Below are 70,426 nucleotides of genomic sequence, written 5' to 3' on the forward strand. Positions count from 1 at the left end.
TCCCTGGCCTCTGCTCCCTTGCCGCATCTATCTCAAGACTTGTTGCTCTCGCTCTGAGCATCTGCACTCCAAGAAGGCATGAACTTTTTCTTTCACTTCCTTTCTTCTATGGGTGATGATCTGACATCACTGCGAAAGGGAGGCTGAAGGAGGCTGAATATAAACACAGTCACTCCCCTGTGGCTGAGGCAGAAAGGCAGGGGGTGGCTGAGCACCCAGGGGGTCTGGAGGGAAGACATGCATCGCTCAGTGCCAAGTCTCGGATGCCACATGTGTGCTTGAGGGCTCCGTGTGCCTGTGCCTTTACATACTGAAGGCACCGAGGAGGACACATTTCCTCTGGAGTCATCCCCAACCATCTCCCAATGTAGGAGGACGAAAGGTAGGAGCTGAATTGGCAGTGGAAGTTGTAAATGGGGAAGAAGGCCATTTGGCTTGGGCTGAGGGCTGGGGCTGCTCAGGGGAGTGTCCTGAGCAGAAAGAAGGCTGCTGGAGCGGGACACACAGCACAGGGGTCAAACTGTGAGAACCACCTGGAAAGCCGCGGCTGGGGCTGCAGCCCAAGGAGGACGGCAGGTCTCTTGCCCTGAGCCACCCTAGAGCTTAAGCGCAGCTGTGATGGCCTGGTGGGCTAGTGGGTAGGGGGTGGAGGTACCCAAACGTCTTAATCCTCTGTTCATCCTTCTGCACAGAAAAATGAAACAGGCTTGCGAGATCATTTCCTCACTCAGTGCTGAAGTGTCCAAGGATGAAAAAGTGTGTTGAAATTCTCCTTTCTCTTCTCTTCTCTGTCTCTCTGTCGCTCTGTCTCTCTGTCTCTGTCTCTCTGTCTCTCTCTCGGTTTGGGAAAAAGAGCTAAGGACTAAGGAGGATAGTTCCACACAGGCAACATCTGCTTCAAGGGGCTTTTCCACTTGTCCCGCGCCGCCTTCTCACTCCTCTCGGCCGGACCCGTGTTTCTGGGTGGAAGCCGGGCGGCTGTGCGCTGGAGATGCTCTTACATAACCGCCCGCCGCGTCCTGCTTTCTCGCGCGCTCCTGCACCGCGGGCTGGGAGAACCGGGGGCAGCGATGGAACCCGGGCCGGCGCTGCGGGGCCGGGGCCGCCCCCGCCGGGAGAGGAGCGCGAGGAGGAGGGCGCGAAAGGCGGCGGGGGAGGTGAAGGTCAGTGGGTGCGAAGCGCCGGATCCACACCCCCCTCCTCCCCTGTCCCCTCCTTCCCTTCCTCTCCGTCCCCCTCTGACGTCTGGAGTTGGCAGCTCGGCCGGTTCCGCATTCCCGACCCCTCCCCGCCGCCCAGGGGCCGCTATATAGCCGGGGCTGATGCAACCCGTCCCGCCGCCCGCCACAGCCTGCGGGAGGGACGCTCGGCGGCCGCGACGGGGGGCGCTGGCGGCGGCGGACGCTGCAGCGGCGGCGGGGCTGGCGCCGCGGCGGCTCCCGGGCCGGGACAGGCCTGGGCACCGGGCGGAGCTCGGCAGCCGGGCGGCAGCGGCGCTGAGCGGGCACGGCGCCTGCAGCCGGGCCCCGGCCCTGGGGGCGCCGCCTCCGCCCGCGGCTTCTGCACGGTGGGTGCGAGGGCGCGCGCCGGGGGGCGCCGGACCGGGCAGGGTGGGGCGCGCCGGCCGCGGGCACCTGGGACGATCGCCCCCGAGCGGGCTGAGCGCGCGGGGCCCCGGAACCCGCGCCCCGCGGGGAGGCTCCCGCAACCCCGGGACCCCGCGCTGTCCCGGCGGGGGGCGCTATAGCCGGGCCCCTCCCGCCAAGCGCCCGCGATCCGGTGGCTTTCCTTTGGTTCCCGCCCTAGGACGGGAGGCTCCGTCCGCTCCCCGGGCAGCCAGGGCGCTCCCCAGGTCTCCCTCCCGCGCTCTCCTCCCCCGTCCGTTTGCAGGGAGGTGCTCTCTTCGCGCGGCGGGGAAGGCGGGTGAGTAGGGAGAAAACTGCCCGGGCCGACGAGCCATAGGGTGGAGACGGAGGATGAAAGCCCAGGGAGGTGCAGGGTGCTGGTGGTGGAGGGATGACAGCGACCTGCTGGCAAGTCGTTCCCGCCCCACCCCCCTCGCAGGGAGGAAGCAGGGTTCCCTGCGGACCCGGAGGAGGGCACTGAGAAGGGTTGGGGCTCTCGGTACAATGAAGAGGGCTTCTCTCGGGCCGTTGCTCTGGGGTTCTAGCCTGGGGGAGGGGGTCAAAGGGCGGCCTGGGTCCCCTTTGGGCTCCCCAGCTCCCCAGCCAGGTTACATAAGGAGGCAAGCCGGCTCCCCTAGGTAACCAGCCCCTCCTCTCGGCCCAGCCCAGTGTAGAAGGCTCTCTTCTGCCCCTCCCTTCAAAGCAACCTCAGAGGTGGGGCCTTACACGCCTGGACCCCTGGCTCTAGGGTTGCAGACCCAGGTTTTGACTGGCGTGGGGTAGGGAGGACAAGGGAGGCCTTTCCTCTTCTGCAGGGATGGACGGGCCATCCCTGCAGCTGGCGAGGGAGAGGACCTCCACTGACCCCTTGGGTCAGCTCCAGTCAAGGTTGCCCCCGACCCTGACCCAGTGTGCTGCTCCCCTCCCCCCCACTCGTGGCATCCAGGGCATCCGGCTGCGGCCTGACCACAGGTGCTCAGGGCAGCTGTGCTCAGATCTGCCTCTTAAAAAAGGGCTTGCAGAGTGCATGGATGTGTGTTGCCAGGTTTAAATCTCCCTAGACTCTCCTCAGGGTCTTTAGTTTGAGGAGCGTGAGAAACTGAAGCTTTGAACCATGATTGGGTGCCTGCTTGTCTTTTAAGGCCTTTCAGTGAACTGCGTTCTCCTGTCATCTCCCTTCCCCCCCAACCTCCTTTCCCTGAGGGTTTTTAAAAACACCTCCCATTGCTTTCATCTTTCCAGCCAATCTGGCTGCAGTTTGGATGGATGCCTTATCTTCCTTTCCAGGTTTCTAGGGGAGAGTTTAACCAGGTATCAGGTGTGAGCATGGCTCTGATTTTATATAAATCTGACGACCAAGGAAAAGAAGCAAGATCTATTCCCGTGCCTCTGGCTGGTTAAGGTTTTTGCCTTGTTGAAAAGAGGGAGGGCGGATTTCTCAAAGACTCTTCTGTTCCCCTCTCCTTTGGCTTTGGTTCAGAGCTGCAGGCAGCTCCAGAATCTTCCTGAAGAGCTGGGTGCTCTGAGATTCAAAGGGCAGCTGGAAGGCAAGGATGCTTCTGACTTTTCTCCTGGGTTGGTTGCGGCCACCTCCAAGGAGATGTGTTAAGTGGTACCAGTGTCCCCCGAGGAAGGAAATGGACCGAGAACTCTCCCCTCACTCACCGCCTGGCTTTTGCCTAGCCTCCGACGTCTGTTCTTGCTCCCCCACCTGTTTGCAGGATGTGTGGGCATCTTTTCCAGCCTGCAGAACCCTTGGCAGAACCCTGAGAAGGGCTAAGCTTTCCAGGCCTTATTTGTTGTGGGGCGGCTGGTGTTGCACTGGCCTGTCTCTCGCACAAGTGTCTCCGTTTCCAGCTCCACTCTGGAAGAGAGAGGCCAGGGCAGACTCCAGGTTGGCCTGCTCTGTATTCATTCAGCCCCAGCTCAACTTGAGCAAATCAGAGCCAGGGCTGAGGGCAAGCTACATTCTTTTCTGCCTTTCTGCTGCAGGATGCAGTTGGCTTTTTTTTTTTTTTTTTTTTCCATGTGAATGAATTATGCTGGAAAGCGAAATGGGAGGAAGAAAAAAATAGAGTGAGTGTGCATGGTGATGTGTGTGTGTGTGTGTGTGTGTGTGCATACCTATATAGGCAGGGGGAGAGCAGCAGGCACATTATTTTTCCATTTTCCTTTAATTAAGGCTCTGTGGAGGTGTGTTTGAAAACAGAGGGTCTCCTATGCCTTTGAGGAGGGTGAGAACACTGTTTTGGCTGCGTCCTGGGCCATATGCAGCGTATGGTGGCCAATGAAACTGGGCCTGGCTCGTTCTGTTGCTTGTCTTGGCAGTCGGTTCCATGGCTTGTGTTACCAGCTCTGGAACTTACGGGCTGCCAAGCTCCATGGGTGTGTGTGTGTGTGTGTGTGTGTGTACACGCGCTCTTGTGCGTGTGTGTGGTTTGGCCTCTCGAAGCTCAGCAGAGACAAATGCCTTAGCCATTCAGAGTTGGATTTTCAGCCTGTGTTTCTTTACACGCATTGCTGGCTGTGGGAGGCCCGGCCAGAGCCCACTCTCCTGGGTCTTTTTCGTCTATTTTCTTGCAGCAGCTCATGGGATTCCATTTGTGGAGCTCCATTTCCAAAGCTCTAGCTGGCCAGTGGTGGTTTTTTTTTTTTTGAGAAAAAAGGACCAAAGGATTGTCACACGCCATCTGTTATGTCTGTTTTGTTCAGACCGTGAACACTGAGCATTGAGGAGCAGAGATGTGGCAAGGAGGGAAGAAAGGCCAGGAGGCCAGCCCAGTGGCAGTTCCTTCCCAGCTTCTTCTGGCTGCTCAGGACAAGGAACTTGGCAGAAATGACTTACGGTGTATTTATTAAGCGCTCACACGAGGCAGGGGAGCAAGACCTGCTTACAGGCAGAACTTGTCAAAAGATTTCCCGGTCTCCAGGGAAGGACCTTTCCTGGGGAGAGGTTCCAGATTCTTCTCTGGCTGGGATGGCTATATGGGGATCATGCATGCTGTGTCAGTGGCTTTCCTGACACCCACCACCCCTCATTTTCTTATGAAGCGCTGAGGAGTGACCCCTTTTGAGCAGTGCGGGGATACAGAGGACCAAAGGACACAGAAGATGCTGGCTGCTGCTTCTGGAGGCAGGCGTGGAAACCCAGCCAGCTGGGAGTGCCCCGTGGTGGTGACCTGTGCAGCTACATTCTGGCCTGGGAGATGGAGGAATGCTTAGGAGAAATGGAGGCAAAGGGCAGGTGCTGGGCCTCATTTCTGCGCCTGGGTACCAAGTCCTGATCTGGCATCCGTTGTTTCTGTTCTGCAGTGACTGTGTGCATGCAGGATAGTCCTGCTTCCTTGCAGTTTAGAGCTGGAAAGTGGGAGAGCAGAGACTCCTCTGGACAGAGGGAATCCTCTTCATGGTCGCAGGGAAGGGAGCTCCGTGTTAGATGGGAACTGGCAACCGTGCCAAGAAGGAAGGCCCCTGAAGCTACAGTGATGTCACACTCTCCAGGTGCAGGGGCTCTTCCAGGTGCTTTTTGGGTATTAACTCATTTAATCCTCTTCTCAGCCTTACAGGGCAAATAATGTTAGTGTTGCCATTTTGCAGCTGTGCAAAGTGAGGCACAGAGAGGATAGGGGACTTGCCCAAGGTCATGCAGCTGGTTCGGGGCAGAGGCAGGATTCACACGCAGCTGATCTGGCTCCACGGAGTTTTCCTTTTTAACCTGCCTCGCTCTCCTGTCTGCAAACGAGACAGCCATCGGAGACCACCTTTGGCTGCTCGCCCCTGTTCTCCATCTTCGAGCTTTCTGCTTTTGCTCCTTGCCTCCCGAATCTCCTTGTCTTTCGGAGCTAGTTGACCTATATCCTTTCAGATTCCAGGAGCGAGGTTCTCCCCAGCGATTCCTTAGCTCCAAGAACAGGTTTGGTGTTTAATTCTCCAGGATGCAGGATCGTTAGGACTGTGCTCTGTGATGACTGGGCCGGCACCTTTCTGGCCCTTCTGCCCTCCAACCCCTGCCGTGGACTTCTGCCCTCTGCCTCTTCCTCCTCGGATCTTCCCAGGCTCCAGCTCCCGAGACCGCCCACCGGCTCTTGCTGATCCAGTTACTAGCTACTCGCTCTTGACTTCCAGCGCCCCAAGTGCTCCTGGGACCTGACCCTATGAGCGTCTTTGCTCCTTGACCTGTCCTCACTCACCTCCACTTTTAGCACCGCGCCTTGCAGCCTTAGGCCATCCACACTCATTTGCCCATTCCTGGCTCCTGATGCCAGCCCAGGCCAGCTGTCTGCCTGGAGGGGAGCTGACCTTCTCAGAGAGACCCAAGGATTTTAGAGCCTCCCTTAAATTTTTGTTTCTATGGACAGAAAGTTCATGATGCAGATCCTAACTTTCTCTCAACCTGTCTTTTCTTTTTTTCAATATCTATCTTTGCCATTTTAGATGATGATGGCAATTATTGGGTCTTTTTTTTTTTTTTTTTGGTCTTTTTAGGACTGCACCCGCAGCATATGGAGGTTCCCAGCCTAGGGGTCCAATCGGAGCTATAGCTGCCAGCCTACGCCAGAGCCACAACAATGCCAGATCCGAGCTGTGTCTGCGACCTACCCTACAGCTCGCAGCAACACCAGATCCTTAACCCCACTGAGCGAGGCTAGGGATTTGAACCTGCAACCTCATGGTTCCTAGTCGGATTCCTTTCCATTGTGCCACAGCGAGAACTCCCGTTGGGCCCTTTCTAATGAGAATAGACTTTGAAGAGTTTGACCCATCAAAGCAAGACTATTATTTATTTGCAGATATACCCATTTAAAAATATTATAATATCCTGCAAGTGTACATGCAGTAAACAAGAGAAGAAAATAAGAGGAAAAAATTTAAGTTACGTCTATCCTTTTTTCTTTTGGCTGAAATGATTCCCAGTAGGGCCCATTTTTCTGGATATGAAGTGTTTCGTGGCTTTTCTTGCACTGGTACAAAGCAGCACCCCAAACTATGTGCCTGTGAGTCCCCGAGGAGGTCAGGATAGAGAGAAACAGCTATCAGATCTTTTTTTTTAGCTTCTTTTCCCTTGGATCCACCTAGTCCCTGCTTCTTTCAAGCTGGATTTTAGGAAGCTGCAGCAAACCACCCCAAATCTCAGACTCAACAGTAGCTTCGGGTCCACTGTGACCGGCAGAACTTTCTGTCTTCTTCATGCCTTGCTTGTCAGTCTCATCTTGGATCTGAGTCTTTCTTCCTTGGCTAGTTTCCAAGCTGTTCCTGGTCAGTGGCCTGCATTGCCAAAGTCTTTTTGGATTCTAGGCCTGTCTTTTGAGGCACAGACGGTGTTTGCCAACACGGGTCTTCTGCCCGTGTATAGTCCTCACGCGCTATTTCTGCGTCCCGGTTGCTAATGGAGACACGGAAGGTGTTTATCCTCCTTATGGACCTCTGGGCCCTGAAGGGAAAAAACTCCGGGTTCTTCCCTTAAAGCTCTCAGTGTGTAGTTCTCCTTTGCCTACCAAATTGTTTCCGTATGGAAACGGCCCGTTCAGGGGATGACTTCACCCCTTGTCATCTTTCCTGTGTCTTCCCTGAAGTGGGTAAATTCCTCCTGGCCCTTATTGGTTTTCTGCCACCGCCCCCCCCCCCCCTTATAGATCCCTAAATCACCTCAATTGTTTTATTCTTCACATCGCCAAAGTTGCCTCTCAGCCCTGGCTGGGCAGCCGGCCCTTTCCAGTTAATGGGCATCCAGTTAGGAAAGGCAGCTGCTCCAGCTCCTCCGTCTTCCGCCCCCGCCCCACAGCCGTTTAGGATGACTTCTTTATGGTGAATGTCAGCTGTTGTGGTTGTCTCCTAGGAATGGCATGTGTTAAGGACTTTGTGGTTTGCGTCTGAGCAGTTAGGGGCGCCCTTGAGGGGGGAGGAAGGAGAGGGGGATTTTCTGCTTCTGCGAAGAAAAGCCTGATGCCTGATCCCCTGAGTGAGGCTTGTCAGTGGGATGGGTTCATGTGAGTGGGGTGGGGGGCAGGAATGGCAGCCACGCACGGGCCGCTACTTCTCGGGGGCGGGGGGGTGCTCCCTTTGCCGGAGGACGGTTCCCACAGTAGCAGGGAATTCATTATATTTTGGGATCATTTGTTAGTGTCTCATTTATACCATCTGTATGAAAATAAACAGAAGCCGCAAGCAGAGCCTATCATTCCTGGAACAGAGTGGGTTCTGGCTTCCATCTCCCGAGATGGTTTAGATGGGGAAGCATCCAGAAGCCTCTGGAGGCATCTTCTTGGGGTCTCCTGTGGGAGTGAACATCTGGAGGTGGCTAACAAACACATAAACTTGCAGAGACAGATCCTTACCCTCCTCACGGAATGTTTGGCTCTGCCACGAATTCATCACTCATTCATTCGTTCCTTTATTCAGTCGACAAGCACTTGTTGATTATCCTTTCGGTGCCAGAAATGATGCCAGGCTCTGGGGTCTCATGGGGCAGCAAACAGCCATGGCTTGCTAGCCCCTTGACATTACCCTTCCACCTGCTCAGTGGCCACGTGGCACATTTTGCCACATATGAATGGGTCCTGCCAGTCCAGGGAGGTTCTGGGGCTTCTGGCCCAGGAGGGGATTTTGCACCATATTTTTGCTTTGCCTCCTACCTCAGGTGTGGCATGGAGGAGCCTCCTGCCCCTGTGAGGGTTTGTGTCCAGCTGAAGCGCCAGGCGGAGGACCCTTTGCAAGCCTCCCGTCTCCTGTCCGCTTTCACGAGCTCAGTTAAACATCCTTGCTGGGGGTGCTGACTCCTTGTAGCATCAGCTCAGGTCTAGAAGAGGGGGTTTTGTAGGGTTTTTTTTTCCTCTTCTGAGAAGAAGATGTGAGTTTCCCTTGTTCGTTTGGCTCAGGTAGCCTGAAATCACCCCCCTCTGCCTGCCAAATATCCACATGGCCGGACCCAGGCGTCACCGGCCACACAGGAGCGAGCCCTTACACTGGCCCCTTTCTTGTTCTCCCGGGAGGAGGCCCGGAGAGACATGCAGCTCAGCCACCACGTCCCTGGTGTGGCAGCCTGGCTCCGGACGGTGGAGGGGGTGACTATATCGCCGACCCTGGATCCAGTCCAGTTCAGGCTTAGGGAGAGTCACAGCACACTGGCCAACCACATAGAGGAAGTCCCAGAGGCCATTTCTTCTATGTCTGGACTCCCACCTAGCCTGCCACACAGTTATTCAGGAAACTTCCCAAACCTGGATCCCCATGGGAGGCAGAGTAAAGGGTCCTCTATGTAAGAGAATGATCCCCCCTACTGGGGGGGGGGGTCATCTCTGAAAATCCACTATCAGAAGGTCATTCCTTCTGCATTAACATTTCTTTGATCACAGGAGGGGAGACTAAAAAGGGTGGGGTGAGAAAGCTTTGGTTCTAAAAGCCAAAGACCAGGAGCCCAGCTCTGCCCCTCTCTAGCTGTGTGACCTTGGGCAAGTCATTTAACCTCTCTGAGCTTCAGTTTCCTCATGTACAAAATGAGGATGTGGTTTAGATGAGCCCAGGGCCTCCTCCAGCTCTACGATTATATCTTGATGTGAATGAGTCTCAGATCCTTTTCTGAGATGGTCCAGGGGACAGTGGGTGCTAAGGAAGGGGAGGGAGGATATGGGGTAAGAGGGAGGGAATGAGGGGCCAGGTATGGGAGGCAGAGCAGGTAGAGCCCTGATGAAAGAGTCTAGGGGACAAATGAAAACTTGGGTGCAAGGTGGGGAGCTATGTGCTGATGGCTTCATGGCAGTTGCAGCTGGGGCTGAGGATGAAACAGCAGGTCCGCTGTCCACTCAGAAGTGCCTTTCTGTAATGAAATTTATGTTCAATGGACGTCTTTGTGGGCTAAGGATACAAATCCCTCACATGCTTTTCCTTTCAGGGAGCAGAACCAGTTGAGAAAGAAACACAGGATTGGATAGGGAACGAGGTTTCACCTTTAAAAGTAAATCAGGGAGTTCCCGTTGTAGCTCAGCAGAAACAAATCTGACTAGCATCCATGGGGACGCAGGTTCAATCCCTGGCCTCGCTCAGTGGGTTAAGGATCCAGCATTGCTGTGAGCTGTGGTGTAGGTCACAGATGTGGCTCAGATCCGGCGTTGCTGTGGCTGTGACATCGGTCAGCGGCTACAGCTTCTATTTGACCCCTAGCCTGGGAACCTCCATATGCTGCGGATGCCTCCCTAAAAAGACAATCAATCAATCAATTAGTGTAAAACTGAAATGGAGACGGTGGCTTGCTAATATGCCCCTGTCTTGAAACCTACACGTGAAGACCCTCCTGGGGGCAGAGGGTGTGGGTCACCCTCCAGGGCCACTCTTGGAGGAGGCCGAGAACCCAAGACAGCGTGGCCACATGAGTTCATTAACTGCCCAGCAGAGGAGCGTGGTCCAGTGGGCGTCCCATCTCCCCTGACTCACCAAATACTCCCCTCTCTACGGGAAGAGGGAACGAAGATAGATAGGCCACAGCTTCTCCCCCAGGATTTCCGAGACAGATGAGGTTTTGATTTTATGACCCTGTGTGGAGAGGTGCAAAGCGGGGAGAAATGATTTTCTTTACAGGATGAGAATCCAGAAGCAGCTTTGTATTTAAATACTACCTAACAAGGCTGCTTAGAAGCCAAGGCTGTGTGCACCTATCTCCATTGTACTGTCAAGGCCTCCTGGCTCATAGTAGGTGACTGACGGTTGGATGGATGGATGGATGGATGGATGGATGGGTAGAGTCCCTGTAAGTGACCAGAAAGTCTGGCTTTATTGGTGGACAAGCTTCCTCCTCTACCATTTGTGCCTTGAAGTGATCTTTCTTTTACCTATGAGCTTTCCCCAGCAAAAAGGAGGAAGAAATAAGAATTCCCTTGGTACTGACCTGTCTAATTTATGTCTTGCTTTCATGCCCGAATCTGTCTTTCTCTGCAAGCCTTCTGGGTCTGGCAGAGCTAGAATATATGTTTGCTTTGAGAGTGAAGAGCCCGTGGAGGACTTTCCTGGTACTGGGCTTCGCCGGGGAAGCACATGCTAGTTAATTCCATCTCCTTTGCTTCAGTCTCTTGCTCACAAATGCCAGATGCATGTGCGCGCGCACACACACACACACACACACACACACACACACTCCCTTTTAACTTAGATTTGCTTCATCTCGTACTCAGAGTGTCTTAACGAGTCTGCAGAACGGGATGTGTGATTGGAGGGGAGGCACCGCGCCAGCCTGGAAATAGCTGCCTCTTAAACAGGTGCAAAGGTGCTCGAGATGCCTCCATTCTGATCTGTTCTCTTCAGAGGCGGCGTGTGGCAGTCTAAATCCAGCTCCTCCAGTTTTAACCGTGTGCAGGCTAGAGTGAGTTCTCTTCCTCAGCCTCAGCTTCTTCCTCCATGTCATGGGCTCTGACCCAATCTTATGGGGGCTGATGGAGGATTCCCGCAGCGCCAAGCACAGCAAATGCTGACTCCACGTGGCCTATGGTTGGTGAAGCATTGCCCAGGTGCCAAGAATAACCTTGGCGTGAATTAATGGATCCGGTTTCTCTCGATAACAAAATGGACCTCAGGGCAGGAAGAGCAACTTAAGGTGGGGAAACGGTTTAGGGGACATTGGGGAAAGAAGGGGTGAGGTCCTGGCAAGACACAGGGACTTAAGCTCTTCCTGGAATCTCCCACGTGGCTGACTGTGCCTGACCTGCTCTTCTCCTGTCCACTCCAGGCTGGACGGCCGCTCCTCCTGCTATGATGCCTGGGCAGATCCCGGACCCTTCCGTGACTGCGGGCTCTCTGCCAGGGCTCGGCCCCCTGACTGGACTCCCCAGCTCGGCTCTGACCACGGAGGAGCTGAAATACGCCGACATCCGCAACATTGGGGCCATGATTGCCCCTTTGCACTTCCTGGAGGTGAAACTGGGCAAGAGGCCCCAGCCCGTGAAGAGTGAGGTGAGCAAGCCTTGATCCCCCAGGCAGAGCCCAGGGCTAGGATTTCTGGGTGAGTGGCCCAGGTCCAGCCCTAAACTGCTGCGTCACCTAAGGGATGTTGTTTAACATGGGGTCTGAGGACCAGGCACATCCATGTCACCAGGTGGTTTGTTGGAAATGCAGAATCTGGGGCCCCACCCCAGACCTTCTGAATCAGAATCTGCATTTTAACAAGCCACCTGGGAAATGCCTGGTCTTGTTAATGTTGGAGAAGCTCTGGGCACACCGAATCTGTCTCTGGTTCTTCAGGGGCAAGGGGAGAGTCATTAGTAATAAAAATATTGAGTAATCATATTTGGCCATCTCTTCGGGGTGTTGGAAGGATCAGGAAGATGATGGAAATATGCATGTGCTTTGAAAGTATATAAGGCGATGCTAATATTGGGTTATCTTTAAAAATTTCAGGCCGGAGTTCCCGTTGTGGCTCAATGGGTTAAGAACCTGACTGATATCCATGAGGAGGTGGGTTCGATCCCTGGCCTCACTCAGTGGGTTAAGGATCCAGCGTTGCCACGAGCTGTGGTGTGGCTCAGATCTGGCATTGCTGTGGCTGTGGTGTAGGCTGGCAGCTGCTGCTCTGATTTGACCCCTAGCCTGGGAACTTCCATATGCCGTGGGTGTGGCTGTAAAATGAAAAAAAAAATTTTTTTCAGGCCAGAGCTGAAAGCAGGAACTTGGAGGAGGGCTCCCTTCTCAGGGCGTGGGCTCCCTTCCCAAGCCGCCACCAGAGCTGGGCCTGGTCTCTGTCACCCAGCATCATCTGCCTGAGCTGATGTTTGCAGAGGACCCACACGTGGGGCATGCCCCCCCGAGGGTCGCTTGCAGCAGCTTCAGCTCTCAAGGGCCTTGCTTGTAGAAGAGTTGCTTTTCCCTGGGGACTGGTGAGACGCAGAAGTCCCAGTGCAAAGTCCCAGTGTGTGGGCGAGCCTCAGGGCTAGGCACGCCCTCCCTCCCCAGTCACTTCCCCAGGGCTGGCGATTGGTCCAAAGGCCTGCCCCAGTAAGGTCCCCAGCAGGGCTGTTTCTTCAGAGGTGGGACAATATAGCTGCCCACCTGGAGGGGAGAAGGGGCAGATGGACATTGGGAGCTGGAGAGGTGGCTGGGCCGGGAGGGCTGGGGGGAGGCAGCTGAGAATCAGGTGCAGGGCGTGTTCACAGGCGAAGGTGCAGCCAGAGGGGGGCCAGTAGGATGGAGCTCGCAAGGCTGGACATTCCAGAGAGAGAGGGACTTTGAGGGGAGAGCGGTGTCTGGGTACCGGCAGGGGAGCGTGGGCAGTTACGTCGCTCCGCCTCTGCCCTTCTCCCCATAAGCACCATAAAAATTGCACAGAAGGGCTGCTGGGGGCTGGGCTGGGGGTAGCACCTGGGCTGTTGGCGGGCTGGATGTGGCTCTTGGATGTGTTTTGTTTGGCCTGTGCAGTGTTTAAAAGAAGCTTGAACCAACATTTCACTTGAAAATTTGGATTTTAATCTTTCCTTACAAAATGGGAAGATCTGGCCACACCATACCCCGTGCTGGCAGGGCCACGGCTACCTGGAAGTGAAGGGACCCACTTCCCTTCTTTCCTCTCTGCAGTCTCCTGCAGGCCCCCCACCCCTCCCTGCTAGTCTTGATTTTGCTTTGCTCACACTGTCAGGTGGTGCTTTGGTGGCCACCAGCTGCCTTCATGTACCTTGCACTGCCCGGGCCCTCCCGTAGACACGCGTGCTGCCCGCACCTGGGTTAGGCGCCCGCTAAAGGCTTGATTGCAAGATGAGGGCTGCCGGTAACTATATTCTTCTGAATCCATTGTGTAAATCAGCGGGCGGTGGGTAGCACGGCCCTGCCTGGCTGGCGTGTTCTTTTCTTTATGGAGAGCCCTTGTCTTGGATCTTTTGCTCTTTTGCCTCCTGAACTTGAAAGCATCTGTGGCTGGGTCCTTCCACTGTATTTAAAACCGTTTAAAACCAGTAGCTGAGCAGTTTTACTGGGGCGCTAACCCTATGGAGCTGATGGAGAGCCAAGCGCCTTGGTCAGGGGGCTGGCCCAGCGGGGAATCGCCTGGTGGCTGGGGCTGAGTTACCCCTGCTGCCCTTCACAAAAGGCTCTGGAGGTGCGGGCCAGTTTCCTTCTTCCCTCCCTCCCTCCCTCCCTCCCTTTTTCTTCCTTCCTTCCTTTCTTTCTTTCTTTCTCTCTTTCTTTTCTTTCCCTCCCTCTCACGCGCACCCTCTCTCCCTCTCTCCTCCCTTCCTTCTCTCTTTCCTTCCTTCCCTCCTTCTTTCTTTGGAAAAGACCTTTATCTGGACTGGGTATTTTTACATTTCACAGCCTCCCCCAGATTGGTGGCATATGCCCTGTACCTGACAGTGACGTGCTGTCCTCACAGGCACCCACAAGCACGCACCATCCAGGCTGTGAAAATAACAAGCCGTTTTTAGGGCGTATTTGCATGTCCTCTCCTGCGCTGTCAGACTGCAGCGTTGCGGGGGCGATAAGGCAGATGGAGCTGAGTGGAGGGTGCTGGCGTGCAGTGAGGCCAGCCCCGCCCTGGGAACTGACATCCAGGGCTCTAGGTCAGACCCAAGGTGGTGGAGGGGCTCATTCTGAAAGCACCTGAAAACTAAAGGGGGTTGGGAGACAGACTTGCAGCTGGAGAACCTTATGTCCCGAAGATTTATTTGCATGTGGCAAACTGCCTTTGATGGATTTTCACATTGGCATTTTGGACTAGTAAAAGTTTCTCGAATAACAATAAGGTACGAGCTCACATTTATTAAGCATTTAATATGTAGCAGGCGCCGTGTGAAATGCTTCACACGTCGGATCTCATTTATTCCTTACCCGATCCTGGTGACCGGGTTCCCCCTGTTTTAAGGAGGAGGAATTTGAAGACCAGAGGGGAGGTGGTCAGGTCACTCAGGGTCACACGGCTGGAAGCGGGCAGAGCTGGGCCCTGCACGGGGGCGATGGGCGGCTGTCATAGCAGAGATCACCAGGCACGGTGCTGGCCACTCTCTGGGAAGCATCTCATTGAACTCGCGCGAGAACCCTTTCGAGTCATTATTATTACTGTTGTTATTGTTGTGCCCACATTACGGATGAGGTCAACGAGACTTGGGGACCTCCAAGGTCATGCAGCTGGGAAACGAGCCTGGAAGTCTGACTTTGCAGCCAAAGCTTTAACCTTAGGCTATGCTGCCGCCTGTGCTCTCTGCCTGCCTTCCAGGCTGCTAATCAGTGCTCTTTCGGGCTGGGGAGGCGAGATGAACGTGGCCCCAGAATGCTCCATCATTTTGATGACCTGGCCTGATGAGCGCTGAGCCCAGCAGTTCTGCAGCCATATCATCTCCCAGGCCCCCAGAGAGAGACAGGCCAAGCCACTGTGCAGGCAGCTCTGTCCCAGCTGGTTCTTGAGCGGCCTGCCTTGGAGAGGCCAGCAGCCTTTTGGACCACAGCCAAACCCACGAAGCAGTGGGGCGAAAGAAAATCGGAGGAATTAAGTTAAAGGACAGGTCTGGTAAAGGAGAAAGGATTTTGTGCTGCTGTTGTGTTTATTATATGGTTGAGACATCAGGCGAAACCCTTTGGGTACCAGTTGCTGGCCTGCAGACCATTTGCCCAGCAGGTGTTTGCTAAGACCTACCATGTGCCGGACCCTGGGAGCTGAACTTTAAACGAGGTAGACAAACCTGCCTTCTCTTGGACTGTGGATTGGAGGGGGGACATCCAAAAATAAGCAAATTCATGTACAGTATCAAAGGCCAGGTTGTGGTGAGTATTGTGAAGAAAAACTAAGCAGACCAAGTCGATGGTAAGGGCTGGCTGGGGAATCTGGTCATGTCATATTCTGGTTTATGGGGTTTTTTAGATCTGACGCTTCTCTCTTGCCTCTTCGTTCTTCTTCCCTTTCCAATATTCCTTTTTAAGACACCTTTGCTCTCTGGTTTCTCCAGCGCTTTCCTGCCTCCCTTCATATTTTGTCTGTAGCCCTTTAAAGCTGGCCTCCGCTGCCACCAATCATTCTCTATTGTCCTGGGGATCTCGGCCCTTGCCCGCAGGTCATCTCTGAGTGGGCTGCTGCGGTTGCAGTGGCCACACCCTGCCTCTGGGCCTGGAATGCATTTCTAGTAGTGGGGGAGGGAGGCCAGATGCCCACCTTTGTGTGTGACAAACACACACACACCACCAAGCACTTCACAACTTGCTAGATGGGATCCCTCCCCCTCCGTGCTACTCTATAGTGCTCTTGAAGGGACTCAAGTTCAAGGGAGGTTAGCCTGGATGACCTTTTAAGAAAGAAAGAGGTTGCAAACTGTCATTCCATGGGCAAGAGTCAGCCTACAGATGAATCTTGTTTGGCCCTCACTGTGTGGGGTTTTTTTTTCTTCTTTTTCTTTTTTTTTTTTAATTGAATGAATTCCTATATTTAAAAGTCAGGAAATGCAGACTTTTTGGTTTCTTTTAAAAACCCAGCATATCTGGCCACTCTAGGCCCACACCCTTAAAGGCACTGAGAAGCTGGAGCTGGGCAGCTGGCACTCACGGTATTGGGATGTGGGCCTCAGTTCTCCACAGTCCCCACTACTCCCTGTTGCCTTCCACCCAGCCCACTTCATGCTATCTGTGTCACCAGCATGCTTTTGAATTTGTGTCCTGTGTTTAGGTCCCAAGGACCAGGACTATATCTTACATTCCTTTTTATTCCCACCAGATGGTGGCCAGTGCCTGGCCTGTAGACTGTTTCACACACACCTGTTGGCTGGGACATTGATTAGCTGTGTCAACTTGGCACGTCACTTAAACTTTCTAGCCCTTGAGTTCTTTATCTCCCAATTCTCACCTCCAAGCATCGGTCCATTTGTGTTTCTATTTCTGAACAGAGGTGACTTCAGGCAGAAGACAAGTGGACACAGTGGTTGAAAAATCAAACCAACCAGTCTCAAACCTGATTGATCATCAAAGCTATTTGGGGAGTTCCCTGGTGGCTCAGCAGGTTAGGATCCAGCATTGTCACTGCTGTGGCTCCGGTCATGGGTTTGATCCCTGGCCTGGCACCTTCCACATGCTGTGGGTGGGGTCGCAAAGAAACAAACAAAAAGTATTTGGAAATGTCCCTATGCATTCATATTTCCAGGCCCAACCTTGGGCCTCAGAGAGTCTCTGGGGGCAGGGTCCAGGGATTCTGTGTATTTAGTGGGCCCAGCTACATTTGGGAGCCTGACTTTATCTGTTCGTACTCCTAAGGCTCTTCTGATCCCTATCAGGGAGCACTCTGAGGGGCTCCCCTTCCGGAAGGAGCGTGTGCCTTCCATGGTAGGCTGTCTTTCCAGCACATACCCCGTGGGGTGACTGGATTCTGGCCCCCATCATCTCTGGAGCAGGAGAGGACACTTAACTGTTTGTGGATCTCCCCAAATGACACCGGTCACTTCCCCACTTCTCCAGGGAGCCCTACGGGACATTGAGAAGGTTTTCATCATTGGAAGGCGTGGGTCTAGGAATCCATGGACCACAGGGTGGCCTTGGAAGGTGTGCTCGCTCTCAGTTTGCTCACCGAAAAGACCAAAGTGTTCATCCATGTGTAGGCTGAGCATAAAACGTTGCCCCATACCAGCTGATGTGCTGCGTAAATGTTGGTGTAAGCATGCTTGTGTTTTTAGTGATTGAAAACATAAAGGCAGCCCCACTGACATTTTTTTTAGCAAGCCTTGCATAATTGGTTTTTAATTTGTGGCTCTTTGGAATAGCATTGGCCTTCGTCCCTCTGACTCAGATGCTTTTTCTGTCTCATACTTGCTTGGCAGAGAGATCCAATCTGTCCCTTCTTGGAATAGAATCTCCCAGCTCATCGCTGAAATCCTGAATTTCCATTTTAGTTTGGTTACTTTGTTAGCACATTTTCAAAAGCTGTTAGCTTTTTTTTTTTTTTTCCCCAAGTAATTTAATTTGAGGGTAACTGAGTGATAGCCAAAGGCAGCTCTGCATGAGTTCGACTTTGACCCTATGGTACTGAGTCTTATTTGATATCATATCCCGAGCCTTACAAGGGTTCTGAATCTCTTATTTGACATCATAGGTTGGTCACACCCATTGTTGTCCTAGCACAGGTGGGGGTGGGGACATGCCTGGAACTGTATGTTCGTAGCAGGAAATCAAATACTTCTAAAAATTTCAGGGAGTCCTGTGCTGCCTAGTGGATCTCTGCCTTGAGAAGGGGGTAATAACAGTGCCTACTTTCTAGTGTTGCTGCGATAACTAAATGAACTTATGCAGGCAGAGAAGGGCTTCACATAATGCCTGGCACTTGATAAGATACTCAATGAAAGTAAGATAGGATGGCGATTACTTTTCAAATGTGTTGATCAGGCATGTTAGGTTTTTTTTTTTGTCTTTTTGTTGTTGTTGTTGTTGTTGTTGTTGTTTTTGTTGCTATTTCTTGGGCCGCTCCCGCGGCATATGGAGGTTCCCAGGCTAGGGGTTGAATCGGAGCTGTAGCCACCAGTCTACGCCAGAGCCACAGCAACGCGGGATCCGAGCCGCGTCTGCAACCTACACCACAGCTCACGGCAACACCGGATCGTTAACCCACTGAGCAAGGGCAGGGACCGAACCCACAACCTCATGGTTCCTAGTCGGATTCGTTAACCACTGCGCCACGACGGGAACTCCATGTTAGTTTTTATAATTGACTCAAAAACTCTTCATCGGGCTTTCATTTGCTTGCGGTATTTTGCCCCGGGAGGTGGTGCGTGGCTTGAGTGTTTGGAGGTGTCCTGGGGTCCCGGGAGCAGGGCACCACCTTGGCTTCCTAACCAGACGGGCTGCTTCTGGGGCATAGGAAGAGCTCTGGGCTTGGGTTCAAGCGTCTGCGTTCAAAATCCGGCTCCATCGCCCACTCCCTGTATGACCTTGGACGAGTCAGCTAGTCTTTCTGAGCTCAGTTTCCTCAGCTGCAAAAGGAGGGGACTAGAACTCACGGCATTTTCGCACGAGGGCGAAGCGAGGCACTGGGTGTAAAGATAACTACAGTGCATCTCGCCTGTATATCGTCCTTACTGGGGACGGAGTCCACTGGCAGCGAATCACACTGCAAATCCCGACAGCGCTGGCCTTTCTAGTGCCTTGTATCTGACCTAGGTTTCAGGGAAGCAAGCAGCCCTTCCTGTTCCTGGTTGTTGATGTAGTTTAGATGCAGCCGGAGATTTAGTTACCAACTGCGAATGAAAAGGCCCTTCGATCCTCCGGTTCCCACTAAGCTGCCCTGGGTGACCTCTTATCTTGTTTCCTGTGGTGTTAAGGGCCTTGCTGGATTCCCATGAACCCTCAGTCTTTTTAGCAGCCCTGTGAAGTGGCCTCTTCTACCAGTGCTGGTCATCATGGTATCTTCGGGGCCACTGGCACTATGGACTCAGAGCTGGGAAACTGAGTCCTCTCGTGGGTCCTCCTCTGGCTGAACAGCTCTGGAGCCAGCCAAATTCCTTTCCCCTCTGCTGGGCCCCAAAGACATAAGACAACTTGAACTTGGAGCTCGGAGACCTAGAAGGGCCTTGGGGCAGATTCAGGCAGGCTGCAGAGATACTTGGAGTGAGGTCAGTGGGCCTCTGCTGGGTTTAGCAACTACACGAGCCTGTGCACATCCTGCCCTGTGGGGGGGGCCATGGCCTGCTCTGCTCTTTGGCAACAGGGCCCCCCTTTACTAAGTCCAGTGCATGTGTGTGTCCTGGGTGACCAGCTCCTCCACAGTTTGCTTCCATGGCCCTTCTTCTCCCTGCCACTCCCCAAACCAGCACCAATATGAAACCGTGGCTCTTTGGAAGCCATGTAGCCAAGCAGGACTGGTGCATTGGAACGGCCTGGCTCTGGATAGGCTACTAGACAGTGGAGCTTCACCTTCCTCCCTTGCAAAAATGGGGGGAGGGACAGAGGACCCCCATCTCACAACATATATAAAAAGTAGTGCAAAATGGATCAAAGACCTACTATCAGAGCAAAACCCACAGAAGTCTTAGAACAGCCACAAAACTTTGTGACTTTGGATTAGACACGACACCAAAAATCCAAGCAACAAAAAATAAGTTGGACATTATCAAAATTAAAAACTGTCAGGGGTCAAAGGACAAAAAATGCAAAGACAGTCCACAGACAGTGTTTTTGCCAAATATAGATCTGATAAAGCCTCTGTATCTAGAATATATAAAGAATTATTACAACTATAGTAAAAAAAAAGTCTGATTTAAAAACGGACAAAGCATCTAAATGCACATTTTTTTTGAAGAAGATATATGAATGGGTAAAAAGCACATAAAACATCATTAACCATCAGAGAAATGCACATCGAAACCACAATGAAACACTGCTCCACATCCACTAGAATAACTACAATAAAAAGGACAGATGATGACAAGTATGAGTAAGGATGTGGAGAAATTATAATCCTCATATCCTGCTGTTGGGAACGTAAAATGCTGCAGACACTTTGGAAAACAGTCTGCCGTTTCCTCAGATGGCTAAACATAGCGTTTCCATACGACCCAGCAATTTCACTCCTAGGTATACAACTGAGAGAAATGAAAACATATGTCCACACAGAAACTTGTGCAGGAATGTTCCTACTATCTCAAAAGTGGGAACAACCCAGTTGATGAGTAGCTAAACAAAATATGCTGTATCCGTACAATGGAATATTATTTGGCCATAAAAAGGAATAAAGTACATGCTATGACATGGATGAACTTTGAAAACATCATGTTAAGTGAAAGAAGCCACTCACAAAAGCCCACGTATTGTATATTTCCATTGATATGAAAGGTCCGGAATAGGCAAATCTATAGGGTCAAGGAGAAGAACCAGCTCCCTGGTGCCTAGGGCTGCAGGGGGAGATGGGAGAAGTCGGAGGTGATGGCTAAGGGTATGGAGTTTCTTTTAGGGGTGATGCAAATGCTCTAAAATTCATTGTGCTGATGGTTGCACAACTTTGTGAATATACGCAAAGCTGTTGAGTTGTATGCTTGAAGTGGGGCACTGTTCAGCATGTGTGAATTTTATCTCAATAAAGCTCTTGTAAAAATGGGCAAGAATAATAGCTACCTCACCCAGGTATAGGGAGGATTCAAAGGGATAATGTATATAAATCCACTAGCATGTATTTGTGCTCTGGAATTAGTAGCTGTGGTGATTAAAACCCCTTTTTAGGAGTTCCTATTGTGGTACAGTGGAAACAAATCTGACTAATATTCATGAGGACACGGGTTCCATTCCTGGCTTTGCTCAGTGGGTCGGCAATATGTTGTTGCCGTGAGCTGTGTGGTGTGGGCTCGGATCCCGTGTTGCTGTGGCTGTGGTGAAGGCCAGCAGCTGTAGCTCTGATTCGACCCCTAGCCTGGGAACTTCCATATGCGGCTAGCGCAGCCCTGGGGGGAAAAAAAAAAAGCAAAAACAAAACAAAACAAAAACCCCTTTTGGCCAACCTGTGAATGAGCCAGGGTCTAGTTAGGGGTGTTTGCTCCTCTTTTCCTTCTGCTGTTCGTAGCCATCTAGAGGCAGTGGGAGCAGCCTGGTAGGGTTTTGTATGGAACTTGGGAGGAAATAGGGAGAAATCCTGGTTACTCATTAGAGTCCTCTGGAGTGTGTTTTAAAAATATGGATACACAGTCTAGAGATTCTGGGTCAGTTGGTCTGGGTGGGGCCGACAGGTGGTTCTAATATGCAGCCACCAGTTGGAAGCTGTGGTACAGTGTAAACTGGCCCAAGTCTTTGACAGGTTGAGGACATTTGCCTTCAGGACAGAAGGATTACATGAGCCGTGCACTTTAGGGTTTGCAAACTGCTTTTGTAGAGATTATCTCCTTTGATCTGTTCAAAAACCTTGTGAGGTAGGTGTTTTTAGCACCATTAATTGTTAGGGAACAGAAGCTCAGAGAGATTAAGTAACTTGCCAGGGTCTCATGTTTATTTTTATTTGTATTTATTTATTACTATTATTATTATTTTGACTGCATTTGCAGGATGTGGAAATTCCCAGGCTGGGGATCAAACCCATGCCACAGCAGCAGCTGCAATCCCTGCACTGATAACACTGGATCCCTAACCCACTGAGCCATCAGGGAACTCTGAGGTCTCATTTTTAAAGCAGTTTTATAATTTCTTTTTAATGCAAGTGCCGTACACATGCTCAAATCTATTAGCTATCAAATCTAAAACTCTGGAGAGCACTGCCAAGGTGACATCTGGTGCTAGGTTAATCTATTTTGCATAGATTTCAGAACAAAGCTCTTTCTGCTGCTTCTCTTTAACTGATGAGCTCTAGAGAGTGCAAGGCAAGCTGAAAGAACATTATTTACACATACATGTGTATATGTATATACATCTATGATGTGTAACCGTTTGAACACACACACCGTTTGTAACTACTGATCTGTGCGTGCAAGGAAAAGAGAAGACAGGAATAATTTGGATGCCGAAGCTGTCAGAAACTTGCAACTGTCCTCCATAACCTCTGAGTTAAAGGTTTTGCATCCATCACAGCTCATCTTAATGTACCCATTGAATGACTATAGTAAGTATATGATGGGATTTGAGACCCTTAGGAAAATGCCACCTTTATCTATTAGGTATGTTGTGGTATCCTTTGAACAAGGCACTTCTGCTGAGAAACCTGTCTGAAATTCATTGGTTTGTGTTGGTCCTTCTCGAAGTTGCCTGTGCAGACTAGCTGGCATCTGGGAACATGCGAGAAGCACAGACTCTTGGGTCCTCCCTGAAACCCACTGAAGCAACCTCTCCAGAGAGGGGAGCTCCCAACTCTGTGATGTCCTGAGGCCTCCCATGGGTTCTGATGCTCTCTGAATGTTCAAAACAACTGAATGTCTCCTCCAGCCCTGACTGTTGGCAATGATTCTCTCTGAGAATAGCTACCAGGGTCTAAAGTCTCATTTTCCTCCTATCTCAGGCTTCCGGGAGGGACCCACAGCCGTCAGGTATTCATTAATATGTGTGGTTCCTGAGCCTGTGTCAGGCAAGCCTGCTCTCTGAGTCAGCAAACACCTTTGCATTTTCAGACCAGTTATTTCCAGGTCTTGATGCTCCCTGCCAGCAGCTCACAACCTCAGGGACTTCCCAATGAATTAAGCTGCCGAGCTTGTCCATAGGCCTGCTCCTTTGTCGTTTTAGAAGGGAGAATCAGATGAACTGTTCTGATGCCACAGGAGCCCCCATGTGCTGTATCTGGCCTGGAGTTCTCAGCAGCTCTGGTCTGAAACCTGGGGCGGGGTGGGGGGGGGGTGGGGGGGTCTGTGCTCCGCCCCCATCTGTCTGGGTTCTGTGAAGCCCCTCCTTCCCTCCTCTATGAACTGGAACCACAACATTTCACAGTATAAATCACTCAGGGTAAAATCGTCCTTCCATCCTCCAGGCCCCGCAGCCCTGGTCGTGAGTGTCTTTCACCGTGTCAGCTGGGTGGGATTTTTATGAGCTGGCGTTCCATTCCCTCGAAGTAGAGGTCGCCGATCTGCTGGGCAATTTGTCTGTTATCTGTGCCTTGTGCCTGAAAGAAACTGGCTGAAATCTGTATTTTTGCTGCACATTCTGCATACAGATGAAACAGGACTGCGTTGGTGGAGAATAATTAAGCCAAGGACCTTGTTTTTCACCTTCATGATGAAAGACAGAGGACTTCCAAGGCTTTAATCGGATGATGGCTCTTGAAATGTTCTACTTCGGCCAACTTGGGACTTTCAGAACAGCACTGTTCATAAATATTCTTTGCAACAACTACATTTTCATTTAATTATAGACAGTTATTTTGCAGGAGCTCTCTGTGTTTGTTTTGTTTTGTTTGGGGGGGGGGCTGGTGTAATCAAGGCCCGTAGACTACTTGTTGTTGCTGCTGCTGTTAAAGACCCAGTTTCAACTGTATGATTAACTCTTTTTGAGAAAAAAAGTGGGTTTTCCCCTGCCAGATCTATTCTGCTTTTTACCAATCTTTTGGAGGCGGAGAGACTCTTGTGGGGCCACTATTTTTCTCCTTTTCTCATCTTTTGAAGTCAGTGTCAGTTGGGTAAGAAAATTGATTGATTGCCTAGTGGGAACCCAAACCTCCCTAAACCATAAGTATGAAATGGGCCTGAAATAGACATATTTCCACAAAAAAGAGCCACCATTCTTCAAATAGCTCTTGTCCACAAAAGGATTTCCCGGCAACCATTGTTCCTTTTCTCTTCGGTGTTAGGTTTCTGCCCGTGCCAAGGTGATTTTCCCCTCTGTCTCCCGGCCTCTACTTGACTTTTGCAGTAACAGTGTTTGCTCTGCCCTCAGCGGGACCTTCCGGAGATGGGTGCCACCCTGCCCAGCCGGCTTTTTCAGGCTTTGTTCCAAATACAATGCTGCCTTTGCTTAGCTGTGGAAACGCTGTTCTCCACTGCCTTCTGAGAGAATGGCCCTTTCCTACTCTGCATATAAAGCAGCCCCGGGCCTCAGCAGCCTATTGTTGCTTGGGTCCTCTTCACCCAGAAGGTTTTTCCTGAGGGTGGTGGGGAGTGGTGGTTGGGAGGGGACCGGGGTCGGGAGATGCTTCCTCTTGCTGAGAGGTGAGGTGCCAGAGAAGTCATTTGGATGGATCCTCGTGGCTCTGATGCCCAGCAGCAAGAGTAGGGGAGCACTTTCTATTTATGAAGGATGGTGTCCCCTGCTTCTTCCCAGAAAGCAGGGCTGTTCCGGTTGGCGTTACTGCTGTCTAATGCAGAGACCCGGGAGTAGCCCTTCCTTGAGCTTGAGGTCCCAGGCCTGCGGATGCAGCAGGAATCAAGGATGTCCAGGTCTTCTTAGGTCCAGAACCTCAGGATGGAGCATGGTTTACAGCCCTGCCCCTCCCCATGGTCCCCTGCAGAGGCCCAGGAGAGCCAACTGCAGATTGCTGAGCAATCGCCTGTCCACCTGTGTGCGCCTCCTTCCAGGAGAGCTGAGTGCATCGGCTTGGCAGGAGGAGAGCTCGCCTCTGCCCGCTCCTGTTCAGAGCCCTCACCCGGTGGTTGGCTGCGCTTGACGCTTTGAGTGAGCGCGGTGTCCAGTGTGTGGGTTTGCTCATAGGTGAATGTATTGGGTGACAGCCTGGCATGGAGGCCCATTGGAAAGGGCACTGGCCCAGGACTCAGGAATCCTGGGTTCTTGTCCAGGTCACCAGCTCTGTGTGTAGTGGGCCTCCCTTTAGCAAACATTTATTGAGTGCTGTTGATGGCCATAAATGCTATAAGGTGCTGGGCACACAAAATGTCAACAAGACATGCACTTTGCCCTCCTGGAGCTCTCCGTTAATGTAGGCGGAAACTGAGGCTAGAATACAGCACAGTAGGGGCAGGATAAACCCCTAGTTCTGTGGGGGCCCAGAGCAGAAGGAGATCTCCCGGCCTTGGAGGGGTTGAGAATCAGGAGGGACTTCCTGTAGGAGGTGATGCTTGCACTGAATGTACAGCATAAGAGTAAGCCAAGGGGACGGCAGAGGCAGGAGGCTAAGGAAGTGCGAGGCAGTGCGGGAACGTGGCGTGTAGTATAGGGATAGACGAGAGGTGAGGACAGAGCATGTGAAAGTTCCCAGGCCAGAGATCAAACCCAGGCCACAGTAGCGACCTGAGCCACAGAGCAGTGTCAACCTAGCCACCAGGGAACTCCAAAGAGCTTCAGGGTCCCCTGAAAGCCAATAACTGGATCAGAGTTGCACTTTAGAACGTTCCCTCCAAAGGCTGGGGTGGAGGAAGATGGTGGTGCGAGAGAGAGAGACAGAGAGAGACAGAGAGACAGAGAGAGACAGAGAGAGACAGAGAGCCAGAGAGAAGGGAGAGACCTGGAGTGTGGCTGGGGGGCTGGAGACGGGGGAGCATCTCTGAGGAGGATTGCAGATGTCGGATTGGATGGCCTGTCTGGTCAAATTGGAGATGAGGGGAGGGGCCCATGAGGGGCAAGGCCTGAGTTTCTACCTCCAGGGACAGGGTGGGCAGGTGGCCAATGCGGTAGAGAATAGAGATAAGTCACCAAATGAGGATTAAGACTTCGAGGGGCTCAGGGACCTCTGGATTGAACGTCTAGCTGGCAGCGGGGGTTCTGATCTGACAATAAAGATATGGGTTGGCATTCGAGTAGAGGTGGTGTCGAAACCACACGAGCAGATGAAAACAGTGACCTGTGGGCGGTGCGTATAGGGGTCGGTCCTAGGTGACAGACAGAAAAGGTCAGAGAAGGAGGAGGACAGCCGCAGTCAGTGTTGGGCATCCAGGGCAGAGAGAATTTCAGAAAGAGGGAGCAGTGCATAGGCAGGTGGAGCCAGGAGGCCGGGGGACTGACCCACAGTGTCCTTTGGACTTGTCTGGGAAAGACCCAGGCCCTGCCCCCAGCTTGGTTGGGGTTTGGGGGGCTCCTGGTCCAGCCCCCCGTTTGTGATGTATGGGTCCCTGTCTTTCCCCAGCTTGGCAACTTTGGGCAGATGCTTCGCCTGGCTTCCTCAAGTGGAAAATGAGGTCCTTGGCACCCATCCTGCAGAGGGCTTTGAGGGTTAGAGGAAGTGGGAGCCGTTGTGTTTGTCAAAGAAGAGCCACAGGCCAGGAGATGAGCCGACTGGCCCAAGGTCATGGAGAAGGGCAGCGTGGTGACCAGCCCCGCCAGGCTCTGTTGCTTGCCAGGGGTCATAACTGAGCAGCCCACGGTGGGGGCAGCCCGCAGATGTGTTTTGTTTGGCTCACATGGCGTTCTTTTCAAAATGGGATTCGTGGCCAACATTAAAAATGGGGACATTTTACCTCTTAACTCATATTTTCAGCGAGTCTTGAAAACTTGGATGTTTCGGTCACACGGAGGGTGCACCGCCGTGGGGCCAGTCGGTATGTCCCCTCTGGGGGCCGAAGCCCCGTCCAGCCCTCCTTCCTCACTAGCTTTTACTTGCTTGGCCCCTGGGGTGACTTGAGTTTGCAACTCCGGCCCTTTGACCATTTGTCTTGAATTTTCTCGTACAGCCCTGCCCACTGCTCACTGAAACTGTCCAATCTTTCATAGCTGAGGTCCAGACCTCGGGCGTTTGCAGTGAGAGGGCCTGGCCAGAGAAGAGGGGAGAGAGAGGAGCTCAGCCCAACAGCCCAGCCCTGGGGGAGATGCTTGGGGGGTGAGGGGAGGGCCTGGCCCCTGCGGGCTGCAGGGGGTCAGCAAGGGTGTTGGACCAGGGCCCCTGGGGTTGCCTCATTCCTCCCCGCGGGGGTGGGAGGAGGCGGCAGGGATGGCTGGCCCAGCCTGATGGCCTGGCTGAGGTCTTGCCCCCACTACTCTTTGTTGATGCTGGGGGGTAGGGTGGGGGGGCAGGGGAGTGGGAAGGGACCGCAGCCCCTGGCTCAGAGCAGCCGTGTTTATGTGGGAGAATGTCTGGTATGTTTGGTATCTGGGTGTTTACTTCCCAGGGTGCTTGCGGGCCCCGGGTGTTGAAATGTGGCTCCTCCATGCGGGGAGGAGGCCCCCTGTGTGCCTGGCCAGGGCGAGATTTGGAGGCTGTAGGGCAGTCACTCCAGGCCCGCACACCGACAGCTCCTGTGCCCTGAAGCCCCCCACTCCCCGGGCACCTACCCCCCAGGTCTCCATTTATGCCAGATTCTGCCTGTGCGGGAGGCTGGCTGGGCTCCAGGCAGGCAGCACTGTCGTTGCCGCCCTGCCTCACCTAGAAAGAGTGGCAGGGAAGCTGACATTTTCAGAACCCTTCCTGTGTCCCCAAGCCCTGGGCTGGACCACCATGGGTCCTCACTACAACACACTGCAGCGGAGCCTTGGGGTGAAGGGCAGAGGCTCAGAGAGGCCAAGCGACTTGCCCAGGAGCCACAGCAGAGCTGCTGGGGGTGGGGGTGGGGGGTGGGGGGGACTCAGGCCTCTCAGATCGCAAAGCTCATGCTGACAGCCCTGAAGCCCTGGATCTCAGATAAGCCAGTTTCTCTCTGCCTGTGAGTCAGTTCTTAGTCTGAGATAAGCCTTTCCGAACGTCGCTGCTTTGCTTAGTGCTGGGGGTTTGATTTTTTTTCTTCTTCTCTATTTCTGTTTGTCACCTGCTTTATTGCTCTCTTCTCTATTGCTTCGTCCATGCGAGGGTTTCTATATTTGCCATGCCCGGGGTTTAAAAAGTGTCATTGCTCTTTCTCATCCTGTCTCTTTGTGGGTCCTGCAAGATACATATTTGGAAATGCTTATGAAATGTCAGAATTCAAAATCACGTCTAGGGGACTGTTGCCACCATGTGAGAGCCACGTGGCTGGCAGACGGGGCCTGAGAAACATGACAGGGGGAGGGGCAGGCCCCCCTTTCTCTGAACCGTGGGGCTTTCATGCTACACGTTCAGTGTGAATTGTGCAAGAAATATTTTGTGTTCAAAAGCACCCAGGTAGGAAAAAACAGAAAGGTCATCGCCCTCAGAGTCAGCTGCTTCTGCTGCTGCTTTATGGTCGGATTGCCAGGGTGGAGCTGGAGTTGGGTGGCGCTTGTGACCCAGACCACCTGTCTTTTCAGAAGCAGGAGGTGCTCAGGCCAAGGGGCCAAAAGACCGGGATTTGAAGCTGTCACTGACCTTTTGGGCAGCCCTGCTATCCTTAGTGTCTTCATCTGTGAAATTGAGGAAGAGGATAAGACTGTTCTAGATGGTTTACCGAGACCATTTAACACCCCAGGAATCCTCAGCCTTGGGATTTGGTACCTACTGAGGGGACCCACCTGTTTGCTAAAGGGCTCTTCTGCATCCGGGCTCTGCCACTTTCCAGGCTGTTCCAGAAGCATTGTTCCTGGGTGGGTTTTCTCCTCTGGAGTCCTGGGGACCACCTCCTGCGTCTCCCGATTTCACAAGGGTGGGACCCTGGTGTCCCAGACACCTTTCAGTAGCAAGAGGCAGAAATCTCTAATTCCCTTCAGGCCAAAGGAGGAATTTTCGGGATAGATTCGGGTGTCTCCATCACAGACCCCGAGGAGACAAGGGCAGCCAGGCCTCTCCAGGGATGGTATCGGGAAGACTAAGATAGTTTCTTTCTGTCTGCTATCTGTCCCTCTGTCTGTCTATACCATCAGACTCTGGCCATGTCCCTGGGTTTCTCCCTCTGTGACTCTGCCTCGTCCCCTCTGTCTCTCTCCACCCCTGTTTGTCTCTCTGGGTGCCTCTGTCTCTTTTCCCTCCATCTCTGTCTTGACCTTTCTCTGTCTGGAGCCCCCTCTATCTCCCTGGGCCTGGACAGGGTGTGGCAAGCCCGATGCCCAGGGCACGACCCTTAAGGAGGCACTGGCCCTCCGGTGCTGACCTTGCCTTAGCACGAGCCCCAGTGTGTGTGCCTCCTTAAATGTGTGCCCTGGGCACCTGGCTTGCTGCACCCTGTCCAGGCCCAGCTTCTCTTTCTGCCATGAGTTCCCCCTTCTTTGTCTGACTCGCTTCTGCAGCCCAGTGTGTTTCTCTCTTGCCACCCGGTCTCATCTCCACACATCAGCAGCCTGATTTTTCTGCTTCTCTGGGTTGAAATTGGCGACTCCATCCTGCCTGCTCCCCAGTCCAGCAGTTCAGTTGCAACTGTCCAGGCGGTGACTACAGCCCAGCTCAGGGTAGTGGCTCACACCTCGTCAGAGCCTCTGTGACCAGGGCCTCGGGAACAGCTTCTCTGAGGGGGAGGGGCTGCTCAACCTGAGGGCCTCCTTGGCTGTGGACCCCCAAGTCTGTCCCCCAGAGTGGCGTAGGGCCCCCTCACTGCCAGAACGCAGTCAGCCTTGTTGCCGGTCTCCCTGGGAACTGGGGAGACGCAGAGCCAGAACCTAGCTTGAGAAACCAGAATGGTGTGCTTGTCCCACCCGCCTGCCCCCATCTCCTGGTTTTTAAATGTCTTGAGGCTCAAGCTGCCTCCTCCTCAAACATGCTGGATCTTCCAGCTGTATCTGCAGAAAAAAGCATCATCTCCCATGTGGGGTTCCGGTTTTAGATGTTGGAGCTGTGCGCCGTGAAAACACTCCTGTCTCTCACCCACGCGGGACCAAATGCTTTAGAGAATCGGGGGAACATCAGGGAGGAGGCAGCAGCCTTGACTTGGGATGAAAGAGGCCTGGAGGGGCTGGGGGCAGCCTCCCCCGGCTCCAGTCAGAGGGCAGGCCATGAAGACCCCCACAAGAGGAGCCGGGGTTCGCCCCGGGGGGGACTGCAGAAGCCAAGGGCCCTGCCCAACTCCCGTCTTAATTCCAGCAAGACCTCAGCATCTGTTTTTGGTGTGTCCTCTGGGAGGCTCTTAACCAGCAGCAGAGGGATTTGGGGGAGATGCAACATAGTTTCAAGGTGAAAGTGTAGCAGGGGGGCTTTGGGGCCACTTCTTGTCTTATTGGGAGATGTGAGCCCAGGCAGGACACAGGGCTGGAAAGGCCCAGGATGGACTTAAAGCCAGACTTTCAGGGTCTGCTTGGGACCTGTGCAGACCTGCCACAGCCATCAGCAGACTGCACCCTGTATCTTGACTCTATCTTGGGCCCTTGTGCTTCTGCTAAAGGCAGCACCCAGTCCCCAAGCTTTGCTGGCCTTCTGCAAACAGAGCTTTCCCTGGCCAAGAAAGCTCCTTATAAGCACTGGAGAAAAGGTTAGGCAGATGCAAATACAGGCAGTAAATTCCATTTAGAAGTGTAGAATCCAAGCCTGTAAGCATCGTTCTCTTGACTCTTTTATTCTGTTCATTCATTTGATTGACATTGGCTGCGCCCCTCCTAAGTGTCCTGATCTATGCCAGGTACTGGCGATGCCCAGGTCCCCCATCCTCCAGATTAACGGGGAAGGCAGCTTCCCTCATAAGCAGAGACTAAGGATGGGGCGTGATAGAGACTCTTACACTGGGGAACTCCAAGTGCTGTAGCAGCACAGCAAAAGCAGTTCATTCTATCTGGGGAGTCAAAGGGGCTTCCTGGAGGAGGTGACGTTTGCTCTTGAAGGTCAGAGGAGTTTATAAGTGGGGAAAGAGGGTCATTGCAGGAGGGCTTGGCTGGCTTTGAGAAGGGTGAGACTTTGAAGTAGAGGGTGATGGCAGGAGGGCACTGACATGGCTGCAGAGGGGTGAGGGCTGGGACAGCCCTCACTTGGCTGTCACACTGGCCCGGTTGATCTCTCAAACTTCCAGGACTGAACCGCTTGCATCTGCTGCTAGAGTAGCTTCTGTGGGCCCCAACTTTATTTTTCTTTCTTTTTTTTTTTTGGTCTTTTCAGGGCCTCACCCGCAGCATATGGAAATTCCCAGGCTAGGGGTTGAATCAGAGCTGTAGCCGCCAGTCTACACCACAGCCACCGCAACGCAGGATCCGAGCCACGTCTGCTATCTACACTAGAGCTCACGGCAACACTGTATCCTCAACCCACTGAACAAGGCCAGGGATGGAACCTACTGTGTCCTCATGGATGCTAGTCAGATTCATTTCCGCTGAGCCACGACGGGAGCTCCGGTCCCCAACTTTTTGTAGGATGAGGCCCTGCCCAGGAGCAGGGTGGGGAGCTGGGTCTCGGAGGACAGAGGTTGTGTCTCCCAGGAATCAGTGGCTCTGCCAGAAGCGCGGGCTTGCTACAGGGAGGGGCCTGAGGCCCTATGAGCCCGGCAGGGCCCAGGTTGCACACATCACCTTGGCAGTTTGTGGGCAAACCCTCTGGGCCGAGGGGAGATTGCACTGCCAGCCGCTTCCTCCAGTTCCTTCCCTCTGCCTGTCGTCACTGTTACCTCGGCCTTGTTGGGGGTGAGGTAGAGGTTGGGCGGAATCAACTTTGTCCGGGTTTCTATTTCCCCAGATGCGGTCAGCCAGAGGAGCTGTCACTTCTGGTTCTGTTTCAAAGGAGGCCAAGGGGCTGGGAGGTGCTTGGGTGCGGCCGTGTTGACAAGGCGCCTCGCCAGCCAGCCTCCCAGGCAGGGTGGGAGGGGGTCAGGGAGACGCTCTGGGTGGTGGAGGAGAGGAAGGGGCGGCCCTGCCAGGGCCTGGGCCGAGGGCCGTAGGGGCTGGTCTCCGGCCCAGGCCCTGGGTCCTGAGCTCCCGGAGCATGCCGGGAGTGCAGGCAGAGAGGCTGTTTACTTTCCTGGCCTGAAGCCCTTTCGGCTGAGACCTTGTTCCAGGCCTCGGGCTGCCAGCAGCACCCCCACGGGCTCCAGAAGTGAGAGAGTTGGCAAGCCCAGGGCAACCCAACGGCTTCTCCAGCGGCCTCGGACTCCAGGCCGTTGCAGCCCGGCTGGTCCTGTGTGTCCTCCAGATTGTCCTGGTGGGAGATGGACAGTAAAAGACACCACCTCCAAGTGATCTTGATGGACAGGGGCCATGTGGGCCAGGGGTTGAGGACAGGAGAGCTGAAGTCAGGGTAATCTGCGTTGGAATCCTGACGTCACTGTTTCCTAGCTGTAGGGAGAGCCTTGGACAAACCAAGCTGTTGAGCCTCAGTCTCACCATCTGTAAAATGGGGGCAGTCATAGTACCTTTCTCATCAGGCTTTGATAGTGAGGATTGCATGGCCTGTGTTGAAAGCATTTAGCAAATAGGCAACAAAAGGGCAGCTCTGGTTGTTATTATTGATGAAACCATGGTAGGTGCAACTTCGGAAGTCTGTGTTGGTGGGCTTCCTCCTCCCCACACAATGGGCCCTGTTTCATGCTTGGTGAATTTCCTGGCCTGTCTGGGGCAGAAGCAAGCCCAGAGGCTCCAGAGGCCCCTCTGCCTATATCCCAAGCAGGGAACTTTGGCGAGCCCCTGGGATCCTGGGCTGCAAGTGGGTCTCCTGGGGGAAAAACCTGCAGGAGTTCCCTTGTGGCTCAGCAGGTTAAACATCTGACTGGTATCCATGAGGATGCGAGTTCAGATCCCTGGCCTCATTCAGTGCGTCAAGGATCTGGCGTTGCTGTGGCTGTGGCGTAGGCTGGGAGCTTTGACTCTGATTCGACCCCTAGCCTGGGACCCTCCATATGCCACAGGTGCAGCCATAAAAAGTAAAAACAAACAAACAAACAAAAAAACATGCAGAGGCCAAGAGAAGGAGGAAGCCCAGGTGAGGGGTGGGGGAAGACTATCCCATCACCAGGAGATAGACCTGAGGGAAGACTCAGGCGCTTCAGGGAGGGAAAGTGGGTGGAGGCAGAAGGCGAAAGCAACACTCCTGCCCCAGGTGTTTCGAAAGGAAGTGCCTGGGAGCTGCTGGCCTGGAAAATAGTGCCCAGAGGGTGGGGCTGGGCAAGGGAACAGACCACCACCGCCCTGTTGGGTGTCACCTCTGGGTGAGGAGATTGCCAGGCTCTGGGCCTCCTGAACTCTGGCAGAACCCAGGAGGCCTTGCCCTCCTGGGGCACTGGCTCCTCCCAGGGACGCACCTGCTCCCGGAGCCTCGCTGGGCTGGCTGGGAATCAGGGCCCCCCGCCCGCCCAGAGGCCGGCCGTTGGCAGGGTGGCTGGCTCCCTGGGGCTGTCGGTTAGGTTGTCCCTGTCCTCAGACACCAGGCCTCAGTGTCTCATCAGTGGCTCTTTGCCCTCGCAGCTAGACGAGGAAGAGGAGCGGAGGAAAAGGCGTCGGGAGAAGAACAAAGTCGCGGCGGCCCGATGCCGGAACAAGAAGAAGGAGCGGACGGAGTTTCTGCAGCGGGTGAGCCAGGCAGCGGCCAGGGTGGGGTGTTGGCCTTTGTTCTTTGGCAGCTTGTGTGCTCCTGGCCTGGGAGACACCCTCAAATGCCTGCCTGCAGACACAGTGTGGACTCGCTGGCATCCGCCCAGGTGGCCTTGACCCCTCTGCTCCTCCCTGCCTCCTATCCAATGCCCCCTCCCTAAACCCAGATGACCAGGGGGCAGCCCAGATCCCTGGAAGGCCAGAGACAGTGGGTAGAGCCAAGGTCCCTGCCTCTAACTGAGGTTAGACCCTTGTGTTGACTGACCCAGATGCCTGGAACTGGTACCACCCATGCTGGTGCACCGAGAGCTTCCGGAGTTGTCTGGCACGGGTGCAAATGAAGTAGGTGATGGCTCCATGCACGTGGGCCATGGATGCCGGGGCCAAGTGGAGACAAGCTCCTCCCTCACGTGCAGGAGGCTGTTCCCGCCCTACCTCCCCACTACCTGGCCTCAGCCCCACTGAAGATGACCCTGAGCTCTTGGCTGCTGCCCCTGGGACCAGAGGTTGCTCTGATTCCAAAGGCCACTGGAGGGGGCCTTGTGGTCTTCAGAGCACGTCCCTGCCCTTTCATTTGGAATGTGCCAGACAGGCGTGTGCTCTTTCTCTTAGGCCTCCCCTGCTCCTCCAGACATGGTCGATGGCTGGGAGGGAATGTGACCGGAAAGCCAATGCGTCCAAGCCGGTGGTCCCCGGCCTCCCCAGCCTTACTCTCTTGTTCATTTCTCCATCACAACAGTAACAATATAGTATAATAACCTCACGGGCTGGGCTCCCTTCTACGGTCTGCAACAGTTAACAGTAGTTGCTCACATTTGTAAAGTTGGGCCCTGTGCGAAGTAAAGTATGTTATCTCATTTTATTGTTACAACAACCGTATGGGTAGGTGCCTCCCTTATTCTTGGACTGCAGACTGGGATGCTAAGGAAGGCACAGGGAGTTAAGTAACCTGCCCAGGTCCCTCAGCCACCAAGTGGTAGCACTGAGATTCAGCCTGAGGCCAATTTCAAAGCGTCCACCCGCAACGCTCTCCTCTGCTGGCTCTTCATTCATTCACTCATGGGTTCGTGCATTCCTTGGTCCACTCTTTCGCTCGTTGGTGGGTTTGTAGACAGGTCATTTGAAGCCCATACTGAGTGCCCAGCCCTGTGCCAGTCGTGGTCCGTCCTATGGGAGCTGGAGAGCCAAGGCTGGGTTGGCCTGGGTGTTCCCTGACCCTGGGGAATCGAGGGCTCTCTTCCCATGCTTGCAACAAGACGGAGCAAATGTGAGGTCATGGGTGTCCACATGGTGGGAGCGTGCGTACACTTCCAGGCTGTGAGCATCTAGGGCAGGGAAGTGGTCAGTACAGGCAAGATGAGACTCCTGGGTCTCGGGACCCCCTTGGAGGAGATGGTGGACCAACACCAGGCAGGAAGTTTTCAAGAAATTTCTTAGACACGGGTCTCACATAGGCCTTTAAGATGGATGGAGTGTCACATACCTCATTTCCAGCCCTTGAGTGCCTGTGGAGCTGGGTGAGGCACGGCAGGGAACAGAGAAGTCTCACATCCCATCCCTGCCTTCCAGGGCCGGTCAGCCAGCCAGCAGGCAAGCTGTGCCAAGTGGACGCACACCAGCAACACTAGGGCAGTGACTGCTCCAAATGAACGGGGCTGGTCTCCGCACCTTCTAGCAACGCTGGCTGAGCACCTAAGGTGCGCCAGGCATCTCACATATCTCGTTTAATCTCCCCGCATTCCACGGAGCTAGACACTGATGATCCGCGTTTTAGCGGAGAGCTCGGGTCACCTGCCCAAGGTCACACTGCAAGCGTGCAGTGGAGCCGGAATTCATCCATCCATTCTCTGCCCCGACCGTCCACAGTGTGGAGTGCGTGCCCGCCGCGCGGTGTGCCCGCAGGCGATGTCGCCCCAGGGCAGCAGGCAGAAAACGGAACGGGAGCTGTGCTGAGCGTTAGGTTGGGCAAGCCTGGCAGGCTGTGAGAACAGACAATCCAGGTCTAGGCTGTGGAAAGACTGCTGATTGAGACATAAAACCGGAGTAGGAGCCCATGTGGGGAAGGACAGGGCCGGAGGAGTTGCCATGAACAACAGAAGCAAAGGCCAGAGGTGTGGTTTAAGGATGCGGTGAGAGAATCAAAGAGACCGCCAGTGTGACTGGAGTTCTGAGTCCAAGGAGAGAATGGGGCTCCGGGTCCTTCATGTATCAGGAGATCCCAGCGCTGGGTTTTCTGGGGCCATCCTGACTGATGACTGTTTTCCATCCCAGCTGATGCCTGTTTTCCTGGCCTAATAATAATAGCAATAATAATTATTATTATTATTGTCTTTTGTCTTTTTTAGGGCCACACCCAAGGCATATGAAGTTCCCGGGCTAGGGGTCGAATCAAAGCTCTTGCTGCCAGCCTACACCACAGCCACAGCAACACCAGAGCCACAGCAACACCAGATCCGAGCTGTGTCTGTGACCTGCACCACAGCTCATGGCAACACTGAATCCTTAACCCACTGAGCAAGGCCAGGGATCAAACCCGCAACCTCATGGTTCCTAGTAGGATTTGTTCCCATTGCGCCACAATGGGACTTCCCTGGCCTAATTATAAATGGCACCTTCTTTTTCTCTCCCTGTTAGGATGATGACGTGTGTGGGCATGCGGACCCACGGGAAGGTTTGGGGAGGAGAGACCCACCCCTAACAGGTCACTGTGGCTGCAGCTGGAGCACAGGTTGGGGAGCCGAGAATCAAGTGGGAAGATGGGTTACGTGACTGTGGTGTTGTCCTAGTGAGAGAGGAAAGCTCTGTGGACCAAGAGAAGTATATGGCCTCGGGGCCTAGGAGGAAGGTTTGAGCAGGTCACATACCCCCCCTCCAAGTTCCCCTGCTTCCCTTTGGCCTTGGAAACAGAGGCTGGATGTGGACAGTCAGTGCCCAAGGATATGGGAGATTCTCTGGTCATTTATGTTGGAGCAGGTCAAATATTTACAGGGATATGTGTGTGTCTGAGTGTGTGCATGAGGGTGCACACACACATATACACACACGTATACCTGCGTGTATACATAATGCAAAAAGTCACTTTTCCATCCTTGACCTTTGGGTTTTTTTGTTTTTGTTTTTGTTTTTGTTTTGTCTTTTCTAGGGCTGCTCCCACGGCATGTGGAGGTTCCCAGGCCAGGAGTCTAATTGGAGCTGTAGCCACCAGCCTACACCAGAGCCACGGCAACGCGGGATCCGAGGCACGCCTGCGACCTACACCCCAGCTCACGGCAACGCCGGATCCTTAACCCATTGAGCAAAGCCAGGGATCAAACCCGCAACCTCATGGTTCCTAGTCGGATTCGTTAGCTACTGAGCCACGACCGGAACTCCATCCTTGACCTTTGGACACTCAGATCCAGCCTGGGAGGTTCCTGTAGCATCTCAGAGTTCACCTGGCTGGATCTGAAGGAAGCAAGAGGCAGGCCTGTGGATGGGTCAGAGCCACACCCTGCAGGCCCTGGGGCCACCTCAGTATGGCTGCTGTCTGCACTCAGGAGCAGTGGCCCCAGGCTCCTCCTACTGTACCACCAGCCTCTGTGTGTGGGTAGCAGCAACATGCTGCCATGGTGCCCCTCTCTCTTCACAGCAATTCTCTCCTTGCCGGTCACAGAGACTCTGGAGGAGGCAAGGCAGCCCCCTTCCACTGATGAGGATTCTGAGACCTGGAGGGGTTAAAGTTTGCTCCAGGTTAAACTTTGCTCGTGGTGGCTGGGTCAGGACGAGAACCCAGAGCTTCCTCTGCTGCCCAGCATGCTACTCAGGTTGCCCAGGTTCAGGGAACTGGGAATCTTGTTCACAGAAGCATAGCTGGCAAGTGGCAGAGTCAAGAGTTTCATTCAGACAGGGCTTTTGGGCTCGGAAGGCGACACCAAGTTTTTAAATTTTTCTTTTTTTAACGATTTTTATTTTTTCCATTATAGTTGATTTTAATTTTTTTTTCTCATAGAAAGAGTTGGAAAGTAGAACTCTATTTTAAGTGCATTAGGGTAACTTTTAAAAATAACAGAGCCAGAGGAGTTCCCTGGTGGCTCAGTGGGTTAAGAAGCCAGCACTGTGCCTGCTGCAGCTCAGGTCACTGCTATGGTGAAGGTCGTTCCTTGGCCTGGGACCTTCCAGATATTATTGGTGTGGCCCCAGAAATGAAAAAAATAAAGTAATACAGTCAGAGAATCTTAACGTTCAGAGTCTCCTGGACCAATCATTATATTTTCTCAGCGAAAACTGAGGCCCAGAGAAAGAAAGTGACTTGGCCAAGGGTACACGGCCAGGACCCCCAGCCTCTCACCCTGAGTTTTTTCTGCTGCTTTGCTGACTACCATGGAGGAGACAGAACCTTCACTTAATTCATTCTGAAACAACATATGGTTTCATTTTCTCTAGGGCAATAAGTAGCTACTAGAGGCAAAATGATAAAAATGCAAGCAGACTCATTTTTTTGTCTTTCTTTTTCTTTTGTTTTTTTTAGGGACACGCCTAGAGCATATGGAAGTTCCCAGGCTAGGGGTCGAATAGGAGCTGTAGCTGCCAGCTACAGCCACAGCCACAGCCACAGCCACTCAGGACCTGAGCTGTGTCTGTGACCACAGCTCATGGCAACACCCGATCCTTAACCTACTGAGCAAGGCCAGGGGTCGAACTTGTGTCCTCATGGATTCTAGTCAGATTCATTTCCGCTGAGCCATGATGGGAACTCCTCATTCACTTCATAATTAAGGTGTGAAGATCCTAGCCTGCGGTCCTGAATTAATTAGGAAAATAGGTCAGATAATTGCTGTTCTAAAACCACAAACCACTTCTTACAATTTTTTTTTTTTTTTTTAAGATTCCCCTCCCCGCCCAGGAGTTCCCGTTGTGGCACATCAGAAACAAATCAGATTAGTATCCATGAGGATTCGGGTTTGATCCCTGGCCTCGCTCAGTGGGTCGGGGATTCAGCATTGCTGTGAGCTGTGGTGTAGGTCACAGAAGCGTCTCAGATCTTGAGTTGCTGTGGCTGTGTCTGTGGCCAGCAGCTGTAGCTCCGATTTTGACCCCTAGCCTGGGAACTTCCATATGCTGCAGGTGTGGCCCTAAAAAAAAGCAAAGAAAAAAAGGGGAGTTCCTGCTGTGGCTCAGTGGATTAAGAATCTGACTAGTATCCAGGAGAAATTGAGTGCAGTCCCTGGCCTTGCTCAGTGGCTAGGGATCCAGTGTTGCCGTGAGATGTGGTGCGGACACGGCTTGGATCCCGAGTTGCTGTGGCTGTGGTGTAGGTCTGGGAACTTCCATATACTGTGGGTGCGGCCCTAAAAAACAAAAAACAAACAAACAAAAAAGATTCCGCTGCACTCAACTTATACCTACACAGTAAATAGCTATGTAGCACCAACCAATAAAACAAAAGAAAAGAAACCAAAAAAGCAGTTGGTTACAGCCTTACAGCCAGACTGTCAGAGTTCAGGACATTCCATGAGGAACTCAAACATTTTTTTCTTTTTACCACTGCACCTGCAGCTTTGCATCTGTGAACTATGCTGCAGCTTGTGGCAATGCCAGCTCCTTAACCCACTGAGCAAGGCCAAGAATTGAACCTGCCACCTCATGGGCACTATGTCAGGTTCTTAACCCACTGAGCCACAGCAGGATCACCTGTATGTGTTCATTTGGCATGCTGTTTTTCAGATAAATGCTTGGGAAGCAGGTGACCCCACACCCACTTGGTCTTTTTGTGTGATACAGATATTCACGTGGAAGGTGGGTTTGACCTGCAGTCTTTTCAAGAATGAGGATCTGTGTGCAGGGCAGCCAGATGCTGCCTGGCAGACCCTGCCCCTTGCGTTTCCTGCTCTGACTACCACTCACTGTTCAACCCAACTCGACCCTCGCGCTCCCCCCAGAACGGCCCCCACCTCTCCCTTGCTCGGACCCTCCCCAAGGCTCAGGACAGCTCTCTTCTCGACCTCCCATATTCCAAATTCAGGCAGTTTCAAGACTTGCCAAGTTTTCTCCTCCTCTCTCCTCCTCTTCATCCTTTTTCTCTTGCTCATAGCTTAAAGAAAAATGTCCTGAAGCTTCCCCAAGCCTTCCGTTTACGAAGTGCTTTTCCCACATGAAGTCATTTAATCCCTACCATCATCATCTTTTTACAGAGGAGATAATAGGCTCAGAGAAGTGAAGAAACTTGCTCTAGACTCTATTTCTAACCCCCACCAGCTCTTCCGGGTCTAGCTCCCAACCCGCCTTCCCAGATGTGTACCCTACAGTGTCCTGAAGTGACCTATGGTTCCCGTGGAGGACTTTTATCTCCTAAACACATCTCAAGTTTCCCATGTCTATGTCCTCTTGAGATGCCCCCCACACTCACTTTCTCTCCTTAACCAGAATCAACACACTTTTCAAAAGCAAGGTCAGCCCTGGCCACGTCACCTACTCTCTCAAGGTCTTTTGGACCCTGGATGGCTGATGGGCACCTGATAAGCTCTGCCCTGCTGTATGGACCCTTCTTCGCCTTAGAGTGGAAGCTGCACGAGACCTGTGTTGGTTCATGGGCCTTTGGACCCTCTAAAGCATTCCCTGTACACAGCAGGTCCTCTGCAAACACTCCTGGGGGAGGGGGGTATTGAACTGAGACTCCCGGAGGCAGAGGCTCAGAGGACTTGAACTTGGAGCTGAAACCTTGGCTGGGGAGAACTGGGTGGTCAGAGATGTTCCCAAGGTCACCAGCTTGTAGACCCAGTGAGCAGGCAGCTAAGATTAGCACCAACCTGCCCAGACTGATGGGTCACAAACTCGTGGTTTCACACGGGGTCTCTCCTGACCCTCAGAGACGCACTTCTCCCAGAATTTCAAGAACAGTGGCCCAGGCCAGCCTCCCTGGCTTGCCCCGTCCTGCTGAACCCTGAGCTGCCATGGCTGGCTTTTAATATTTTCCCCCTGAGCACTTTTTCCTTTTCTGAGGCTGTTCTCCCTCCGTGTCTGGTCACGAGGACTGCACGTCTCAGCAATTCCGAGTTCCCCAGGCACTCCCGCAGAGATGAGCACAAGGAAGAAGTCAGTCAGACAGCAGCCCTGGAGCCTGCCTGAGCCTCCCCCCCGGCCCAGGGCCCCGAGACCCAAGGGAGGCCGCCAGGCCAAGTGGTACCTCACAGTCCATTGCAAGCACAGCCCGTTCTTTATCTGACGCAGGTGGCCCAGCCTTGGCCCCTAGACAGTTCTTGCCGCGCAGTCCTGAGCATGAAAGAATGTTTAGAACTTCCCTGAACCCTACCCGCTGGATGCCAGGGGCACCCACTTCCCAGTCGTGATAGCCAGATGTCGCCAGACATTGTCGAATGTCTCCCGGGAGGCGAAATCACTTCTGGTTCAGAAACACTGGTCTCAACTGTGCTGGCCCTTGAGTAAATTCCAACCCTCAAACCGGTTCTAAGGTTTTAGGTAGAGTCCAAGAAAATTACTCAGGGGCTTCTGTATTTTACTGTGTAGACCCCCCGAGCCTTGAACTGGTAGGCCCCCCCACCATTCCATATCATGCACCTGTAAATCCCCCAAATCAAGTCACATTCCTTCCTTTCCCTGGAGCTTCCCCAACCAAGCTGGAAGGTCTCTGGAAATCTCACCTGAGGCCTATTTAAAACTTCACCAATGTTCCCTCTCACCCTACCTCACTTAGAGCTCTGTCATGCTCTCAAAAAAAAAAAAAAAAAAATCGGGACCAAAAAACCCCCCAGAAAACCCCTTTTGGATCCAGAAGGATGACTATTGATTGCCTCCCAAAGGGCAAACCTTCTAGATAACAGCCGATAAGGAAGAAGCTGTTCAAATAATTGCAGACTAGGAACCAGGAAGCACGTGTCTCAGGAGGAATTATATGACTGTACTGGACTCATGGATTCCACATTCCAGAATGTCCTTATTGTACATTTATCAACATAAAGCACTTTGCCATTGCACTGTCATTGTGGGCCAACTCTAACCCCTCTGTGGACCCTCTGTGCATCTGTTCTGGATCCACTTGGCCTCCATTCTTCTCCTACCCTTTGTTTCTTGTGCAAAGGCCCTGAGGCAGGGCAGTGTCTGGGATATTTGAGCAGCAGCAAGGAAGCCACTGTGGCTGGAGTGGAGGAAGAGAGGTGAGATATGAGCCAGACTGGCCCCAGGGTATAACCTGGGTTCAGCGTACTAGCAGGACAGGCCAACCTCACAGGAGTGATGGGCAAGGCCTAAAGAAAGCCAGTTACCCCCGGGGGGGCGGGGGGGGGGGGGAGAGAGGGGAATGGGGCTACTAGCAGATTCTGTGCTTCCTTCAGTGGGAATCTAGCAGGCAGAAACCAGGCAGATGCTGGCCCGGAGTGCCCTGTGCCTACTCAGAAGGAGAGCCTCTACCCGGAGCTGGTCCCCAGAGAGAGCTTAAAAACCACGTCTCTGTTTTTGCACTCAGGAGTCTGAGCGGCTGGAACTCATGAATGCGGAGTTGAAGACCCAGATCGAGGAGCTCAAGCAGGAGCGGCAGCAGCTCATCCTGATGCTGAACCGGCATCGCCCCACCTGTATCGTTCGGACGGACAGCGTCAAGACGCCCGAGTCGGAAGGCAACCCGCTACTTGAGCAGCTAGAGAAGAAGTGACCCTGGGCTGGGAGGAGGAGGAAGAGGAGGACCAGGAAGAGGAGGAGGAGATGGCAAGAGGGAGGAGGACGAGGGCACCCGAGGGCCCTGCCTTGGTGCGTGAAAAACTTTACAATGAGGCTCAGCACAGCCAGTAATCGGCCGGGCTTTTTTTCTTTCTTTTTTTTTTTTTTTTTTTTTTTTTTTTGTGAAACTCAGATCAGCCACACAAGGGGAAGAGCAGGCTGACGAAACCCAGAAGGACCAAGCGCTGAGACCAAAGTAGACTCGCGGGTGGGGCTGTCCTGCTGGGGCCCAGCTCAAAAGAGGTGGGACCGAGGCACCTGGGCCGAAGAGATGCCCACCTAGGCAGCCTTGGGCACTTCTCCGGCCTCTGCGCCAGGGCACCCACCCCAGGGACCTCCAAGCAGCCAGGAAAAGCCATGAGTTGCAACCAAAATGCCGTCGAGGATGGAACCAAGTGACACTGCCATCTGGCTGCCCCAGCCCTGACCCCTGACCCTGATGCGAGGCCAGAGAGGGCCGAGATGCAGGGCCCAGCACGGCCCGGCCTGGAGCGGCAGCCGGGGTGCACCCTCGCTGGCCCTGCTGGAGTTTGCTGTGGGCACGAGGCGCGGGCGCCCTTCCAAAGCACATACTCACTGAATGTTTACAGACTGGCTGTCCTGGCAGGGCTTTCAACTGCACATGTTTTTTATACTTTCTTTCTTTTTTTTTTTTTAATATTTTTTACAAAAAAAAAGATTTTATACAAGCAATATATATATGGATTTCTATAATCACTCGATGTGATACAGTATAAATATGCTATGGTTTGTTTGTTACGAACAGATATCCAGCAGTTATGGCAGTTGTGTGTAACTCCTAAGTACTGTAGACTCTGGGTGTTGGGGTGGCCGGGGCGGGAGTGGGGTGCATTTCCATCCTGGTAAACCCTCCATAGTACTCAGTCCTGTATCGCTCAGTAAACCTTACTCTTACCTACCCAGCCGCCTCTTGTGGTGTCTGCCTAAGGAACGGGGGCCAAGGCACTCTTGGTGGGCCTCCTGGGGTGCGGTGTCAGAGGATGTTTGCACCATGGGCTGTGGGCCCTTGGCTTTCACAACTGCCCTCCCAGGTAAGTATTTATATGCCCATTTTATCGATGAGGAAGTCGAGGCTCAGAGATGTTAAAGAAATCTGCAATACTTTGTTTATTCACTCAACGACTGTTTCCTGTGTTCCAGCCCGTGTCTGCCAGGTAGTGGACAAGGCGCTGAATGGTTGCTGGGGAATAAATCAAACCTAAGCCCTGCACTCACTCACGGAGCTGACAGTCATGAACTAAACCCCATGCTTGCTCCATGCACCGTCTCTGTTCGCCTTCACAGCAGCCTTGCCAGGGAGCAGCTACTGTCCCATTTATAGATGAGGGAGTTTAAACTTGCCTCCACCCCTCGTTCTGGGGGAGCAGCATGTACAGTCCCGTTTACTTCTCTCAACAGCATGAAATCAGTATTATTATCTCCATTTTACAAATGGCTTAACTGAGGCTCAGAGAGGGTAAGTGACTCATCCAAGGTCACCCAGCTAGCAAGGAGCAGAGCTGATGTTTGAACTCTGTTTGCAAGGGCCCATGACTCTCCACCTGTGGCCAGCTGACTGTGTGAGTGTCCCGGTGGGGGAATATGTCACCTGATTAGAACAGGCCAGTGAGGCCATGGTTACAGAGATAGTTTCTGGGAGGGTTGGATGGGATTCCGGGCCTGCCGTGATGGTGGAATGAACCAGAGATGTGAGCAAGTGGTGTGGATGATGCAGCCACACCCTCACCTCCCCAGCTGAAAACCCACCCTGTAGAGAAAGAGCAGCTCAGGGCCACAGCAACAAACTTATTTGGCACACGACGTTTGCAGGCGCTTTCATGCATGTTACCGCGTCTACTATTCCAGCTCTATAAGGTAGGTGGGAAAGGTGTTTTGGCCCCATTGTATTGTTGTGCAAACTGAGGTTGACAAAGATGAACATTTTCCCCATTGAAAGCAGGCAGAATCAGGGGCTGAACCCCACTCTCCTACCTTCTACTTGTGTGCTCTCTCTCTTCCATCACTGGGGCTAGATAATTAGTTGCTGATGGTGACGCTTTGGGTCAAGGACAGCGGTGACCTTGGGTTGCTTCTCCAATCATGAACGAGGCTTTCTAGGATGGACAGGAGCCAAGGCAAAATAAACTAAAGGCAAATAGGTTCAAGATCCAACCTTCTACTGGTTAGCCATGAGCCTCGCTTTTCTGGTCTGTGAAGTGAGAACAGTAATAATCCCCTTTCCTAAGGGGTTGCTGTGAGGGTCAACAGGTGTTTTGTGAAATACAAAGCTCCATGAAATGGTAATTATCTTGCCCTCTGTTTGCGTGGACAGTTGTTATTTACCTCATAGGACAAATGACTTGAACATCTTTTGTTCTCCAAAGGTGGCTGCAGAGTTTGTGTTCTGGCCATGTATCCGGCTCCCATGGTGATGGATACCTGGGATCCATGACTCCTGGGTTTGTTTGGCTCCAGAATGGCCACAGCCCAGAGGGTTGGGCTCATCGTCTCTTCCCTGAGCCTTCTTGTGCCCTCTTGCCAGGTGGTCATAAATAAAACTTGTGCCAACTCTGCCCAGAGTTGCTGTGAGAATCAACGGGACAGCCTGGGAAGGACAAGACCCGTGAGCCATCAGATGGGCAGCAGCTACTATGTGGTGGTCAGGATTAGGATTAAAGGGAACTTCCTACACTGCCAGTGCGAAATTGGTGTGACTCTTATGTAAAGCAATTTGGCGATAACCGGTGACACTAACACTAAACATATCCTTTGACATAGAGATTTCCCTCCTGGGTATACATCTTGGAGGAGCCGTAGCATAGGGGTTCAAGGAAAAATACAGGCGTGTTCACTGAAGCTTTGTCTGTAACAGAAGTTGGAAACAACCTAAATACCTATAAACAAATAGCAGGTAAACAAATTGTGTTTTCCTCTTTTTTTTTTTGTCTTCTCTAGGGCCGCACCTGCAGCATATGGAGGTACCCAGGCTAGGGGTCCAATTGGAGCTATAGCCACCAGCCTACACCACAGCCACAGCAACGCAGGATCCGAGCCACTTCCACAACCTACACCACAGCTTATGGCAATGCCGGATCCTTAATCCACTGAGTGAGGCCACGGATCGAACCCGAAACCTCATGGTTCCTGGTCGGGTTCATTAACCACTGAGCCACGACGGGAACTCCGACAAATTGTGTTTTCATAAAATTGAGTCTTACTCAGTTAAAAAGAATGAATCAGAGGAGTTCCTGCCGTGGCACAGCGGGATCGACAGCGTCTCTGCTACACCAGGATGCAAATTCGATCCCTGGCCTCACGGTGGCTTAAAAGATCTCACATTGCTGCAGCAGCAGTGTAGGTCCCAGCTGTGGCTTGCATCTGATCCCTGGTCCAGGAACTCTATATGCTGCAGGGTGGCCAAAAAAAAAAAAAAAAAAAAGAATCAAAGCTAGAGATATCAGTGGGGGTAAACCTCAGAAATGGTTCTGGAGGGTAGGGAGCAGGTTGCAGGAGGACATATGCAGTATACCATATATGCAATATTTCCAGACATGTAAATTGATAATTATTGTTTATGGTGCACACAGATCTGGGTATTAGAGCTATAAAAGCATGCATAGGAATGATGCTCTACAGTATTGATGTGAGTACCAGGGGCTGACTTGTGGGGGTGGGGAGCAAGGGGCTGAGGAGGTCTCTGCAAGGGTAAGGAGGACATGAGTTTTCCGCTACAGGTGAAACATTTCACTTATTTTTAAAAATTGGAATCAAAGATAGAATGATGCTAGAATATGTCAGACGTGGGTGACATGCGTTGTCTTTCTCCACACTTCTCTGTATGCTTGATATATTTCATAATAAAAAAAAGAACACGCTACAAACAACATAAACAGAAGGGTTTGTTTTTCCAGGCTTTCCTTGGCAAACCCGGGAAATAAAAACAAAATCTGAAATTACAATGGAGTTGCAGCACATGCTCTTTGAATTTATGCAAATTTAATTGCTCGCCTGGAGGGAGAAAAAGACGATTGAAAGAGCGTGTGATGTGTTCCGCTGGCCCTTCCAGTTAATAATCCGTGAGCCTGGTGGTGAGGGAGCCCCAGGGTGAGGGCACCTTGGGGAGGGTTGATCTGCACACTTCAGTGGGCCCTGGATCCTGCTCTCTACATACATAATGGGCCATGGAAGTCATGGTCAAGGTTAATTTGGACTCTACCTTTTCTCGCGACAGAATTTTCAGTTCAACCCCTGTGTGACATGCAACTCCACCAGCTTTAAAGCAAAGGGGGAGTCTTTAAAAGACATGAACCCGGAGTTCCCGTCGTGGCGCAGTGGTTAACGAATCCGACTAGGAACCATGAGGTTTCGGGTTCGATCCCTGACCTCGCTCAGTGGGTTAAGGATCCGGCGTTGCCGTGAGCTGTGGCTCTGGTGTAGGCCAGCAGCTACAACTCTGATTAGACCCCTAGCCTGGGAACCTCCATATGCCATGGGTGCAGCCCTAGAAAAGGCAAGACAAAAAAAATAAAGACATGAACCCAATTTTCACAGGTGTATGGGGCTCCTGTTGCTACTATAACAAAATTATCACAGATTTGATGGCTTAAAACACACATTTTAATATCTCATTCTGGAGGGGAGAATTCCCTAATGGGTCTTACCAGGTTAAAAAAATCAAGATGCCAGCAGGCCAGTGTTCCCTTTGCAGGCTCTGGGGGAGAATGTTTTCTGGCCTTTCCCAGTTTATGGAGGCTGCCCACATTCTTTGGGCTCATTCTTTGGGCCCCTTCCACCTTCAAAGCCAGCACTGGCCGGTTGGGTCTTTCTTCTGACAATCACTCTGACACTGACTCTTCTGCCCCCTCCCTTCCATCTTTTAAGGACCCCCGTGATTACATTGGGCCCACCTGGATAATGCAGGCTAATCTTACTTTAAGGTCAATTGATTAATAATCTTAATTCCCCCTTTGCCATGTGACATAACCTAATCACAGATTTCATCTTTGGAAGACCGATATTCTGACTACCACAATAGGAACTTAAGAGTTGGAGGGTTTTTTGTTTTTGGGGGCTGCACCTGTGGCCTATGGAAGTTCCCAGGCCAGGGGTTGAATCGGAGCTGCAGCTGCCAGCCTACACCACAGCCACAGCAATGCCAGATCCAAGCTGCCTCCGCAACCTACACTGCAGCTCGTGGCAACGCCAGATGCTTAACCCCCCAAGTGAGGCCGGGGATTGAACTTGTATCCTCATGGATACTAGTTGGGTTCTTAACCTGCTGAGCCCCAATGGGAACTCCAGGAGTTGGAGATTCTTTTTTCCTTTTTCGACTTTTTTTGGGGGGCTGCATCCCGTGGCCTATGGAAGCTTCCAGGCTAGGGCTCGAATCAGAGCTACAGCTGCTGGCCCCAGCCACAGCCATGCAAGATCCGGGCCGCATCTGCAGCCTCCATCACAGCTCACAGAAATGCTGGACCCTCAACCTACTGAGTGAGGCCAGGGATTGAACCCGAGTTGTCATGGATACTAGTCAGGTTTGTTACTGCTGAGCCACGATGGGAGCTCCTGAGTTGGCGATTCTTAACCACAGCCCTCCTCACTCCCTGGCTAGAGAGGCAGTTTTCTGCGTAAGTGCCATAAGGATGGAGTCTCCACAGGCACCCCCCAGTGCTTGACACATGGCAGATGGTCAATACACACAACACACAAACGTACGGTGAACACAGACACACACATGAACCCACAGATGTACTCAGGTATGTGATACAATATAGACAGAGACAAAGACAGTTACATACACAACACACAGATATATAGACACACATTTCATATAAGGTGTGGTTAAGTATAAAGCAATGAGATCCATGTCAATCTTTCATATTGCATTTCTGTCATCTTGAAATGAGCTTATTCTCCATACTGGCAAATTTTCTTTAATAAGAACTAAGTTATGGCCAATGATGAGGTTAATGAAGCCAGGCACACTGTTTTGGCTTAAAAATTAAATATTATAAGAGACTATTTCTTTTTTCTTTTTTTTTTTTTGTCTTTTTGCTATTTCTTTGGGCCGCTTCCGCGGCATATGGAGGTTCCCAGGCTAGGGGTTGAATCGGAGCTGTAGCCACCGGCCTACGCCAGAGCCACAGCAACTCGGGATCCGAGCCGCGTCTGCAACCTACACCACAGCTCACGGCAACACCAGATCGTTAACCCACTGAGCAAGGGCAGGGACCGAACCCGCAATCTCATGGTTCCTAGTCGGATTCGTTAACCACTGCGTCACAATGGGAACTCCAAGAGACTATTTCTCATTTAGCTCCTAAACTGGCTCTGAGGGTGAATCCTAAAGACCCAACTGCCAGTGCTTTTGGAGTTTTGCAGTGAAGTCACACTTAAGCATCGGCTTCTCTTGCTCTGAGGGTTAGCACTCAAGGACAGCCACCTGGGTGGACGGTACTGGGCACGTGTTTGGGCCCCATTTTAAGTCCCCTCACTCCAGCCTGGTCGCGTGACCCGTTCTGAACCAGCGAGAGCAACTTCACACAGATGCAACCCCACTTCTGTCCTGTGGACATTCATGGGTCACCCCGTTGGCTCTGACACATATGCAACTTGGAAATCCGGGACCGTCAAACGGTCTCCTTTGACTAATTGGAGGAGGGGCCAGAGGATAAATGCCTTCCCTTTCATTCTCCAGGTGGAGAGTTCTGAGATGGGTTTCCTAAGATTCCTCAAAAGTTTTTGCAGGATAAGCAAGACCTAGAGAACGGCCCTGTAGAGGTGGCCCAGCTGAATCGTGCGCTTTGTACTGGTTACCTCTCCTTCCCTGGGTAACCCCTCTGCTCCGTGGCTTCACTTCCTAAATAAACTACCTGAGCATAAGCATAAGAACAAACATCGGGTTGCCGAGGGGGAGGGGGAGGGAGTGGGATGGACTGGGAGTTTGGGGTTAATAGATACAAACTATTGCATTTGGAGTGGATAAGCAATGAGATCTTGCTGTATAGCACAGGGAACTATATCTAGTCACTTGTGATGGAACATGATGGAGGATATATGTATAGGTGAGAAAAAGAATATATATACATATGTATAGGTATGACTGGGTCACTTTGCTGTACAGTAGAAATCGACAGAACACTGTAAATAACTATACTGGAAAAAAACAAAAATCATATAAACTTAGAAAAAAAAAGAAGAAGCTTTTGTCTCCAGTTCGGCTTTGGGGGGAACACAGATGAAAATAGTTGGTATCATAAGTAGCCCTAGGGCATTCCCTTCATGGCTCAGTGGAAACGAATCTGACTAGCATCCATGAGGACACAGGTTTGATCTCTGGCCCTGCTCAGTGGGTTAAGGATCCAGCGTTGCCATGAGCTGTGGTGTAGATTGCAGACGTGGCTTGGATTCTGAGTTGCTGTGGCTGTGGTGTAGGCCAGTAGCTTCAGCTCCGATTCACCCCCTAGCCTGGGAGCTTACATGTGCCTCAGGTGTGGCCCTGAAAAGACCAAAAAAAAAAAAAAAAAAAAGTAGCCCTAGAAATCAGACTCTCTCAGAGTATTTGGGATGGTACATTTATTTATTTATTTTTATTTAAAAAAAAAAAACTTTAGGGCCACACCCGAGGTTCCCAGGCTAGGGGTTGAATCGGAACTGCAGCTGCCGGTCTACACCACAGCCACAGCAGTGCCCGATCTGGGCCACGTCTGCAACCTACACCACAGCTCACAGCAATGCTGGATCCTTAACCCACTGAACGAGGCCAGGGATTGAACCTGCATCCTCATGGATAGTAGTCAGGTGGAGAGTTTCTGCTGAGCCACAATAGGAACTCCTGGGATGGTATATTTAGAGCTGAATGCACCTGCAAGTGAGACGGCAGTGATGGTGGGTTGGGTGAGGATAATCCCCGAGCTACTGAGCATCACCATTACTCAGACTCTCCGGTGTGGACTGAGGTGTGATCCGGGGGGGGGGGGGGGGGGGGAAGGGAAGCCATGTCGGAGGCAGTTGCCTTTTGCTCACCATTTTGGAAACCTCGGAAAAAGAAAACGCAAAACTTAGTTCAGGCAGTGATAAACACAAGATGCGCTGTGAAAACCAGAGTGTGTCTCTGGTAATATTTAAGGAAACACTCATCTCTTGCAGTCCCAGGGCGCACTGTGCGGAGAAGCAGGCCCAGAATAGAAGCGTAAGGGTGGTGGACCCATTAAGGAGACCCAGGGTCTGCCCTTGACAAATTTTCAATATCGAAGTCAGGATACTTGAAGGGGAAGATGGAGGGCCTTCAGACCTGAAATGGGGCATTTGGATAAGTGAGATTCGTGAACACTCGGAACCCCTTGAGCCCTCTGGGGTTGCAGAAGCAGCCCCCTGCCATTAAAAGCAGCCCCCCACCCCCTATGCCTTGCTGGGAGGCCATGCAAAGATTGCATTCGAAGCAGATACTCTGCAGCTCATGTTTACCCTCAACATCCACCTCTGCCACCCTCATCACTGCCAGGCAGAGAAACAGGAAAAAGAGTGTCTCCGCTCCAGCAGGAAACCACTCATCTGTTGAAGGAGCCACGGGACCTGGCCGCTCTGTATTAGCAGGCACCAGCCAAAGCCCATGAGAATGATTGGGTCTCGAGGGTGCTGGACCAAAGGGGGCCAGAGTGAGTCTGGGAAGGGGATAATTTTATTCCATAAGAACACTCTCCAGTGACTCAAGGTGCAATGTCATGTCATTGACACCTGGAATGTATCAATACATGGCCCATATTGCTCCTTGAGGCTTACGCATGACATGAACCTACAGTAAACGAGGTGGAGATGCTGGAACTGCCTTGGCAGAGAATTGAGGAAGGGTCAGGGGGTCCAGGGAGGAGGCCATGCTCAGATGGATTTGTGATGTGAGCCTGGGGGCCCTGTCACCTGACCATGATCCTCGGGAAGGCCAGAGAAGTGTCACTAAGGCAGCGATGAGGTACTGGAGAGGGGCTGCTGGCGTCCTGGAGAAGCCCTGAACTGGCCACCTCTGCAGGCCAGGCTGGACAGCAGGAGACGCTGCCACAGAACCGGAGCTCCCTAGTATCACAGGGGATTATGGGATGCCCAGTGGTAGAGGCCAGGTGAAGGCAATTAACTGGTACCACAGGCAGTAAGGGCCTCATGTACTTTCTAGTTCGCAGACCCAGAGAGCCCACCGATTGAAGGGGGCTGGGTGCCCTCGGGGAAAAACCCTGGATTCCTATCACATGCATTCAGTAAACCCTTCTCCGATCCTTCCCTAAAAGGTAACTATGCACTGGGGAAGGGGGAATTCTCACATGGCTTGAGGACCACTGAACCCCACAGCCCCATTAAAACTAAGGGTATGAGATGACATTGATACCAGGGCACCTGCTCTGAGGCTCTTCTGGCTGGAGATGGGTTTGTGGAGGCAGGACCTCAAAGATGTTGTGTTCCATTGGTCACAGACCCTCCCTGGGGTCTTTCCCAGCCCCTGACCAATAAGAAGGCTTTGATAGGAAAAAGCTGAATGAAAGGGCTTGAAACTACACCACCCCCAGCCAAGAGAGCAAATCAGAAATGATACTCCATCCTAGGGGCGGCTGCAGAGAACAGCACCACCAGCCAAGACTTAGAGCAGGCAAGGTGGTGGGGACAGTCCCCACCTGTCACATCCCTGCAGAATTCACACGTTTGATCTTTGTGAAGCACAACGGTGAGTGATGGTGGATCCTGCAAACCTAACCAAGTGGTGGTCCTTCTCACTGCGGTGTGCTTGAGGTGTTAGCACTATTAGAACAGGTTCCACGGCCCCTGGCATTTGGTAAATGCATTCTACGTACCTCTGGTAGTAAGAAAATCAAAACCAGCTCACTTTCACGTGAGAAAGGCAGACATGCCCACTTAACCCTCTAGCCCAAGGGCTCTATTAACTCTCTTGCCCGCCATCAGCATATAATCCACAGGCACTTGGAGCCCCTTGTCATTCCAAAGAATCCAGCTGCTTCCATGACACTGAGGGCACGGTGCTGATAGGATGTGCAGAGCAGAAGTGGGCAGTGATCTAGATGCCCTAGGAATGCACCCGAGCATGGGGAGGACGGGAAAGCAGCCCCCTGAGGATTCAGAGGCTGCCGCGTGGATGGGGTTTTTAGTGGTCCCGAGGTCTGGGGCATTTGGGAGCATCCCCTTCAAGATAAATGATGGGTAAATTCATTTTACACGTCACCACTGAGAAAGAGGTGCAGGGCCTAGCGGATCACTTGGAAGTTTGGAGACAACATGCATTCCTCACTGAGGAGTGCTGCTCCAATCCACTTCTCAGGGGCTGGAAAGCTGCTAGTTTTGAGTGGGACCTGGAGCAAGAGAGAGCTCCTCAGGAGGACCAGGCTGCAGCACCAACTGCTCTGCACCTGGGACTCTGCCTCCATAAAGCTGCATTTTAATTTAGCCTGGCAGACCCTGTGAGGCTAAGAGTCTGATGGTCCATAGGGGCTGCCTTTTTTTTTTTTCCTTTTTACTGCTGCACCTGTGGCATATGGAGGTTCTTGGACTAGGGGTGAAATCGGAGCTGCAGCTGCTGGCCTATACTACAGCCACAGCCACAGTAACGTGGGATCCAAGCTGCATCTTCGACCTACACTGCAGCTTGTGGCAACGCCAGATCCTTCATCCACTGAGCGAGGCCAGGGATCGAACCCGCATCCTCACGGAGACTCTGTCGGGTTCTTAACGTGCTGAGTCACATGAGAACTCTGGTGCTGGCTCTTCTGACTCAAGCTAAAGTAAAATACAACTCAGTGTGTTATCCCCAAGGTCTCTTTGAAATGTATCCAGTGGGGATCAGTTTCCTTTTGCCCTGGGTGCAAATTCCATCAGGCCTGGAACTTTTCTTCTGGCTCTCAGGTAAGAGATAGTCCTGCGGCATTCACAGCCTCCACCTGAACAGAAGGTCCAGGCTGAGAAAAAATTGAAAGCCCAAACTTCACCTGCTCATGTCATCTCCCCTCACCAGCACAGGCCTGCTCATGCCGACAGCCCCCACCCTGGAGAAGCTGATTGGCCAGTTTCTGGTCCCTCCCAGGGATGGAGCTGGAGGTGGGAGCAGTGGTGAAGGGGTAGGAATGGCCTACTGACCTACAACGGCGAGGGCTCTAAGCTGGCTTTGGGCGTGCAGGTCGTGGCAAATATTTAAAGATGACTCTTTTGGAGTTCCCACTATGGCTCAGTTAAGAACCTGACTAGTATCCATGAAGATATGGGTTCGATCCCTGGCCTCGATCAGTGGGTTAAGGATCTGGTGTTGCCACAAGCTGCAGGGCAGGTGGCAGATGTGGCTTGGATCCCGCATGGCTTTGGCTGTGGTGTAGGCTGGCAGCTACAGCTTCGATTCAGCCCCTAGCCTGGGAACTTCCCTATGCTGCGGGTGTAGCTTTAAAAAGGGGGAAAATTTTTTTTAAAGATGATTCTTTCTTCTATAGGCTCTTCTGTGAATTCTTCGGAGGTTTCTGTCTCCAGGGACGTCTCCTTCATGTCCCTCCACTTGGGCACATGGATTTGAAGGAAGCACTTTCCTGAGGCCCTGGAAACTGTCTCTAACCTGCAGCTTCTTTCTGGTTCGTCCCAGGATCCTCCGGATGGCTTGGCTTTGTCAGACAGACCCAGGCCGGCCTGCCCAGCGCGCACCAGCCTGAGGAAGCTGACCCTCGTGTCCTGCCTGGAGACACCGGGGCGTCTAGACCTGGACCAGCACAACCTTTCTTCAAGGGGCCCCAAGGCTGCCCCCACTTCACTTGGCCTCAGGGAAAGAAAGCAACAGCCCTCCTGCGTCCTGGAGGAGAGCAAGGACCAGGCACCAGAGCAGTTTTCCCCAAAGAAATGGCTCTACAAATGCTTTTCCCAGCCTCCATGCCTGGAGTCCCTTTTCTGTTCGCAGATTGGATAAAGGTCCAGCCACCTTGAAACCGGTTCTCTGCAAGTTGTAAGGTTGGCAGATGGTGATGTGGCCTCACATGTATTGTGCGTTGGTCTCGCAGTCAAAATTTTAATTTTAATATCTTTTTTTTTTTTTTTTTTTTTCTGTTTAGGGCTGCGCCTGCAGCATAGGGCCTATGGCAGTTTCCAGGCCAGGGGTCCAAACAGAGCTACTGCTGCCGGCCTATACCACAGCCACAGCAACTCAGGATCTGAGCCACGTCTGTGACCTATACTACAGCTCACAGCAACGCTGGATCTTAACTCACTGAGCGAGGCCAGGGATCAAACCCGCAACCTCATGGTTCCTAGTCAGATTCCTTTCCACTGCACCACAACGGAAATTCCTAAGTCCCAGTTTAATGATGAGGAAACTGAGGCTGTTAGCACCACTGGATTCAATCCAGACATTTTACTGAGCCAGGCTGGAAGACAAATATGGACCCGATGAAAACCCTACCTTTAGGGAGGCCCCAGTCCTTTGGGGAGGTGGCCGAGGCAGGTCAAGGGCAACAGGTAGGGAGATTCTACTGTGGGTCAGGTGACTTTCTGGCTTGTGCTCTTTTTTCTTGAGGGAAAATTATATCCCATTTGGGCAAACCCCTTGGTTTGGTAACTATCTCACCATTTTGCTCTCCCAAAGGTAGTTCCCCTGTCAATGTACCCTTTTTTTTTTTTTTTTTTGCTTTTTAGGGCCTCGCCTGCGGCATATGGAAGTTTCCATCAGAGCTAAAGCTGCCGGCCTACACCACCACTCACAGCAACACCGGATCCTTAACCCACTGAGGAAGGCCAGGGATCAAACCCATATCCTCGTGGATACTAGTTAGATTCCTTTCCGCTGAGCCACAACGGGAACTCCAATGTTTTCATCTTTGACAGCAGTCCTGTGGCCCCTCTGATCCCTGATGGTCAGGCAACAGGGCAGGGACCCTTTCTTCTCAACCCTCTCGTAGATGCCTCCCTTTGGTGACCAAAGAGCTGCCCGGCAGTAGTGGCCATGTCGCCAGGGAGGTTGTTCCGACTGGTGCCCATTCCAGTAGCTCCGTGCCAGCTTCTGTCCTTCCTGTGAGGAGGACCCCTGACACCCCAGCTGTGGGCCTCACAGCTGATCCAAGCTGCCCAGAGACTCCCAGTCCTCCCCTTCCAGCCCTATTTATGGTGGTATTTATAGCCCAAATGTGAAGGGAATTAATTCTCCTTCCCCACCTGGCTTTGCTTGAAATATAGTTTCATCCACCCTTGTGTTAAGCCGGATTTGCATAACACCGCCTGGGAAGAAACCTCCTCGGGGCGCAGGGACCAGAGCCTGTCAACTCTCTGTCTTTATACAGGGTTTCAAAAAAAAAGCTCTGTTCCTCTTTGAAGGCAGAGGGGAAATCAGGAGAGACTTCCCTCCAATGCTTTCCCTTCAAGTAGCTGAATCTTTGCATGTCTAAGCTTCCAGTCTGAGCTCGAGAGAGTCCCTTCCCTCATTAGAAAGGGAGGGGAGGGGAGTCCAAGGTCACGGCCGTGGGTCTCAGGAAATAAACGCCAGTGAAAAGTTCAGCTTCTCGGGGAACTGACTTGGGGGGCCTGATCAGGTACCCCCACTTTGCATCACGTAGGCAGAGGGACAGGCGACCCCTCACTTGGACTCTGTGCCTGGTCAGGCGCCCCACCAAGGAACAGCTGACCATAAACAGTTTCTACCCCTCCTGCACATGGGATGGCAGTTCTTTAAATAGGTCTTAAAAGGGGGGGGAATTTTTTTAATCATAAACTACAGATGAACAATGAAGGGGATTTACTCAATTAGTTACGGAAATATAAAAACTGTTTACAAGTATAACACATAGGCATGGATTCCTCCTCCCTAGGATGAGTAGTAGTCATCTGGCCAGGCAAGAGAGGCTAAACTAGGAGTTTCCTGGTGGCTCAGAGGGCTAAGGACTGGTGGTGTTGCTGCTGTGATGTGGGTTCCGTCCCTGGCCCAGGAAGCTCTGCATGCCATGGGCATGGCCAAAAAAAAAAAAAAAAAAAGAGAGAGAGAGAGAGAGGTTGTTGCTCCTGTTCACCTTTGTCTTCTTTATGTGAACATTTACTTGAAAAACACAAAGTGAAAAATGGCCTATAATGGAGAGAATGAAAAGACAAGCCACAGATTGGGAGAAAATATTTGTGAAACAAATATCTGAGAAAAGACTTGTATCCAAAATATACAAAGAATTCTTAAAACTCACAAGTCAACAAACAACTCAAACATGAGCAAAAGAGCTCAATTGGCCCTTCATCAAAGAAGATAAACAGATGACAAATAAAGATATGAAAAGATGCCCTCCATGTATGTTATTAGAGAATCATAAATTAAAATAACAATGAGATACAACCACACGCCTATTAGAATGGCCAAAATCCAAAACAAAGGCCACACCAAATCCTGGGGCAGCAGGAATTCTCATTCAGTGCTGGCAGGAATGCAAAACCATACCGCCTCTTGGAAGACAATTTGATGGTTTCCTACAAAGCTAAACATACTCTCACTCTGCAATCCAGCAATTGCCTTCCTTGGTATTTACCCAAACCAATTAAAAAATGTCCACCCAAAAGTTTAGAGCGGCTTTATTCACAATTGCCAAAAATTGAAAGCACTCCAGCTTTCCTTCAGTAGGGAACTGCTAAACAGACTGTGGCACATCCAGACAATGGAATATTAGCTAACAATAAAAAGAAATGCGTGGAGGTCCTGTCGTGGCTCAGGGGTTAACGAATCTGACTAGCATCCATGAGGACACAGGTTCGATCCCTGGCCTTGCTCAGTGGGTTAAGGATCTGGCATTGCCATGAGCTGTGGTATAGGTCACAGACTCCACTTGGATCTTGATTAATGTGGCTGTGGCATAGGCCAGCAGCTACAGCTCCAGTTCGACCCCCTAGCCTGGGAACCCCATATGCTGTGGGTACGGCCCTAAAAAGAAAAAAAAAATAGTAAAAGATTTATAATTCCATATTTTTAAAAAGTCACATAAAGTAATAAGTAGATATTCTAGCATATTTCGTTCCCCCCTTATCACATTCCCAATAAGGTAACCATTGTTTATAAACTGATGTGTATGCTTTCTGATTTTTCCCCCTTAAGTTGCTACAAATATATCTATATCTACACCTATATATCTATATCTGTATCTTTCTGTCTACCAATCTATCTATCTACCTACCTGGCATCACACATAAAAAAAACGAGGGAATTGCCATTGTGGCTCAGCAGTTTACCAACCCTACTAGTATCCACAAGGATGTGGGCTCGATCCCTGGCCTTGCTCAATGGGTTAAGGATCCGGTGTAGCCGTGAGCTGTGGTGTAGGTGGCAGATGTGGCTTGGATCCTGTGTTGCTGTGGCTGTGGTATAGGCCGGCAGCTGCAGTTCCAATGTGACCACTAGGCTGGGAACCTTCATATGCTGCAAGTGTGGCCCTAAAAAGTAATAGAAAGAAAAAAGATGAAATCGTGTTTTGACATATGAGTCTACAACTTGTTATTTCACTTACATTAAGGACCTCTCTTCAGGTTGCACATGGGTCTGACTCTTTCTTGGAAACTGTGACTGTTACCATCCCACAGACACTACCAGGGATCATTAGGCAGAGTTTGATTGTTAAAGAAGAACCTCAGGATCCAATTGACAATGCTTGCAAATCTACTGTTTATTGCACAAAAAGTGTTAAAAGCATTAAAGTAAGACAGCAAGAGCTTCCGAGAGGCCAGGTGTAAGGTCCAACTGTCCTCCCTTTGTAAGAGCCAGGCCAGACACGTTTTTCTCTTGGGTCGCAGGTGTGTCACAAAACACCTCTGACCCAGGAAACCCCAAGTGGAGCTCCCATTGGGACTTCTTGTACCCTGCTGGTCATGTAGGCATATTTCTTGCTGGTTTACTAGAAGCAGAGACCACCAGGGGGCTCACCAAAAACAGGAGCAAATCATCAATTTCACTGTCATCAACAAACAATGATGAACAAAGGACAAATAAAAATAAACCCTGCCGACAAGCTGGTACAAACTACCCCGAAGCGCCTCAGACCCATGGTTACAAAACAACACTGTTGATCAGTACATTTCATGACTCGACCGGGGGTCTGTGCTACGCATGACTGTCTCTTATTTCAATAAATCAGCCTGTGCTGATTCCATTCCCACTAGAATTAACCCTCACAATACACCGTGATATGTATGAATGTACTTATTCAACCTTTCCCGTGTTGAGAGCATGTAAGCTATTTCTCCCATCTGTCCCCATGGCGATAGTAAACCTGGCCACAGCGACGGTCCTCGCACATACATGCCTGCACATATCATGTTTAGTTCAATAACATGTGGCTCTCAAATGAGGATGTTGCCCGGTCACTTTCCTTTGCCCTTCTTTTTTTGGCCTTTTAGGGCCACACCCTCAGCATATGGAAGTTCCCAGGCTAGGGACTGAGTCAGAGCTACAGCTGCCGTCCTGTCGCAGCCACAGCAACTCGGGATCCGAGCCCTGTCTGCAACCTGCACCACTGCTCCCGGCAACCTGGATCCTTAACCCACTGAGCGAGGCCAGGGATCGTACCTGTGTCCTCACGGGCACCACTTGGGTTTGCTACCACCCAGCCACCACAGGAACGCCTCCTTTAACCTTCTTGATCTGTCTTTCCTGCCTTCTTTCCCTGTATTTTAAGAGAATGAGGACTCCGTGTGTGGCACTGCTGAGCTCAGATGCTCGCATTCCCGTTAGGCTTTTGCTGTGCTCACCAGAGATTCCCGGAAGGTGTCCTTCCCTTCAGCTCTCTGTGCCTGCACTGGGACCCCCGTCCTCTGGTTTTCTGCCTCTCAATTCTCCTACTTTTTCCTCCAAGGAATGTGACTATTTCTCCCTGGGGCCCTCCATCTCTCTGCACCATAAAATCTTTCTCTAAAGCAATTCTATTATCTTGAAAGTAGGCTCTTCCTGATAGAACATACACCCCACAGGCAGAAGCCTAAGGAAAAAGCAAAGCAAATGGCCTACTTTATGTGCTAATTGGCTACTGTAACCAATAAATTCCAAATCCCAATAGCTTAAAGTAAGGACAGTCCGATTCGCCTCTTCTAAGCCCACGTGGCTGCAGAGTGGGGAGCGCTGCTCCGGGATTCGGGTTCCGTCTGTCTAGTGCCCTTCTCCTCTTCTGGGACCTTAAGGTCCTCTCCACTCAGCCAGCAGATGGGAAAAAAGAGAGGAGGACGTCCAAGAGTTCTTACAGTCAAGGCTGAATGTGCAGCAGACTGTGGTGGTTTAAAAATATAGCCACACGGAGTTCCCATTGTGGCTCAGCAGGAACGAATCCGACTAGTATCCATGAGGGTTCAGGTTCGATCCCTGCCCCGCTCAGTGGGTTAAGGATCCGGTGTTTCCGTGAGCTGTGGTGCAGCTGGCACCCTGAATTGCGGTGTAGGCTGGCCGATGTAGCCCTGATTTGACCCCTAGCCTCCATAAGCTGTGGGTGCAGCCCTAAAAAGAGCAAAATAATAATAATAACAATAACAATAAAAATATATCCACAAATCCTTTGATATTCCTTCCTTCAAGAGGTGGCGCTTAGGAGTTCCCATCGTGGCTCAGTGGTTAATGAATCTGACTAGGAACCATGAGGTTGTGGGTTTGATCCCTGGCCTCGCTCAGTGGGTTAAGGATCTGGCCTTGCCGTGACCTGTGGTGTAGGTCACTGACACCACTCGGATCCCGAGTTGCTGTAGCTGTGGTGTGGACCGGCAGCTACAACTCTGATTAATTAGACCCCTAGCCTGGGAACATCCATATGCTGCGGGTGCAGCCCTAGAAAAGGAAAAAAAAAAAAAAAAAAAGAGGTGGAGCTTAATTTTCTTCTCCTTGACTTTATGGGGACTTAGTGACTCGCTTCTAACAAATAGAATTCAGAAGTGACGGTCAATTTCAAGATTCGGTTATGAAAAGACTGCAGCTGCTATCTTGGATTCTGTCACTTTTTCTCTCTGATCACTCACCCCAGAGAAAGCCCTGCTTCGAGCAGTTCTATGGAAGCTCATGCAGGAGGAACAGAAGCCTCCTGCCGACAACCAGGTGAGTGATCTTGAATCCACCTGCATTTCATTGGCCAGAACTCAGTCACATGTTCACATAACGCAAGAGAGGCTGGGAAATACAGTCTGGTTGTGTCCCCAGGAGGAAACGGAATTGGGTTTGGTGAACAACTAACCTGTGTCTGTTACATCACGGAACTTCTGGGACTCCTCTCCCACTTGTCAGAAACAAAAGTCCATTCCATCAGTACCTGGGACATGATAAGAGCCAAAGTTCTCCATTTAACTACTTGTTGCTTGTTTTCTGTGCATTTCAACAGTCTTGGATATCTAGAAGGAAGGAATGCTAAACCCAAATTTACTTTTTATTTTATATATTTTAATTTTAGATCAATCATTCTAATAGTTTTCGTTGATTGTTTTTCTTAAAGCTTCTACTTGTTTACAAAAACAACTGTATTATTTATAATCTCAGTGTTGCAGGGAGAGATATGTATTTATATGCCATGAAAAAAGACCAAAAAGAAATACACAAAATGTTAAACAAGTTTATTTCCTCAGGGTAAGATGATAGCTGGCTTTCACTTCTTTTGTGTGGCATGTGTATGTATACTTTCCGATTTTTCTAAGATGAAGATATGGGTGTTATTTTGCAATCAGAAAAGATCATTATTATAAAAACAAGGACAATTATTACAAAAATAAAGGTGATGATAATAATATAAAACAATGTAAATAATTATTATAAAAGGCAAAAAAAAAAAACAAAAAAATTCCCCTGTATGTGTGAGAATCGCATAAAGGGAGGAGATTGGTGGGGGGAGGATGGTGAGAAGCACCTGTTCTGCTCAGGTTGAGCCTGGACCACATTTTAACTCAGGGGAGACCCCTCTGGGCCTGTCAGTTCCCTTCCTTCGGGGAGAACTGAGCTGATCAGCTTCCCAGGGTGTGTGAACTTTCGATCCACTTCGGGGACAATTGCTAATCATGCTTGATGTGGTCAGATTATTCTCTCTACCTAGAGTCCCCACCGCCCTGCCCCTTCACGAATGGAAAGCATTTGTCTATGAGGAAGCCTTGTCCCTCATGACTCTCTGTCTCCTTGATTCTCAGCCACCTGCTCAGGAGTAAGTCTTCACCGCAGTTATCAGAATCACATTGAAGGGTGGCTTCCTCTGGGCCATGCACCCCTTAGGTACCTTCTTCTTTCCCTGCCTTGTCTGTCTGGCTCTGAGCTCTGTGTCATAGCAAGAGGCCAGGGTTAAGAAGACAGGTTCAAACGCACACAGACACACACACACAGCACCACCACCACCTCCTCCTGTGTCACTTAACCACTTAGCCTTCGTTTCTTCACCCGTAAAATGGAGCTAAAACTCTTCATAAGCGATGCCACACATTTAAAGCACAATGCATAGCATGTAGTCAGAGCACTGCAGATGCTATTTGTGGGGATCTTGAAATTAGGCAGGATTCCCGTTTTAGTGAAGCTTACAGCTTAGGGGGGAAAGACAGACAAGGAATATGTAATTGGAGGTGTGATGAGTGACAAAAAAAAAGGAGAGGGAGTAGATTTCAATACCTAGAAAGTAGGATTTATCTGATGACCTTTTTTGAGATGAGGAAACTGGAGCTCAGAAAAATCAAGTGCCTTTCTCTAGGAGTTTCCCTGGTGGCTCAGCAGATTAAATATCCGGCATTGTCACTGCTGTGGCGAGAGTTCAATCCCTGGCCCAGGAACTTCCACATGCCATGGGTGTTGCCATTAACAACAACAAAAAAATACCTTTCTTTAGATCACTCTTAGCAACATGGTAGGGCTGGGGTTCAAACCCAATCCGTCTCACTCTAAGCCCTTGCACTCAGGACCACATTGTGACACTCTTTTTTTTTTTTAGTGTTTATTTTTTTTGGTCTTTTTGTCTTTTTAGGGCCGCACCTGTGGCATATGGAGGTTCCCAGGCTAGGGGTCGAATCAGAGCTGTAGCCGCCGGCCTACGCCAGAGCCACAGCAACCCGGGATCCGAGCCACGTCTGCAACCTACACCACAGCTCACGGCAACGCCAGATCCCCAACCCATTGAGCAAGGCCAGGGATCGAACCCACGTCCTCACAGATGCCAGTCGGGTTCACTAACCCCTGAGCCACAAAGGGCACTTCTACATTGTGACATTGAGAGGAAGGCAGTTTGCCTCTGGTATTAAAAACTTTGTGTTTACAACTCCATTGGTACAAAGACAAATATAACCCATACTAAGTTATATTTTTGTTTTTCCTTCTGATCTTAAAAGAAATTAAAAGATTTTCCTAGGCTCCTAAAAGTATCATGGGCCTCAGGCACCATCCACGCTTCGTATCACCCAAGCTGAGTATGACATGACTCTGGACCCCCAAGGAGCTTCCAATTCAACAGAAGAGCCATAAAAACAGAGCTAAAATTAATCCGCGGCGATTCTAGTTCAGATGTATTGAGCACCTGCTTGTCTCATTTAAGTCTTTCAATAACCCCAAGAATTGGTGCTATTCTTTTTCACTTGGCAGGCAAGGGAATGGAGGCGCAGAGGGTTGATGTCACTTGTCCTCAATGACAACTCGTCAGGGACAGGGGCAGGATTCAGACCCACATGCCTGGATTCTTCCCTGTCTGTAGCACTGCCTTCTGACTACCTCAGAAAAGGCAGGATGGAATTCCCGCTGCAATAGAGGCACCAGCAAAGTGCTCTGACTTAATTCATGATCGATGCTGACAGAGCCGGGGCACCCCGAAGTCTGGGGGGAGCTTTGTCTCTGACCATCATCTCTCTGCTCAGCGCCCAGGCATCCCAAGCTGCCAGGCAGGAACCTTCTTCCTTTTCCTCCCTCTGGCTCCCTTTCTGCACCCCAGTCACCTCAAATTGACTAGGCTTAAGCAGGACTGAGAACAGGTAAGACACAGCCTCGGAGCTGTGAACGTGACCACAGTGGATCTGATAACCACACACCCTGGAAGTGTTTCACAGGCACGGCTGGGATGGAGAGTCAGGGTGGGGCACTCTCCAGGCTGCACCTACCTGCGAGCCAATAATGGTCACCTAACTAGAAAAGAATGATGCCAGTGCTAGTTTACAAAGCTCTTCCTCAAATGTATTTTGTTGGTTTTTATCAAGCCCTGTGAGATTGGTACAACAGGTGATATTAAAGATATCAAATATATATAAATCTAGATCAAAACAAGTAAACTGTTAACATTATATATTAAATATATATAAATCAATATTAAATATATATATTTAAAATTAATTGCATGAAAGCTTAAATTAAATCGAAGGAAGCCTTCTTTAAATTCTATTGTGCTTTATGATTGGTAATATTGTATATTGTTGCAGGATTTCACCTTTACTTAAAATCCAGCCATGGCTCCTGGTGGCCTTGCCTGGTGTGGCTTTCGGGGCCATCCTCCGGGCTCCCTCTTGCTCTGGCTCCTCTCACTCCATGCTCCAGCCAGACTGGAGAGCAGACACCTCCCCCAGACTCTTCCAGCTTGTTTCCCTTGGTCCACCCGTAGAATGTCCAGCATCCTCTGAGACAGGTCTCTGAGAACACACAACCAGGAAGGGATGGAGTTGATTCAGAACCAGATTGGCCTCACTCCAGAGCACATGCCAAAGAGAATGCCCTTGGGGATCTGTGGGGTCCCAGCAGTTCCTGAGAACGAAGCGAATGTGATCAATCCAGGCAGTGTGATGGTCCTTCCCTTCACCTGGTGAACCCCTGTGTCCCCTTTAAGACGCAAGTCAAGCACCACTGCACTTTCAGTGGGTTTTTTTTTAGATTTAACACTCACTTAATAATGATCAAGGGGGTGGCCGTGTAAGGATGCTGATGCTTTGCTTTGGAAAGAGATGGTCACACCCCCGGACAGAGGAACGATGTGGGGGCCCTGCGTCTGCAGAGAACAGACCTGCCCATGGCCGCTGCCTGGATTCCCACCATCGTGGTGCTTCTGTCTGGGGTAAAAGGAAGATGAGCTGCTGTGGAGCCAGGAAGTGGTGACTCCTTAAGCCTTGTCACTCCTTCACACCTTCAGCATGATTCATTCTGATGAAATTCAACGAACTCTGAGCACCTGCTCACCACCCAGTGGAGTCAGTTTCATTGGAAAGCTCCACAGCTCCCCTCCCCCAAGATTCAGGATGCTTAGACCCAGACTGTGAAGACAGCCAGCAGAGTGACCAGTGGACCTCAGATGACACTGCTCCTGCTCCAGCCACCCCTCACCCCTGTGCTGGGTGCTGGGAGACTGGCCATCCGGGGCCTCCCAGGTGAGCAAGTGAGAGACACTTGGGCAGAAAGGATCACACACACGTGCACACACACACACACACACACACACTCACACATTTTCCCTTGCTGAGTTTAAAAGTGGATCACTAATATGTGTGATTCACTTTATTGCAGGGTCTGGAACCAATCTCACAATGCCAGGATCCTGATAGCAGTTTCATGAAGCCAAAATATAGGTAAATGTATATCTATGTGTGTATGTATATATTTAAATCTATCTGTTTCTACATCTACCCGGAAAGATATCCATTAAAATATTAACCTAGGGCAGTTTTTCTCCCAGGGGTGGGATTATAATAGTTTGATCAATAGGTTTCCATATTTTCCAGTTTTTCTGCCATTACCATGCATTAGTTACATTATCTGAAGGACAAGGTCAAAGCCCATTCTCTTCCTTTCTTTTTTTAAAAAAAAATGTTATTGGTGTGTAGGTGACTTACAACATTGTGTTTGTTTCAGGTGTACAGCAAAGTGAATCAGCCATACCTATACATATATAGCCATTCTTTCTTTCAGATTCTTTCCCCACAGAGGCCATCAGAGTACTGAACTATACAGTAGGTCCTTGCTACAGATCAACTTTGGATATAGTAGTGAGTATATGCCAATCCATCCCTCCCCTCCTTTGGTAACCCTAAGTTTGGTTTTGAAATCTTTGAGTCTGTATCTAATTTTGTGAATAAGTTATTTTGCATCCTTTTTTATCAGATTCTACCTATTAGTGATCTCGTATGATATTTTTCTTTCTCTGTCAGACTTACTTCATTTGTATGATAATCTCTATGTCCATCCATATTCCTGCAATGACATTATTCCATTCTTATGTCTGAGTAATAGTTCATCATATGTATATGTACCACAACATCTTTATCCAATCCTCTATTGATAGACATTTAGGCTGCTTCCATGTCTTGGCCATTGTCAATAATGCTGCAATGGACTTCCCATGAGGCTCGCACCATTCTCTTTTAAATGGCTGAGGATTCCATGTCTGGGGGTGCTTTTTGGGTGATGAAGGAGGCCCTTTCTCATTTTTCCTCTCCACCTCCCATCCTTTGAGGGTGGTTCTAGGAAGAACCTCAAATGGACTCTGCTTTCTCGGACCAGTGTCTTTGCTGCCCTCTGGTGGTCATTTGAGACCTCAGCAAGTCCAATGACCAAAACCCTTTTAAGGGACTTATTCCTTTTATCAGCCACTCCCATTGCATGCAGAAGTTTCTGGGCCAGGGATCGAACCCAAGCCGTAGCAGCAACCTGAACCACTGCAGTGACAACCCCAGATCCTTAACCCACTACGCCACAAGTGAACTCCCAAATTTGCCTTCTTAAGGCTCATTTCTTTGAACCCTCTCCCTCTCCCCGCCCCCACCAAGGCTGAGCATCCTTACTACACTGGATGACTTGCTCCAGTGTAAGCTTCTTTAAGGCTCTTGTGAAAGGAGTTTCCACTGTAGTGCAACAGGATCAGCAGCATGGAGCACTGGGATGAGACATGATCCCCAGGCAGGCACAGTGGCTTAAGGATCCAGTGTTGCTACAGCAGCAGCATAGGTGGCAAGTGTGGCTCAGATTTGACCTGATCCCTATATGCATGCCACAGAGTGGCCGAAAAAGAAGAAGAAGGAGAAAGAGGAGAAGAATAAGAATTAGAGGAAGAGGAAGGGGAAGGAGAAGAAGAAGAAGCTCTTGTGAAAATGTCATTTTTGTGAAAGCAAGAGCCCCTTGGCCTTGATTACACAGCCAGAGGGCTTGAGTTTCATCAATGGAAGGGCACTGGAGCATGCTCACCTGCTTCTTTCTAATAGTTGATCAAAGCAGTATATGGTTTTGGTCAGTATCATTACTGCAAAAGCCACCAGCACACCTGCTGAAACACAAAAAGACGGTGCTTCTCACAGTCCGAGAACACTCTGAACTCCTACAGAATAACAATCAGTTAAGGCTGGTTCCAGGGCCCCCACCCTGGGACGCTTTGAGATTGTGTGGCTTTAGGCAAATTGTGTCACTTCTCTGTTCCTTCATCTGTAACAAGGAATCATTACCATACCTGCCTGGATTTAAACCCTGATCTACAACTTATCACTTGAACACATTACTTAACACCTCTGTGCCTCAGTTTCTTCATCTATAAAATGGAGGGGTGGGGCGACAGTGCCTAATTCATAGGGCTGGGAGGATAGAATTCATCAATACATGCAAATGATTAGATCAATGCCTGGAATATAATTAGTTCTCAATAAATTTTGATTTTCATTGTTACTGTTACCAGTTACCAAAGTATATTAAGTTAAATGTCATTGTAAGAATACTTACAAACCCTTACATAAAGGGATTTACTATTTAATAAGCCTTTTATGTCTTAGAAACCATTCTAGCTGCTATTTATTTAGTAGTTACTGCAACTGTTCAAGGAAGATGTTATCTTCCTTTTATAAATGAAGAAGCTAAGATTCAGAGAGGTTAAGCAATTCACACAAGGTCACACAGCTAGGAAATATAGAACCAGAGTTTAATTTCATTGGTTTGGCTCTTGTGCCTCTGTTCTTTCCTGTCTGATTGCCTGCTGCCTTCCGAGGTTAGCTTGTTTTTATTAATTTGGAATACTTTACCCCCACTCCTATTCAGTTTTAAGTTAAGGTAATGCTAGTTGCCACAACAGATAAACCCCAAATCTCTGTGGCTTTGGGTAATAGAACTATATTTCTCATCAATGCAATAACTCATGAGAGCATTCCCCTTTGGTGGCGGGTCTTCCACATGGTGATTCAGAGACCCCAACTCCTTCTATCTTGTGGTTCTCTGCTCCCTGAGGGCTTTGGAGTCCTCTGCATTTAGCTGGTAAGTGAGCAAAGAACATGGACCAGGCCTGGAAGTGGCACTTATCAACTCTGTCCAAATTCCATTAACTTCAAGCTCAGTCACAGGGTCGCACCTAACTGCAAGGGAGGCTGGAGGAATGTAGTTTTGCTCTGAGTCCAGGAGACAGAAGAAATATAAGCTGCCAGACAGTCTCTGCCACATCTGGCTTATGTACTTTTTTTTTTTTTTTTTGCTTTTTAGGGCCACACCTGCAATATATGGAGGTCCCCATGCTAGTGGTCAAATCGGAACTGCAGCTGCCAGCCTATACCACAGCCACAGCCATGCTGGATTCAAGCCTTGTCTGCAACCTACACCACAGCTCACAGCAATGCTGGATCCTTAACCCACTGATCGAGGCCAGGGATCGAACCTGCATCCTCAGGGAAACTAGCTGGGTTCGTTACCACTGAGCCACAACGGGAACTCCTGGCTTAGGTCTTAAACAGCCTTGAGGTCTTGGTTTAAATTTCAGTTCCTCCAGTAAAAAATTCTGGCCCCTTGGGTCTGGAGTGGGTGCTCCTCCTCTGTACACCCTCCCTTGTAGCATTTGGTGCATGGAATTATAATGGCTTAATCATCCCTCTCCTGATTAATCTGTGGGCTGCACTAGAGCAGGGGCTGTGCCAGTCTCGGTCACTGCTGACTTCCTCGCTCTTACTCGGAGCCTGGCCATAGTAGATGCTTGATAATTGCTGAATGGATGATGTCCGTTGCAAATGGCTAAGGGGGCAGAGGAAGTGGTTGTGAGTGGTCTCTTGAGCTCCCCTCCCCCCATCATCACTGAGTTTCAGAACCATGGACGGCTCATCCCGGAACCGCTCTGGAAAGCCCTCTGAGGTTGAGGTTGGGGTGTCTGTGCTTTAAGAATGGAACCGAGACATTGAGTGTGGTCACAGGTTGTCTGTGCCACTGCACCTGCCCCCAGGGAGGACCCCACATAAACATCTCCTCCTGCAGTCTGTTCCAGCACAGGTACCCAACAGGGCCTGGCTTCGAGTTTAGGAAACTGACTACCCGCAATGACAAAATGATGGGGCTCCTTTGTCTGTCCGTTGACCATCCCCTCTACTTCCCAGAAAAACTTGGCCATGGCTTACAAAATGAATATGGTAAGAGAAAGCAACTTGAATTGCAGGGAAAAGCCAGTCCTGGTGAGAGTAGATCGTTGCAAATCCGGTAGCTCCATACATAGCAACACAAGCATTTTTTCCCTGAAATCCAAGTCTCTATTTGGGGACAATATTTACTATTTTTTATTTTTATTTTTTTGCTTTTTAGGGCTGCATCCACAGCATATGGAAAGCTTAGGGGTCGAAATGGAGCTGTGGCCGCTGGCCTATGCCACAGCCACAGCCACAGCAACATCAGATCTGAGCCGTGTCTGTGACCCACACCACAGCTCATGGCAAGGCCAGATCCTTAATCCACTGAGCGAGGCCAGGGATCGAACCCAAAACCTTATGGTTCCTAGTCAGATTCGTTTCTGCTGCGCTATGACGGGAATGCCTAGTATTTTTTAAAACATTGGTCTCTTTTTGTTCTTTCTCCCTCACTGCCCCTAGGTGTCTGCTATTGATAAGTCTTGGCCTGTAGCTGAGCTTGGAATTGGGGAGGGGGCTGCGAGCGGCTCATAGCCTCTCTTTTGAGGATTCCAAGACCCTCTTCGGTTCCTCCCCCTTAAGCTCCCCCTTGCTCCTCTTGCCGTGCTCTACATGCCCTTCCACAGCCTGGGGTCAAGGTGAAGATAGTGTCTATGAGAAGAAAAGACAGTCTCGCTCTGCGGCAACTGTCTTCACATGACATGCAAAACCAAACCCAATTTAACACGACAGACAGGGAGGGTCAGGCATGGGGATGGGACAAGACTCCCAGCCTGGGTGGCCTTAGGAAGTCAACTGTGCTTCTGAGCCACCATCATTATGCCTACGAAAGGGAGTAACTGAACCCAGACACCCTGGGTGGGTATGAGAGTTTGACAAAATGCCTTCAGAGGGGGCAACACATTTTGCAAAGACACCTTAAGAGGGACAAGTGTACCAGGCCACTGCTCTCAGTACCAGTTACGGGATGAGAGACACTAAGCCAGGGTGGTGGGCACAGCACTGTGGGGTCACTTGGCTCAGCGCTCTCCCTGGAAAGGAGGCAGGTTCGAAGCTGAGTTGTGGGGAGGGGGACCACAGTTCCCCACTGACTTCTCCTTTCACTAAGTCCTGTAGGTTACCGGGCCCCTCAGGTCACTTCTGGGAGTGGGGGGGAGAGGGGGGTTCTGTCTCTGAGCCCAGGCTCCTGGGGACAGGGAAGGCAGGAGGCAGCTTGGAGCCGGGGCTGAAGCAAGACCAGGCCAGCGACTCCAAGGGAACAGAGAGATGCTGCAGGCTGAGGAGCCCTAGGACCTTGGCAAGATTTGTATTCCAGAAGCTTCTCTGGCTTGCACAGGCCAATTCTGTGCTGATTCATAAAGGGGAAGGAAAAAAAAAAGCAAAAAACAACCTGGGTTCCAAAGGAGCAAATTTGCAATACGTTTTAAAAAGAACTAAAGCCAGTCTGAGCTGGAGCAGGGGTTTCCCCCAAACTCTCCCTTAACAACTGAGCAATTGACAAAGATGCTGAGAGAGGCTGGCAGCTGGGCCCAGAGGCAAGGTAGAACTGGCATGGGGCACTTATCACCCCTTTCTCCCTTTCCCTGTGGGCTTCCTGGCGCTGGTCACCCCGGTGTTTGAAATCACCTTCTCCATCCTGCAGTACAAAGCATGAAAACAACAGAAATGTTTACCAAGGAGGGAGAAAAAAAAATCCCCATCATCTTATCACCCTATCAAATCAACTGTTTTCATTTTTAAGGGTTTCCTTTCATCCCAGTCTTCATCGTTTAATCATCGTTCTAGTGCACTTCTGATGGTAACTCTTTTTCTTTCTTTCTTAACGTTGTGTGATATTGGGCGAGTTTCAGTTTCTTCATCTGCACAGCGGGATCCTCTCAGCATCCACCTCACAGAGCGGTGTGAGCCTCCAGTGAGATCATGGCTATAAAGTGCATGACACATAGTAGGTGCTCAGTAAATAGTAGCTGTGATGATTATTTCTGGAAGCATCCCTCTGGTTGTCATTAGAAGTCCTTCTGCACGCTTAGAATTTTTCAACGCTTTATGCGTATTAATGTGATAGAGGAAATGGGACCTGTGTGCTTATTTGAAAAGAAGTCTGAGAATTCCCGTCGTGGCTCAGCAGGTTAAAAACCAGACATAGTTTCTGTGAGGATGCAGGTTTGATCCCTGGCCTCAGTCATGGGTTCAGGATC

The 70,426-nt window shown here is 51.1% G+C and overlaps 1 protein-coding gene across 3 annotated transcripts; it reads left to right on the forward strand.

Annotated features, from left to right (window-relative positions):
• Positions 1 to 232: 232 nt before the first annotated feature.
• On the forward strand, positions 233 to 42,850 carry JDP2 (Jun dimerization protein 2). Of its 3 annotated transcripts, none has more exons than XM_047795335.1 (4): positions 233 to 382; positions 11,338 to 11,561; positions 33,093 to 33,197; positions 41,677 to 42,850. In XM_047795335.1, the coding sequence occupies exons 2-4, from the start codon at positions 11,361 to 11,363 to the stop codon at positions 41,860 to 41,862; spliced, it is 492 nt and encodes a 163-aa protein (XP_047651291.1). In that variant the 5' UTR covers positions 233 to 382; positions 11,338 to 11,360; the 3' UTR covers positions 41,863 to 42,850. The 3 variants fall into 3 exon arrangements, with proteins under 3 accessions (XP_047651291.1, XP_047651292.1, XP_047651290.1); XM_047795336.1 differs by lacking the exon at positions 233 to 382 and adding an exon at positions 1,101 to 1,163; XM_047795334.1 differs by lacking the exon at positions 233 to 382 and adding an exon at positions 1,339 to 1,567.
• Positions 42,851 to 70,426: the final 27,576 nt, after the last annotated feature.

The sequence above is a fragment of the Phacochoerus africanus genome, chromosome 9, assembly GCF_016906955.1.
Source record: "Phacochoerus africanus isolate WHEZ1 chromosome 9, ROS_Pafr_v1, whole genome shotgun sequence".
Taxonomy (NCBI): domain Eukaryota; kingdom Metazoa; phylum Chordata; class Mammalia; order Artiodactyla; family Suidae; genus Phacochoerus; species Phacochoerus africanus.

Excerpts from the sequence above, each read along its gene's own strand:
- JDP2 (XM_047795335.1), top strand. The coding sequence starts at position 11,361 with ATGATGCCTGGGCAGATCCCGGACCCTTCCGTGACTGCGGGCTCTCTG. Across the intron at positions 11,562-33,092 it reads CCCAGCCCGTGAAGAGTGAG|CTAGACGAGGAAGAGGAGCG; the intron begins GTGAGCAAGCCT and ends TTGCCCTCGCAG. Across the intron at positions 33,198-41,676 it reads GGACGGAGTTTCTGCAGCGG|GAGTCTGAGCGGCTGGAACT; the intron begins GTGAGCCAGGCA and ends TTTTGCACTCAG.